The 72,089-nt window shown below is 42.6% G+C and overlaps 3 protein-coding genes across 3 annotated transcripts; 1 reads left to right on the plus strand and 2 right to left on the minus strand.

Annotated features, from left to right (window-relative positions):
* Nucleotides 1-3,639: 3,639 nt before the first annotated feature.
* tmem144b (transmembrane protein 144b) lies at nucleotides 3,640-10,954 on the minus strand (the record flags this gene model as incomplete). Its single annotated transcript, XM_080773327.1, has 11 exons — nucleotides 3,640-3,747; nucleotides 4,546-4,599; nucleotides 5,164-5,261; nucleotides 6,439-6,558; nucleotides 7,578-7,696; nucleotides 8,060-8,133; nucleotides 9,030-9,108; nucleotides 9,200-9,280; nucleotides 9,471-9,570; nucleotides 10,536-10,658; nucleotides 10,858-10,954. The coding sequence occupies 11 exons, from the start codon at nucleotides 10,952-10,954 to the stop codon at nucleotides 3,661-3,663; spliced, it is 1,032 nt and encodes a 343-aa protein (XP_080629453.1). The 3' UTR covers nucleotides 3,640-3,660.
* Nucleotides 10,955-16,315: 5,361 nt separating this feature from the next.
* gask1b (golgi associated kinase 1B) lies at nucleotides 16,316-22,874 on the plus strand. Its single transcript, XM_080773950.1, has 4 exons — nucleotides 16,316-17,618; nucleotides 18,307-18,524; nucleotides 18,967-19,196; nucleotides 21,715-22,874. Exons 1-4 carry the CDS (start codon nucleotides 16,715-16,717, stop codon nucleotides 21,920-21,922), a joined length of 1,560 nt encoding a protein of 519 aa, XP_080630076.1. The 5' UTR covers nucleotides 16,316-16,714; the 3' UTR covers nucleotides 21,923-22,874.
* Nucleotides 22,875-49,357: 26,483 nt separating this feature from the next.
* On the minus strand, nucleotides 49,358-57,676 carry LOC308322134 (uncharacterized protein; the record flags this gene model as incomplete). Its single annotated transcript, XM_080773328.1, has 12 exons — nucleotides 57,409-57,676; nucleotides 55,708-55,789; nucleotides 55,534-55,622; nucleotides 54,605-54,663; nucleotides 53,933-54,162; nucleotides 53,529-53,735; nucleotides 51,979-53,416; nucleotides 51,384-51,925; nucleotides 51,055-51,138; nucleotides 50,745-50,795; nucleotides 50,469-50,525; nucleotides 49,358-49,551 (listed from the first exon to the last, which is right to left on the minus strand). The coding sequence occupies exons 1-12, from the start codon at nucleotides 57,445-57,447 to the stop codon at nucleotides 49,358-49,360; spliced, it is 3,072 nt and encodes a 1,023-aa protein (XP_080629454.1). The 5' UTR covers nucleotides 57,448-57,676.
* Nucleotides 57,677-72,089: the final 14,413 nt, after the last annotated feature.

Here is a 72,089-nt window from a genome sequence, read left to right on the forward strand (position 1 = left end):
CGTTGTCAACATTGTGACAAGAGTTTCAGGCGATTAGCTCACCTGAACACGCACCAGAGCGTCCACACCGGAGCGAAACCCTTTCACTGTGAAGCGTGTGGAAAGAGTTTTAGTCAGCTAGAAACTCTGAAGACCCACCAGAGTGTCCACACGGCAGAGAGACCGTTTCAATGTCAACAGTGTGACAAGAACTTCCGTCACGCAGTCACTCTTAGGAATCACCAGCGTCTCCACACCGGTGAAAGACCGTTCTACTGCAAACAGTGTGGCAGGAGTTTTAACCGCTTAGATACGCTGAAGGATCACCTGCGCGTCCACACTGGAGAAAGACCTTTCCACTGCACACAGTGTGACAAGAGTTTCAGGCATGTAGGTACTCTGAAGAAACACCAGCATGTCCACACTGGAGCACGGGAGTCTATCCCCGTGTCACCATTTGCTTAGCCTGCAGCGATACCATTATCAGGTTTTCTGATCAGGTCTAGAGCGTATGATAACTTATGTCATGTTTTGTAGTCACCGGTTTGTAGTCATCAGGCCGGAAACCACCAAACCAGAATCAGAATTACCCAAAATAATTCACTTTGATCGAGGGCATCATACTTTTAGGGGGGACCAAAATAAACAGAACCACCTTCACGTCCAGAATACCTTTTTTTGAGGGGCCCTCCTATATACAGCTTTTTTTGTCCTGAACTCTTATCACAATTGCCATTGACAATGAATGAGAATTTATGTCATATGTGTCCGAACAAATCGGCTTTTTGTGGAAACAAACATTAAAATGCCATTGACAATGAAAGGAACATTTACGACCAGAGTAATATAGTAACTCCCATTGTAACAACGGAATGCGGTAGTGCTCATTCCATCTCAGTGGGATAGTTCCAGCCATAGGAGCAATGTTTGGAACTATAGCCAATAGGCACATGCTTTGCGGCGAGATCAAAGCATGTCGCTACCCTCCTACTCTACACTACGTAGATGAGTAAATCGTCTATTTTGGCCAGAATGAGATGATGTATGATGATAAGAGCGCCCCTCACTTCACACAGGTGTCATTCATCTGGTCTAGCCTGGCGACGCAAGGTTACGATTCGCTACACAGCCTAGACCTAGACCAGGCCCCTGGCAGATGGATTGCTGAGGTCGAGTGCTACAACTACCATCATCTCCCGCTGCCTCCCAGTATAGGATGAGGACATATAGGCTTCACTCACACCTTTCGATCTAGCATACAACATTGATATGCTAGATGTAAGCAAGATGTGTCATGGCCGCCCCAATGCATTTCCAATGGAAGTCACATGGTTTGATACATTTTGGACTACAAGCTGTTGTATGGCTTTCCGCTGTTTCGACTGCCCCCCCTCCCCCTCATACAACACAAATGTGTCAAACCATGTGACTCCCATTGGAAATGCATTGCGAGCTTGCATCAGCTATACATACATCTCATACAACAAGCATACATCAATCTGTTGTAAAGGTGTGAGTGAGACCTAATAAAGGGGAGGAGACAGAGTTCCTTTTTATATACAAATACTCGTGTGAAGTGAGGGACTCTTTATATCAACCCACAAAGATGTCACGTGACGTCATTTTCCATTGACCTTGCTTGAAAGTTCGTACCGAAAACAATTTGTCATAAAAAGTCAGACTTGGGACACACATGATGCCGCGGGTGGAACACAAAGTCAGATATTGGAGGGGCTAGCGCCTCAAAAAGATTGAATTGAGTTTTGGGGGGCGCTAGCCCCTCCTATGTCCAGTTTGTGTGCGTTTGTACCATGGAATGTGATGATGTATGATAAGAGCGCCCCTCACTTCACAAGAGTGTGATTTTTCTTTTACACCCCTTACTAAAACAATTGGTCTGGTTAACATTTTAAATATTTGGTAAGGGATCCTATATACACAGGTTTGTTTGTGTTTAGGTCAATGTTCATTTTAAAAAACCCCATTGACAATGAAGAGAAATTAATGTTTGTTTAGTCACTAACAAATACTAAAATCCCAATAACAATAAAGAGAATGTGTTTGTTTTGACACCTTTTGTTTTACATCATCATTACATCACCAAGCTAAGCTATACCGAATTTTTAAGAGGTTAAATCACTATATTGTGTAATCATTGTTATAGTTTGTTCAGTAACAGGAGTCTCCCTGTCTCTCTAGCTCTTAAACAGAAAATACATTTTCAGCCAATCAGGATACAGTAGCCATTTATCAGCTTACATTTTTTGTGTTCCAGGTCCAATTTTGTCTGCTCATTTCTTTGTACCATCACTTACAGTTCCACTTGTTACTTGGGCTCTAGAACAGCAGTTCTATTAGACATTAGTAGCTCTATAGGACTCTGGAGTTGTGAGCGCTTGCACACTATAGGTCATAGTGTGCAAGGCGCAAGTTGGCGAGAGAGAGAGAGAGTGCATTTCTAGTTTAATCTGCATCCTGACTGTTCTACATCCTGATCGGATAAATTAGCATCACAACCTGAAAATGCATTTTGTGTTTAATAAAAAGCTGGAGAGACATGGAGACACCCGTTACTGAACAAACACTATATAGCAATGATACTATCAGAATATACAGTAGAGTATTGTGTACTGTGTGTAAGTTTTGCAGTTTGAAATTGGCAATGATTTCCAAAATATGGAAAAGTTAAAATAATGCTTTGGAAAAAAATTGCATGAAATAAAGTATGTGCTGTGTACCCATAAAATAGGAACCTTGTAGCACCTCCAGGCACCTCAAATGTGAATTTACTGTAGCCTATAATAAACAAATTAATTCATAAGTACTCATAAGTACATCAATATAACAATAAATATCTTGACTCTTAAATCCACTGTGGAGGAAAAGCTAATCACAGGAGGTGAAGACAACTGATGTTTTCCTGGTAGATCTCCAAAAGATAGGCACTGAAAAGCCATCTGAAGAGAAGCCACCGTTTGTATTGTATGCATGGCTGGTAAATGATTAACAGGCCTGTGAACCTGCATGTCAACCTCATGGTCCCTGCCCGGTAGGTGATTCCAGCTTGTGCTGTCGCCTTAGGTGCCTGGATGTCTGTACTCTCAGGGCGGCTAAGGGGAAGACGTTTGTCCTCCTACTCAGGGTTCTTTAGAAATTCAGCAGAGTACTATAGACGAATAACAGTTTAAGTCCACACTAATTATCCATAACGTACTGTATAAATGATAGATAAGGGGTCAGGACAATTAGGCCTTTTCGTGGAGGGGTCAGAATAAAATTTGGACTTAAACTGTTATTCATCTATAGTACTATTATATAGTAACTCACACTCTTAGCAAGACAGTGGAAAATATTAATGCAGAGTAAAATAAATCAATAAAATGAAAAAATATATCACAGTATTGTCAAACATTCATTTTAATCCCAAGGCAAAATAGCCAAGTCAATATCCTTTCAACACAGATGTCCTGCAAACAGCATAACGTGAAGCATTTAAATGTTTTCAGTCACCAAAAGCAGAAAAGAGCATTGCTATCAATCAAGTCTTATCAGTACACAAGTGACACAAACTCAACTGATACACAAATGACATGACACTCAGACACTCCTGCCTCCAGCCACAAAGGGATGCCATGGCATCATGAGGGACGTTCCTGTGTAGCAGTGCCACCTAGTGGTGGCTCACTCGAGTTTAGATATGGCAGTGAGGAGTGAGCCAGCGAGGACGACCAGGGAAGCCAGGAAGAATACGAAACAGTTTCCCAAACCCTGCAGAAAGACACAGTCAGCATCATGTCGAAACCATAAGTTAAGTCGACAACATTTTAAGAGTATAGTTCAGCCAAGAAACTTATTTTCTATCAATTACACACCCCATGAAGAAACTGCATTTCTGAGCCAATAATACTGAATGAACAGTTGAACACCAATGGATTTGTTTGGTGTTCAGACAACATAGGTTCATGTGAGCAAGCTCTTTAAAAATCAGTCTTCATAATTAGTCATAGCAGCAGCCTCATACAGTATCTCATACAGTAAGTAGCCTATGCTCCATCTCTCACAGGACTATAATGCAGTCAGCATGGAGCACACTCATAGCAAATTACCCTGTCATTTGGTGACATTTACCCAGTGGTGGAAAATAACCAAGTACATTGACATATTTGTACTTTCCAATACACTTCACTACATCCTGGATCAAAATATTGCACTTTTACTCCACTACATTTATTTGAAAACTTTAGTTACTAGCAATTGAAGATTTTGATTATCATTACAAGACATGAAACATTGAAAATAGCTGATCTACAAGCTCACAATACGGCGACAGATCGTGAGCTTGTCCAATGTCCATGTGCCATTTTCAAAAGATTTTTATACATTTGAAAACGTGAAATGGGACATTCTGATCAATGAGTAACTTTCTAAGAACATTTTGTACTTTTACTAAAGTACATTTTTTATTCTATAACAGAGTACCGCATTTCTATATTGCAGTATTGATCCTTTTACTAAAAGAAAATTGCAGTATCTTTCCCCCCCCCCCCCCCCCAACACTGCATTTACCTTAATCTCTCTGAACACCAGGGACCCCCACAATGCCGCCACCAGACCATAGCCCTGCAGAGAGAAAACATCTTATGGGAAAGCCCACAGAGTATACTGGACACATACATTCACATCTGGGAGACACCCAGTAACAACCAGTCTTCTACTGTTGGTCATGGAATGGCATTGCTGTAGTGATAGTGATGAATGTACAGTTATACAATACTTCTGCCTTTCCATCAGTTTCTTTCCGGAATGTCTTAAACAACCCATTTATATAACAATCAATACTATTGTATTTATGCTGGGGGGGGGGGGGGGGGGGGGAGGTGTGGGGAAATGTAATGTTTTTTAATGTTGAAAATCTAAAAAGTAACATATCTAAAGTATTGATCGTCTTGTGGCGCTGATGGGACGCGTGAAATTATTTTGATTCAACAAGGGCTTCCTTGAATAAGCCTTCCGATGCCATTCATGGGATACATTTTTCTATCTACCTCTCTTTGTCAGATGAACGAATTGTTACTAATAATTCCACTGCGGAATAGTCAATAGTTTAGTTCTCAGCATTGAACCCAACGTTTTGAAACATAACTGTACAGTATCCATTTGACAGACATTAGGGTGTATACTCACAGCAGTTACTATAGGGAAAGTAACAACAGCACTCAGGTAGCTGTTGGCCATAAACCAACAGTAGGTGCCCGCTGCCCACATAAGGCCGGACAAGAAGGCTGGAGGGAAAGTTTGACATCAGGAGACTTTAATAATGGTGCAATATGCGCTCACACACACACACACACACACACACACTAGAGCATTCATTAAACAGTCCATGCATCAACTTCATTAACACAAGTCGATTCAAATTAGGAGAAGTTGAAAGAGAAGAAAAAGGGGAAAAAATCATTTGTTTTCCCCCATTATTATTTTTGCTCTACGTGTGTCCAGAATTAAGACTGTGGAATTGGTTATCGCCATAGACAGAAGTATTTTTTTCCTCCAATTATGTGCCAATTATGCCTCGTCTCACTCTCTTTGTCGCGTTCTTTTCTGGTCTCTGTGCCAGTGTGCGTGTGCGTGCCTGCACCGTTTAGTGTTTACTGTTACATTTATGTTTTGATAATCAGTGCCTACAGACAGTGTGTGTAGCCTAGCTATGTCTTTTCTAATGGGTTTCTGTGCCATATCGGAAAGGCCACTGTGTGCGCACCATGTTTAGTGTCTCCGTTTAACATGCTCCGTATTTGAGCGTGCGCGCACCCCCACCCGCCCCCTGTTAAATCGACTCAACTTCAACTTCACTGTCTGAGAGGTCACCTGGGAAAAATCGCAACTCTATAATGCCCCGACAGTGTTATTTGGCCAAAAATTGTATCCAAAAGCATTCCATTCCCTGCTCGACAGTCGACACATGGATTAATATCTGTAGCTAGCTACCTGAAGATTGACGATTGATTACTTTAACGGTTTGACAGTTTGCATGGACAAGCACAGGGGAAGTAGAGTAAAATACAAGGTCTGCTAAAAGGATGAATCCAAGACAGCATATATTGGCTTGTTTCCATTGGGGTCCATTTGTAGGCCTACTTGATTCAAGACACAGGTGGAATTGTGTGCCTTGAACTGCACTTCCTTCCACAAGGAGGAGCATTGCACCAAAGCAAAAAAACGGGAATTGTAGTCCAGGAAGGAAGTGAGCCCAGTGTCTGACAACGTCATGGACACTGCTAAAATATAAAATATCTAAAACCCCCAGGAAAGTGTTCTATAGATCTTCTAAACGTCATTAACATACATTTCTTTGCAAAAAGGGTGATGTGTTCCTTTAAGAAACACCTTCAAAAACAAAGTCATTCATCATTTGTTGGGTGTAAAGCTGCAGATATAAAGCATGGGTCAGTGAGTTACCTGGAAGGACGGCTCTGGAGTACAGCCTGGGCTTGTTCTTCATAGCAGCGCAGTAGATCAGGAAGTACAGGGTGCTTGCCAAGAAAATCCCACAACACTGGGCATAAACATAATCGATGTCTGTGCAGAGACAATTGGAAGAAAATTAATTCACTGATTTTAACAGAAGGGGGGGGTGTGTTCACTACCGTACCAGTATTATATATATATATATAAGCAGCCGTTTGTTTATTTGCTAACGGTATAGTACTTTATTTACCTCTCGCGCAGTATAGTACTGACGCGAGAGGTTACTACAGTATAAGCACATGTTGGAAAGTAACACAGGCATTCAGTCATCACTAAACATTTAGAGACATTGCAGGTCTACAAGGCCTCATGCAGCTACCATCAAGCAGTACTACAGGAAACCGATCTGAATAGGAACACTGAGGAAACCAGTTCATATTCTGTAATCTGTACAGGTTGTGGATCAGTAGGCATCCATGTAGTCTGGCTTCTACAACGGTACGGTCACATCCATTTGGCCGAGTCAGGTCAACAACATAATGTGTGTGTGGGTGAGTTTGCGTCTGAGTCGAATCAATTCAAAATCATTTTCCAGACTTGTCTTTGTTCTCCACACAGTGTGCCTGAAGGAAATACAATGGGTCGATTCAGACCGGATCAATTTCAAGGATTGAAATGATTGATCCAAGGGACCTGGAGTGCAGGTGCTGCCGGTCAGCAAAGCATTTAATCTGTATTGCTTACAAAACATGAATACAATGCATGAACTGAATTTCAGGATATCAGATTAGATGTTTCCAAGCCAAGGTTTTCATTATTTTCTGTTTATTAAAGAGCTGTCCATTGTAAACTGTCCTCTCACTCTGACTCACATCAACACACTGCTACATGACTCTTCTTCTAGACCAAGATGCAGAGCTTAAAGACATGACTCTTATTTGGCTACCAACACCACACAGTAGAAATGGAATCTCATGGAATGGAATTGAAGAGAATCTCATTCAACTTTCCCTAAATGTGTCTCACTGCATCTAGTGTATAGAGTCCAATTTATGCTTTGTGTTGCAGCAGAACAAGATGTAGGCCTATGAGGTATTTAAGTGTTAATGGCAACATGCCAATTTGCTTACCGTTCATACTGGCTCCAAGGAAAACGCTGTCATGGTGTGACGAGCGGGCTTTTATGTAGAGGATGGGAGCGAATGAAGATCCGTAAAGCAGACCAGAAGTTATAGCCAGGACACAGCCTCTGGTGGACAGACAGAATACAAGACTTAGATCCTGTGTAACAGTGGGTGGATGGGGTTATTATAATGCTTCCGGTCATTACGTTTTATCAATTAACTGAAGACAGTTGATCTTAAAAAGGCACATACTGGAGATGATACATACTGTATAAATTATGATAAAGTTAATAATGTAGTGAAAGCGGTAGTATAGCCCCCTGAACATCAAAGGCCGTTAGACTGATGATACAAAAAAATATGTTATGAAGGACATGGGTGTTTGCGACTGATCATAATTCAACCAACTTTTCATTCAAAAAAAAAAAAAAAAAAAAAAAAAACTTGATTGTATTTGTTCAATGGGTTTGTAAAGTCTGACTACTCACAGGAAACGCCGGGGTTTGGCTCCAATCTTGTCGATCCAGAACTCTGAGGAATGTGACCCATAAGCCTGGGTTCGCTGCAGGAATGATGGAAGAGTCAAGAGTACAAAAGCTCTGATCAACACTCAAAGTACAGAAAGGCAATCAAATTGTCAGATAAGATATCATATGTCATAACCGGTCTCATCCTTTACCTCCAGACTACAATCAGTCACTCTCTCCCCATTTCCTGTCAGCCTACTGTCTGTCCCTCCATAAAAATATATGAAATAAAGGCGAAAGCCACAATTCTTTTTTTTTTTTTAAGTAGCCGCCTTACTCTGTCTGACTGTCCACTGTCCAGTCTGACTGTACCCGGGTTCAATAGTAGGACCATTTTCTGCCCAGTGGTTATGAAAAGGTGTAAATGGGGGCACAGTTGGTAGTGTTGTCGGTCGCCTCACAGCTAGAAGGTCCTGGGTTCTCTCTCCGCTCGGGACGCTGTGGGTGCTGGCGGCGTGCTTCCTGCCCATACCCGAGGCGGGGTTGGTGAAAGGGCCTTTCTGTGTGGAGTTTGCATGTTCTGCCCGTGTCCCCTAGGGTAAGTACCCTCACAAAAAACATGCAGTAATGCTGGTCTTTAAACTGCCTCCCCCTGGCCAGCCGGGGCGCATGATGGAGGGGAAAGGAACTGGTTGGAATAACGTGTTCCTTAACTTCCTTCCACGCACTACGTCCAACCAGGGAACCCCCCCCCCCCGTCAGGTGTAAAGGAGCAACTTGGACACTCCGGCATGAAGGAAGCATGAGTTCAAGTCCGTTGCTCTCCCCATGTCCCCCATATATGGGGACTAGGTTGGCAGAGGGTGTGTAGAGCCCAGGATCACATTAGATAATTGACACATGGGTGAAAAATGGGTTCACAAAATTGTGGGATAAAAAAAAGAAAAAAGAAAAGGTGTAAATACTAATAAACTGCATCAATATCACTTACACAATCAACAAGCAGGGGAGTCGATTCAGAGCAGGTACGATTCTCCACATTTGTTTTTACAAAGAAAAAGATAACCCCACTGTAACAGACAGAAACAGCAGTCGTTCAAACACTCAATTATCAATATAAAGCAGTCAATACTGTGAGTCTACTTAGCGATTTGATCTCACCTGAGCAGACACAAACCAGCCCCAACATAGTTCAGCAGTGGCCGGGATACATGCTGAGCTGCGATCCCAAACCATCCAAATCTGAAATGGACTTTAGAATATTAATAAAAAGAACAGGGGACACTTTTCAAACAACGTGCTTTACAACAATATAAACATGAGACAGGAACAAAAGGGAATAAAACAACTATACAAGCTCAATATTCGACAACTATTCTGACCAAAAGCAGAACAATTTTCTCTCTAAATTTAAACAACCCAAGACACTCACCTTGAACTTGCCCAGCCCATTAACAAGCTGCTAGACCCCCACATCAAAAGCCCAAGGCCAAGGCCAATGGATTTCACAATGGGTACGACTGTAATGTTACCTGTTAATAAACATTTTGATAATAGATTTGTAGCAACATTTATACACATTTATACTCAAAATACGTCATTGTTTGACCATGCTCGACACAATGTGTATTTTCAAATTAAAGTGTCGTTCATTTTCATTTCAAAATGCATTATTTTTATGAAGTGACATTTAGCTACATTACATACATAACAGTCGCTCAAAATCTACAATGCATCTCAATACATTTCATGGACACATGAAATGCATCGTGCCTGCACACACTTAATGAGTTACCCATCTGCTTCCACCTGGTGGACGCAGAGCCAACCGCAGACTGCAAGCCGTGATTCACATCCATCTTAGATGCTAAATAAATAGTGTCAATGCTAGCGAGCTAAAATGAAGCCATCCTTGCTCTAGAAAGCGCCAATGGTCCCATCTAGATCACCGGATTCACCGGAATCAGCAAAGACCTCCGAACATTGCGTGTTTTATCCAAACCATGTAGAGCTCGGTAGATTTTGAGTTATTCAGCTTTTTCAATGGCCAACAAAAGGTCAAAGAGCATTCTCTCTCTCTCTCTCTCTCTCTCACTCTCTTGACAAAAAAGAAAATCCGTTTATCAAATTTGTCTAATAATGACCAATATCAGTGTGCTCACTTTCCCGTGTTTATACAGAGCATTAGAAGACAAAGATTCTGTACTCATGGACAGACATATTATTGTACAAGATAAGGCTCCCAAATATGGGGTAAATAAGTGTGGTTGCCCATCTATATGACATAATGTGATGTCACCGTATATTGTCCAATCATACGAGGTCAACATATCGTGTATCGTGTGGAATTACAGGCAGGGGGTGTAATCATCATCTAAAAAAAGACCAATAACAATAGTCTGTTTTCAACCACACTAATACAATCCAAAATGAGATTTTAGGTTGCATATATTTTTTCTATATTAATAGTCCAGAAAAAGACAGTAGCCTAGCCTACCTGTAGCCCAGATGACTCCTCCCAGCATGGCAAGAGGCTGGAACTTGGGTGTGTTAAGCACGACATCTCCAAACTTGGCTAGGAACCAAATGGCTGCACAGTTGACCCACTGGAAGAACATTCCTACGGACAGCAGAACAACAGCTTGACCTCACACACCCAAATAACAGACCCATATGATATTTAACAAGAATTTGTAGGCCTCATTGTTACAGTTATGTTAATGTGACAGAGTTTAGTGGGTTTAAGTGGGTCCACTTGGCATACACGGATTGGGGTTTAGGAATGGCCTATACGCCCTACAGGCCTAATCTATACCTACCATCCCCTGTATCTATCCTTTTGATGGGCACCAAGTTGCTTCCATACAGGAGCACCGCGATCACGTTGGCAGAGAAACCATAAACGAAATCTGTCATACTGGTCTCATTTGACAGTTTATAAATAAAAGTTGAATTGACAACATCATGGTTCTTTTCAGCCTGAACATCTGGGAAAATACACACACAAGTAAAAACAGACAATATCAGCATTTAAAACACAATGTAAACTTTCTTTAACAACGGCAACACGTTGATAGGATACAAGAAGTGTGGGCACTAAGGAAGAGTGGGCGCCTCAATGAAAAATGTACTATTTAGTCAAAAATGTTTGAATTTTTTACGTTTGAGAAGTTATCTCAAGTCAAGTAGCCTAGGCATGATGTGAACATAAATGGTACATACGAGTAAGACGTGCAGCAATTTTGTACCAATTATAGAAATATATTAGGTCTGCCTTAATTAAAAAAATAAAATGTTCAATCATGTTCATTTCTAATTAATTAATTATGTCTTAGCAGACCTTGCATTGAACTGTACAGTACTTTCCTGTGATTTTTTTAAGTGCCCACTTCCTTTCGTGCCCAGTCTTCCTGTTAGGCTACCCAGTGATATACTGTGATATCTAATCTATATGGTCCATAGCTCTAACAGTAGCCATAGCGGCAGCCTAGGGCTAGGCTATAGGCATATGTGGACAACTTTAAAGCAACATAAATTCTATTCCACCAGGCTGAAAGATAGACCGTATACGCACCTTCACCACCAACGTGTTCTGGTCTGAGGAAGCTCACTAATAACAGCAGAATAAATAAAAGTTGCAGACGATGCTGACATTTTGTTAGAAAATTATTCAACGAAAACATTTGGTCGGTGTTTTCTGTGAGGAGTGAAGAAAGCAGTTAAAAACGACAGAGAAACTTGGCGATGGACCAGACCAGAGGATGGATTAGCGGCGTTGCTGACCTCAGGTGACGCCAATTATTAATCAATGGTCTGGCTGACGTGACGGCTACACGCAGGCGGCGCGCACGCATCCAATCAAACACGCATTAATGAACAAATGTATTGAATTTAATAATTGACATCATTTATTTTCATAAACTGCTGAACTCACGCAATCTATTAGGCTGAGAAGTAGGAAGTATTTGATGTACGGCCAATGATGACAGCAAAACGATATAGCCTAAAAACTTGACTGGAATGGCCTGGGAAGAACAAAATAAATAAGGCGCGCGCGTGTGTGTGTGTGTGTGTGAGAGAGAGAGGGAGAGAGAGCGAAAGAGATCTGTGTGAGGATCACCTATATAGCTTCTCAAATGTATTAGGTTAGGTATTTATTTATGGCCCGGTTTCCCAAAGGACACCTCTTACACCATGGTGTAAGAAGTGGTGTTGCACATGCTCAGTTGCTCCTCTAGGCGCACACAGACAGAAGCCTGTGAACATAGACATTCCGTGGATAGATGATTCTAGGACAAATAAAGAGCATAGAGCACGGAGGTGCGGCCGGTCTCCTGCGGGAGGTTTGCACATGCTCAGTGTAAACTGGAACTGTGATGGAGTGTTCCAGCAGAGGTGCTAGATAGAAAGTGCATACCATGTGATGTAAATAATGAGACCCAGAACAGTTGAGAATTAAACAGCAGTCACCCTTTCCTTTTCAGATGTTTTATATCATCCACAGCACTTGAATGAACAGTATCCATGTTCCTTTGTCATTTCACAAAAATAAAAGTTTGACACATGTGGCCTACTAAAGCAGGGGCGTCATGTTTCAATAATGATTGTGAGTGCTCAAAGTCCCGCCCCCAGCCCCCCCCCCCCCCCCCCCCCCCAGCGGTGGAAATAAAACAAGTTTTCTATTAGCATTTGAATGCCCAAGTTGCCCAACACCTCTTGCCCAAGCGCCCCCCACCCCCGTAAAGGTGTGTGACCACGTGACATTTTGAGCAGGGGGAGGGGAAAGGGAGGGGAAATTCAGCCTTCATAATACGTGGGTGCATATTGGCTTATTATTTTAACCGTGGGTGTTTCAGCTACCAGGCACCCCCGGAGTCTCCGCGCCTGTACTAAAGAACATGGAAAATCCACAAAAGAAAATATACAAAAACATTAACATTTAGTAAATGTACTTGTGCTTTATCTTTCAGTTTGTTATACACAACATTTTATCCACAGTTATGAAATTGATAACTTTTTAGAATAAAAACAAAATCAACTTTGTACTATTCTCTTTTTTTTTATATCCTTTTTATTATTTCAGTTCAGGGTCAGTAACTCTCATGCACCTAGCACCTCTGCTGGAACATCATCATCGCAGTTCCTGTTTACTTTACACATGTGCAAACCTCCAGCAGGAGCCCTGGCCGCACCTCCGTGCTCTATCCTCTTTATTTGTCCTATAGGCATAGGCCCAATCCCAATCCACTCCCTTGCTGACTCAATGAGCCCTCACTGACTTAGCTGCGCGTTCATGTGAAGTCTGCGAGGGCTTGAGGGATGTCCCATTTGAAATCGGTAAATCAGCGAGTGCTCAGCCCCAGCCCCGCCCCTTTATGTGCCCTTTGCCAAAGTCAGCGTCGATGCTGACTTTGGGCTGACTTTAGCAAAAAAAAATACCCATGGCGTTACCAGGGGAATGAGGGGGATCCTCATTTAAATATGCAAATTAGTTATGTATCGCGATTAGAATGTCAACAAACACAATAGTGCTTTCTCACTGTTCTCAAAAGGAGACGGAATGGAAGGATATAGGTTATAGGCTATATATTTAACGAGTAAGACGCGCGAACGCGGGAAGCGAACGCACTCAGCTCCATATATGGGCACAAAAGGGGGCCAGGTCCACAACAAACAAATCACTGGCCCCTTTTGTGCCCATATATGGAGCTGAGTGGACCTGGCCCCTTTTGTGCCCGGCATATATGGAGCTGAGTGATTGCTAATGCAACACACTCCATATTTGGATAGCGGGACAGACAGACAGACACACACACACACAGACACACAGACATGATCTGCTAGGTCTCATAGTAAGTGCTCACTGCGTTCGCAATAACAATAATAATAAGGGAAACATGATGAGAAATGACTAATGAGCAAAGTAAAAGAATATGGAAATGAAATGTATAATGAATATTATTATATATGAATATTACAACCCATATCACACAGGAAAGTGTTTTTATGAAACTAATAATAAAACGATCAGCTTAAATACTAAAATAGACGTGATAGACATGTATAAATAGGCCAAGCATGTAGGTGTAGGCACTGGCTGTGAATAAGGACAGGTTTTATAAAGTGATGCAAAGTGTCATGGACTCATGCATGGCGGACTCATCTTCAAAGTGCTGTCCCATTTCTTTCACAACAATGTGGAGCCCTTGCAGCCTCTCACCCTCAACCTCAAGCACTTACAGCTGACGTCATTAAAGTCAATGAGGCTCCATGCAGGGCTCAGGGCTTGAGGGAGGCAATTGGGATTGGGCAGCATAGATGTGCCACGCAATGGTAGTACTCAGACCTGAGGCCTGGTATGGTAGGCCTCAGGTCTACCATTCTGAAATTAAATTTAATAATATTTGGACTGCTGGACAGCTATACAATATAAATTACAATATAATATATATATACAGTATATATATATCATGTATGTATGTGTGTAGTATATATATATATCATGTATGTATGTCGTGTGTAGTATATATATATATATATATATATATATGTATATATATATATATATATATATATATATATATATATATATATTATTTTTTTTAAGAGTAAAGAGAGCCTATACTGTCAGCTGTCCAGCAGTCCAACAATTATTAAATTAAATTTCAGAATGGTAGACCTGAGGCCTATACCATACCAGGCCTCAGGCCTGAGGCCTACCATACCAGGCCTCAGGCCTGAGGCCTACCTGACTGCCGCGGCTGACGGCCGAAACGCTCTTTTCCATCCACCAGCTGTCTAAAAACTCGGAAATGACGTAAAACACAGCTTCTTCTGTCCGCTCAAGTGTGGAAACCGGGCAGGGCCGGTTCTAGGCATAGGCGAACTAGGCGGTCGCCTAGGGCCTCAACCACTGTATCCCCTATCCCTTACATGGGCTACTGGCCACATGTGGCCCCCACCTAGCTTCTTAATTTTGATCTCAAAGTGCACCAGATTGAAGCATTTTCATGGCAAATTTACAAAATTTTCTGGACCCCGGGTGGGCTTGCGCCCCCCCCCCGGCGTGGCAAAGCAGGAGGGGGGGCCTCAGATAAATAAGTTGCTTGGGCCCTCAAAAGGCCTAGAACCGGCACTGAAACCGGGCCAATTATCATCATTATTATTATTATTAATAGTAGTAGTAGTATTACTATTATTGTTATTAGGCTACAATCCATAACATGCATGCACAATTAAGACAGCAATATCTGGCTCTGTTCGATCTCCCTCAGGTCAGGTGGGTCACCAGAGTGACATATACGTACGTTAATCCACCTGACCTGGGGTGACTGAGCTTTTACTTGAGCTGCCCCAAAACCCTGTGTAATGTATACTCAATACTCTCAGTCTCAGATAGCCTATATGCTATGTTTTATTTCTTTTAGCCTTTGTGTTTTTTTCCCCCCACTATTTCTTTTTCTTTGTTGTTTCCTCATGCCCCCCCCCCCCCCCCCTGCATGTAAAGCGTGTTTGGGGGTATCCTTAAAAGCGCTATATAAATTTGAGATATTATTATTATTATTACAATTATTGCGATTATTATGATTATTTTTATTATTATTATTATTATTAATGTAGCTGTGATTTGTGGGTGGATGGATGGATCATGGATGGATGGATGGGTTTATAAATAGATTAATTATTTTGTATGTGTGTGTGATATACACAACAAGGCTCAGGTGCGGTACACACCGGTATATAAAACAGGTTGATGTATGTCTTGGCTCAGGATGTCCTGTTTGGTCCTGCTGGACTTCAGTCTAATCAGGACTTCCTTCAACAGCAGGGAAAGAAATGCTTCACTGTTTCCTGTTATTAAGTGTCCCTGGATGCATCCATCTCCTTTCTGCTCACTGCTCACCATTTATTCTATTCTATTGTATGAATATGGTCTGGGATTCTGGGAATGTATGTGATCAACAATACATTATGAACATGATCAAACACCCATAAACTACACAAACACAATATACACAGCCCCATGGGGCCCATTCTTTTTAAAGAAGGGGCTCTGATACAAATCAACCAGCAGATGTCGCCTGAATTGAAACGCACATTCTTTGCCCGTAGTACGTTTCATTACATCATCTATTCTAGCCTATTAACCAAACATGTTCAGCTGGCTGCCTGGAACAACATCACGCATGCCATGATATAGTTGAGCGTGAAGATGTAGAACATTCTGAAGTTAAAGAAGAAGGGGATAAGTTCCATTGACTACAAAATAACGGGGAATTGCTAGATAACCTATATATTTAAAGGAAAGTCACATGTTGCCATGATGACACGTGCACTGCCTGCCACTGCCTGGTATAGTGCGAATGTGAAGCTATGGTACTAGCCTACTGTGGAAATGTTCTTTAGGGCATCAAATCCACCCATCCTCTCCTCCAGGCTCCTGCCTGCCCATGACAAACTCGATCTCAATATCTTCTCTTCTACAACACGGATCTCGTAGCATAGCTACTTTTATTTGCCAGCCAGTGTGAGCAGGATAGCCTAGGAGATGAGTTTCGGAAGTTGCGCGCTCCTCCCAGGCTCCCCGGTCTGACTTTGGCGCAACAACAGAGATCCGCTCTGATAGCCATGTTAACAATAACCTGATAAAGTTTTATAGGTATAGGCAGAAGGCTAATGGAGAAGAAGTCTATCTTTCACTGGACATGTTGTTGGTGGTCTCTCCTCTGGCTGGTCGCCAGCAGTTTTCGAAGGTGTCCTCCGTCGAAAAGGAATCTGGTCATCGCCGGGGTTTGTTTCGTCTACCTGTTATTTGTGGTTTCACAAGTTGGATACAGACGGGTTGATAAGTACCGCAGGAGCCGCGGATTACATCAGCTGTATCTGAGTATCACCGCGGCTCGGCCAGACCCGCTGACTACTGGTGGAACTGGGAATGCTGGTAATGACATAGCAGTGCCGACATTGCAGTCCAACGTGGTGTATATCACACTAAAGTCGTCCAGGCGTCTCAAGCCGGCTGTTATCCGGGCAACAGTCAAACCTAAACTCAGGAGGAAAGTAAGAAGGCACAAAACAGACAATGATGCCTTTACGCAAAATAAAGGGAACGCTTTGGAGGGGATGGACGGCGCGCAAACGCGTGCGCTCGGATCCAAAACGTCTTGGAAAGAGTCCAGAGACATTGATTACAGATTGTTACATATAATAGACGAGTCGCATGTTATAGACGATCAGTCACAACATTTCGCTAGTTCTATAAGAATGTACAGTCAGAAGACACCGTCGTGGTTCAGCGCAGATGACGTGCGCCTCATGCGCTTCCTCGCCGATGCCAAAGCTTGGCGCATCAAAGAGGTCTCGTATAAGGACTCTCCGTCTTTGTTGTTGTTTGAAAGCGACGCAAACGTTTCACCGAGCCACCAAAAATACAAAAGTGTTGACAAAGTGTGCCGGGAACAGTGTGGGATTATAAAGAGACCCGTGGACACCAGCGAGGTGTTCGCTTTCCACCTGGACCGCGTGCTCGGCCTGAACAGGACCCTGCCAGCTGTGAGCAGGAGGTTCGGTTTGATACACGGTAGGCTATACAGACATGACCAAACATCTCATATGATGCAAGCGATTTTATTCACTGCTTATATTAGTCATTTCAATGTGATGGCAATGGCATGCGGCGCCGACCGTGTCTGGTTTGGTTCTAAACTTGAATATTCGAGTTCATCTTCTTAATATCCTATGCTGGTATCTTATAATATAGCATATATTTCAATATTGATTGTAGGCCTATGTATGTATGTCTGTGTGTGTGTGTGTGTGTGTGTGTGTGTGTGTGTGTGTGTGTGTGTGTGTGTGTGTGTGTGTGTGTGTGTGTATATATATATATGGGCGCTCAGGTGGCATAGTGGTAAAGTAATAGTATGTGCCCACCACGCGGAGCCTAAGCACCATTGGCCTGTGTTTGAGGTTGGGGAGCCGGGAGGGTGTGGGTGATATTTGTTGGGCAGGAGTAGAAGGACAAAGGCTCTATATGCCCTCCAGGTGCACGCTGGATCCTCAGTGGCAGCTGTAGGTGAGCGTGAGCCAGTACAGTATAGGATACAAAAGCAGTGACAAAGAGACAGAAGTCTGTGTGGGTATATATAGGAATCAATTAGCATAAAGGCTAAATTGGGGAGAGAAGGCGGTAAAAAGCGAAACAATAATAATAATAAGAAGAAGAAGAAATGAACACCTCTCTGAACAACGTATAACCCTTCTGTCTTTAGATGGCCAGCCGTGTGCTGTGGTGTCATGGGATCCATCGCTCTACCCAGGAGGCCTCGTGGCAGCCAGGTCAGCGGTGGTTTTAACCTGGAAGGAGTACCAAAGCTCTCTGAAACAGAGATGTTGGCATAAAAACGTCGTGCCTAAATTGGACTCTGGCTGCTCCAGCATTCACCACTATGAATGGAGCAAAGTGGCTGTGTTTGACTTCTTGCTTCAGGTACAATGCCGAGGACAAAGATGAAACATTTATCCTCTGCAGCGTTCATTTAATTTGAGAGTATAACAACGTACCCATATGGACCTTAACTGTTAATTTAAGTTTTGTGTTAGCACTACGCTTTGCTTTAGCTATTGAAAAATAGCAGATCTACAAGCTCATAGTGGCGCTGAGATTGTACGAGCTTGTACGAGATTGTACGAGCTTGCAGGTCTGCTATTTTTGAAAAATCGAAGAACGACTGACATACAAACATAGCTTTTTCAGAAAACTGTCATTTTCAAACAGACATTTTTAGAATCCGATCTCAGGTCAGAATGGGTTAACACAAAGCATGTTACTGTACCCAAAGTAACATGCTCCCAAACATATATATACGGCTGTGTTTTGTTCCGTCGTCATACCGCCAACAGACACCTGAAAATGCAATGTTCACGTTCAGATCTACAACCGCCTGGACCGGAGCTGCTGCGGCTTCAGGCCGCGGCAGGAGGACCTGTGTGTGGAGACGGGTCACCATGCAGAGTGTGTGGAGGACGGAGACCGCGTGCCACTGGCCAACATCATCCACAGGACTGACGACCCCAGACACCTGGTCTTCACCAACAACCAGGGCTTCTTTGACCGCAACGAGGACAACCTGGACTTCAGAATCCTGGAGGGAATCAGAGAGTGAGTTGGAAGGGGCGTGAGAAGGTTTTTTTTTGGATACTAGCCCGAAAACACAGTCACCGTATACAGACTACAGACACCAGTACAGCCGTCAGTAAACTATGTCTAAACGAGCTAACGTAATCTCAGTAAACTATGTCTAAAACGGTTACACCTAACCTTATTCCTAAACTTAACCTCAGTGAAATGGTGCCAAAACCTAACCCTATTCCTAAACGTGACCCCAGTAAAACTATGCCTAACGGCTAGACCTATTTCTAACGTTATTCTCAGTTAAACAAATACAAGAACCACCGAGCAGTCAGCGGGAAAAAATGCGACTGATTAATGCCGAAAGCTCTGCGCATCACAGTGCGTCACTCATCACAACACAGCAGCGTATTGTGAGCGATGGGCTATTTTCAGCGGTGTGACAGAGTATTAGGAATTATGCAATCAGAAACATTATATTGTATAAAGTTCATAACTTCATACATGTTTAATTAAAAATAAATCACACCCGTGTGAACTGAGCGGTGCAACTATACTGTTACTGTACTGTGTTGAACTCCTGTACTACTTGTACTGTACTCTGTACTGTTGCTGTACTGTACTTTACTCTGTAATGTAATGTACACCGTACTGTACTGTACTGTACTACACATATACTGTACTACTGTAGTTTGTACTGTAGTACTCTGTACTGTACTCGGACGTACAGACAGACACACATAGCTGTTAGTTGGAAGTGGTTAGGCCGTCTGTACTGTACTACTGTGTGCTGTAGTGTACTCTGTACTGTACAACTCTGTACTGTAGTCTGTGCTGTACTACTACTGTATGGTTCACACGGCCACGGCGCCCAACAGTGTCACCCCAGGTGTCCCAGCACTACTGCTGTCCGTAGGGCAAACGGACGGACGGACGGACGGACATAGCTGTTAGTAGGAGCAGTACAGGCACTGCTCAAAAAATAAATATTACATTGAATGTTTTAATTTAGCAGGCCAGGCGCATTTATTTTGTCGGCGAACAAATTAAAGAAAAGTAGTAGTAGTGTTTTAAAAGGTCACACATTCCATGAAGTCTGTGTAGAAGTAAGTATACAACTACAAACCAAAAACCAAAATGAAGATTACAGATTAAACGGTACAATATGAAAAGATTAGAAATAAAATTGGCACAGCATGAAAGTAGGTGACCGTCACAGAGCCCCCGTGTGTGTGAGGTATACTAGCTACTGTACGTGTCTGTCTCTCCATGCCTTGGGGAAATGCTTGACATGTCTTGTGATCAATAAATCTATCTGTCAGTCGCACCGCAAGGAACCAGGAGGGGGGGGGGCAGGGCGGGGAAGGCTCCGCTGTGCCTGGCAGGGACAGTTGTCCCATCTCCTCTTACCCAGATTTCCTCTGATCTCCGATCACACCGCCCAACCTCATCTGCTGTTCCGAGTTAGTCTGATATCAGGTTTCTTTACACCACGTCCACCTGGATGTCATCAGCGAGGGAAAAGCTTTTGAGATGACGAGATGAAGAAGAAATGTTGACAATAATCACTGAGTGACGTTAATGAGGAATGTCTCGGCGGATATGAATAAAAAAACAAAGACAAAAATGTGATCTCTCAAAGTCATTCCAAACAAAAAATCTAATCTGATCAAGTCAGCTCAAACACGTGTGCCATAAATGCCTTGAAGCTCTACCAGAGCATTTATACTCAGCCCATCCTACTGTAACTTCTCTAACATATTATTTGTTACTGCCGGGCCAAACCCACACACACCCAACACTGCTGCTAGGATAATTGGTTTTGCCACTCCCAATCCCACTGTACTAGGGCTTGCTTTGGATACCTGATAGGCCTACCTGCAGCCATAGCCTCGCAACAGGTCTGAGTGTGTTCAGCTGTCTGTCATTGTATGTTGGTATTGTGTGCTGTTGTCTGTACTGTTGTCTGCTTTGTACAGTGCTATGCAAAGCATTCAAAGCATTTCCCTCCCGGGGACAATAAAGTATGAAATCTGAACAAATCTCTGAAGGAAAATAAAAAAAGGAAATCACTAGGCCAGTTTCTAAACCCGGTTTGATTGTCTCTAGTTGAGTAACTAGAGACAATCAAACCGCATTCATCTTTAGGCAGGTCCTTTATATTCGGAAGGTGATATGATTTGAAGCAGATTTTAAAGCAGGAGTAGGTTTATTCACTTTCTCTGCATTGTTCTAGCAACTGCATTGAATTCATAATGTGACAAGACGTACCGGTATTGATCTGGGAACATGAGACACTGATCACATGCTGTCTTTTCCCTCTTTTTGTCTTTCTGTCTCTCACACCTATCTCTGTCCTTTGCACCCTGTCTCATCCTTTTGTAACTTTTCCCCCAATCGCTGTCTCTCTCTCTCTCTCTCTGTCTGTCTCTCTCTCCCCCTCTCCCTCTCTCTCTCTCTCTCTCTCTCTCTCTCTCTCTCTCTCTCTCTCTCTCTCTCTCTCTCTCTCTCTCTCTCTCTCTCTCTCTCTCCCTCTCCCTCTCTCCAGGTTGCCGGAGCAGGCGGTAGGTGTGTTGAGGACCAGGAAGCTGCGGGAGAGACTCCTCCAGTCTCTGTTCATGGACCAGGTGTATTGGGAGAGTCAGGGAGGGAGGCGGGGCATCGACAAGCTCATCGATGTCATAGAGAGGAGGGTCAACGTCCTCCATACCTACATCAACGCACACGGGATCAAAGTCATCCCAATGAACACATGATTAGTTTAATGAGCCTTAAAGGGATAGTTCACCCCCAAAATGACTTTTTTTTCTATGAATTACTCACCCCCATGGAGACTTGAATTCAGTGATATTGTTTTGTCGCATTCCTATAAGCCAATGATTTTTCAGTGGTTCCCTATCGAGACACAAAGACTCCTTTGTGTCTCCATAGGGAGCATAGGGAGCTGGTCATCAAACTATTGGCTTAGGAATGCAACAAAAACAAAAAAATATCCATGAGTTCAAGGGTGCGTTCGGAAACGGATATGCGCACCAGGAGCACACTCACATATTAGTTTGTATTGCACAGTGTGCTCAGTCCACTATATTGAACGTACCCCAAACTCCATGGGGTGAGTAATCGATAGAAAAAAAAGTATTTCGGGGGGTGAGCTATCCCATTAACAAGGTTAACGAAGGTTAATGGACAAAAGATGGACTTACATGAATGGAATGGAATGCACTAAGTATTAAGTTTAGATGTTTCTATGTTGACGACGACTGACTGGAATCCAGATGTTCGTGAAGTGAGTTGTACCATAGGAAACTCAGGTCTAGTGGAGATGTTATACACTGAAAAAGAGAGTTGTATCCTTACATCAAGTCTTAATATATTGCTTGTTTCTCTAAACAGGAAGAGATCGTGTCACTTTCCTCAAAACTCACTGCGATCAATATTACTAGTTAAGATAGTTCAATATGATTGAAAGGAAATGGGGACGTTAAGAAGCAAAACTGGATTAAATTACTTTTTTGGATTGTTTGTTTTGCAGTGTTTTGAGGTGTTTTTTAATGGATATAGTGATTAGTGAGTAAGAGAGATTGTATAAGTGAGGATCTCATGCTTTCACTTCTACTGTTTACGATTTCCAATGTATTTATTTAATTTTATACTTTCTATTTTTTATGAACATGTCTCAGCATCAGATGACAAATAAATTGCTTCTTTAATATTACAACACTGACTGAATACGGTGCCGTTGTTTAGATATTGCTTCCAGTAGGACATCGTTAGCGCAGGGATTATCTGAGTTAATCAATTCATTAATTCATTCAGCACACTAGTCTGGGAGGTTATACAGTAGCTATAGTTTGGTGTGTTCATATGAAAGTGTGTCCTTTCTCAGGAACCGGAGGCTGGTTCAATTCCAGCATGGACCACAGTACAGAGTGAGGACTTGTAGCTGGAGAGGTACCCTTGAGCAAGTCACCATAGTACTGGTCCATGGGCACAGTTAGCCTATGTGTACATAAATGTATTTTATGTAATATTCTTTCGATATAGGTAGTTTATATTACACTTTACTGTATTTACATGTAATGTTGTAGTGACTTAGTTTATAATTACATTGATTGTAACATAATTGAGGTGTAGCAGCAACAGCATTCATTTGTGTATGAGTATAACACAAGATAGATAGGAAAAATAAGAATTTAATAAATACAATAAATAGATTAGGTCTAACACTCGGTCAGACCACAGCACGTGGTCTGACCGATTTGTATATTCTATATCAATAAATATAGTGTAAGTACAATGTACAATCTATCACCAGTATAAACATGAATATTAACCAGTGAATATGAATGAAATTGATATTTGTACATTGTCAGCCGGCCTTCAACAACAACAAGGGATTATTTGGATAATGTGCGTGCAGTCTATCAACAGTGAATTTAATTAGCATATATACAATTCAACAATGAATGCATGAGTGAATAAAAGAGAGTCACAACTGTTATCCTTAACAGCTAGGCCTCTGTCAAGGTTCAGTTGTGTACATCCAAGTACTCCATGAGCAAGTGCACCAGAGTCAAGCAGGAGTATCTGCACTGATGGACACTTATAGGTATTCATATTTAATGCTAGCACCATTCCCAGTTTTAGTATACGGGTGAAATATAGCCACAAAGGTTTTGACCTGGCCATGACCTTGCATCTCATGCCATCTGTTGTCAATCTTTCATCTGACGCACGTAGGTGTGTTGTTCACTGAATCCTGCATCTCATGTGTGTACTGTACACTGTACACTGTCAATGTCTTGGAGGAGGTCAGTCTGTGACGTTTTGTACCATGACTTCAGTCATCTGCTTATATGCAAACTTCCAGCCTCTCCATTGACTTTCAGTATAAAATGTAAGTTTTCAAAAAAAGGTGCCCATTACCTTCCCCAGATCATAACTCACTGCCATGGAACGTGCCTCCTGCCCAATCTAACCTGGGGTGTGGGCGTGCACAAAAGACAGACACAGACAGACAGACAGACACAGAGAGACAGACAGACGCAGAGAGACGACTTCCACTTGATTATGCTAGATAACATTATTTACATGCTCTAGTCGGTACACTGCAGTTCATGTGAAAGCTGAGATGTGTGTTGTGCGTGGTGGTGCTGCTGTGATAAACAGTGCACTCTGGGAGCTGGGATCTATACCAGGCTTTAGTGTCTATTTTCTCCTAAACTGGAGAGGCAGTTGTCTGTCCTGTTGTTTTAACCCCTCTGGGCCTGCATTAGCTATACTGAGAGCTGAACCGTGGCCCCTGGCTGTGTTTGTGTTGGGAAGGCCCCGTCCGTGGAGCTGCGCGATGGGGATCACATGCTCTCCTCAAAGTCAAACACGTACAACTATGTGTCACGCACGCACACACACACACACACACACACACACACACACACACACACACACGCACACACACGCACACACACGCACACACACACACACACACGCACACACACACACACACACACACACACACACACACACACACACACACGCGCACGCAACATAGTACAGTAGGTTTACTTCAAATCCACTCATAGTTTAGTGTCAGTCTGGGATGTTTTCCAAATCTCATTTGAAAAGGAATCTGCGTACATAAACCAGGGGGGGGGGGGGGGGGGGGAGAGAGAGAGAGAGAGAGAGAGAGAGAGAGAGAGAGAGAGAGAGAGAGAGAGATTAGTTTCTTAACCCTATGAATGGAATCTCCATGATTCAAAGCAGAAACAGTCAATTATATCTCAATAAACCCCAGGGAGATAAGTACAGTAAAGTATTTTACTGTCCTGTCATGTATACAGCATTTTAGGATCCTTGGAAGGATACACTTGCTTAAGTAAGTTGCTTCCAGCATGAAAAAAGTTGTGTTATACTTCAATTCAAACAGCATTGTTGTTGTTACGTATACGAAGGCACAAATTGCTGGGGGGGAAAAATGCAACCTGTCAGTCAGTATTAAGCCATCAGTTGTCATGAAACAAGCAAAAACCTATAGCAACCATATTAGACAATTAACAACACCACACTGAGCATACCGGGCTGCAGAAACCATTTAGCAGTTCTCTGTCTATACGTGTTCCCTCACGTTGGTAATGATGTGTTTCTGTCCGTCTGTCTATATAGACTATGTCATTCTCTCTAGCCTTTCACTGTCCTCACTGTGGACTCCTACGGAAATTTAGCTCACTGGTTGGTTCTCAACAACCATCGGGTCTGGGGACTACCGAGGTTCCAAATGTACACCCTTACATTTGGTACATTTTTCATTTAACCTTTATTTAACCAGTAAAAAACACATTGAGACGGAGTCTCTTTTACAAGTGCGGAACTGGCCAAGAGGCAGAAACTAAATCACACTATACAGCCAATAATACATCCATGACATCAAGAAACCTATATACAATATATACAACAAATCTCGAGAATGGTACACTAACAGTAACTGCGGGCGCAAGACATTGTGCACAGAGCAAATACACAATGTTTTGTAAACAGGAAAAAATAAATGGCCTGTACAAAGGCTAGTACACATGTGCAGGTGTTTGACTGTACATTAAGATGTTACTTTTGAAAATTCTCAACTCTTAACGCTATACTCTAAGTATACAAGCTTCACTCATAAACCAACTAATTGGAAAAAGCGGCACTCCAAAATATCAGATGCAATCTCTCATGTTTATTTGAGAACACTGCATTTAAATAAAAAAAGTACAAACATCACAGATCATGTAAAAGTCACAGACATTTTCTTATTTTCTCTTACTGTACATTGCATATTATATACAATATAAAAATATAAATGTCTAAGGGCACAGAAAACCACATCAGGGACTCAAAAGACACAGAAACCACATTGAGCTCCATTTTCGTCACCGCTAAATCCCTAAACTTCCTTTTTTATTTTACTATATTTTGACTTTTTTATAGTTCAACTAGCCAATCTACATTGACGCGTTGTGAGCTTGTAGACTGGCCATTTTAACTATGCAAATGTTTTGCAAAATAGTAAAAAAAAAAAAGGCAAAGAAGTGTAGCGGTGACGAAAATGGAGCCCATTAGGCAGATTAAACATCAGAACTCCAATACACAATCACAAAAAGGGTTTGTAGAAAACTCTCTGAGATAGCAAGTAAGGACCTCCCCCCTATACACAGGTGAGGATGATCAAATGTTGGCTTTAAAAGAGGGACCCGCATCCGCCGGTATCACATTTTGAGTCTCCTCTGAAGAAGGAGGTTGCTCTCTTTAAAGACTGAAGGCCCGACACTCAAACAGCTTTTTTCCCCCACACGGCTATCCGGCTCCTCAATGCTGCTGGTGTCCTCCCCTGACCCCCCCTTCTATCCTCCCTCCATCCCCACTCAGAGTGAGATGGACTTGACTTTGGCTCTGAACTGACCTGAACACTTGAACTCTCTGCACTTTTATATTTATTCATTATTCATTGCATGTTGTTTGTCTTGTCCTGTTTTGCACTTTGTCCTAATGTTGTAACTGCACTCTGCTGACCACCAGAACAAATTCCTAATGTCATGGCAATAAAGACTGATTCTGAAGTCTGTTTGCCGAAACGTGTCAGCGTTCTCAAATAAACACGACAAATTGCATTTGAGCCTATCTTGCATGGAGTGCCGCTTTCCCCCCACTTCCACTGGTTTATGAGTTAAGTTATTTTCAAAGCTGAGCACATGAAAATGCAGTTTCCAGAGGACGCGTGCACCTGTTTCTTTCTTTCTTTACCAGTATACAAGCTTCCATTTGGGCCCACCAAAATGGTTCCATTTGTAAACTCTCAGACATAGCAAATCGTATCAAATGGGGGGGGTCAAATCACTGTTGTATAGCTCTACCCTGCAGGTTCCCTGTCTGTCGGTCTCAGACAGAGCCTCAAGCTGAGGTGGATTCCTCTGCGGTCCTCCCCAGTCAGCCTGTTTGGAGACAGCAGCCAGCATCACAACACTGCAGCTCTTTATTCGGCGAGCCAGCTGTGCCAAGACGGCCTCATATTTGTCTCCATGATCTCACTTCTCCCATTTGTGGTCCTATCCAGACCTTTGCCAAGGACTCTCACTGGACCAAGGGCGGACGAAAACTCTAAAACTACTGTACTGTACTGTACTGTACTGTACTGTACTGTACTGTACTGTACTGTACTGTACTGTACTGTACTGTACTGTACTGTACTGTACTGTACTGTATACGTCCCCTGGATACATGGAAACGGTAGCACAGTAGAGCTGCATTCTACATACCCATTCGACCAACCCATATGTTGCTCGGGCAACAGAGTTTGCTAACTGAATTTTACATTTTTACTCTTAGCAATAGTATTACTAGTGGTTTCCACACATTGGCACATCTTGAATGAACAAATCTCCCCTCAGCGATTAGAAACATTTGAACGAAGTTGATCTTGTTCTAGGAATGAAAAGTTTAGCAGTTGTTGTTATTATTCCAAGCATGCTTCTTTCTAAGGCCCTATACTAGCTTCATGCTTTCGGAAAGCTTCTACTGTAAATTTTCATTTATATCAGTAGTACGTTTAAGTCAGTCTGTGATCCATGTACAGAACACTATGTTCCACGGAACAGTGTTCTTTATCCACTTCTTCCACAGCTGACCATGGTAGCAAAAAATCACACACGTGTGAACTGAGTGGTACAACTCCCCTCCCCCCCCCTCCTCTCTCTCTCTCTCTCTCTCTCTCTCTCTCTCTCATTAGCAGGCAACAGTGCAGCACTGTCTCTCTCTCTCTGTTTTCTGGCACAACAGCGCCCCTACTGGTATTCATAGTCATACTGGTGCTCATAGTCACATAGGTAGGTATAGGTTAACTGTCACATAGGTAGTCACATATAGTGAACACGGACATTGCTGTTCCTTGGAGTGGTTGCACCACTCAGAAAACAGCGTGTTTGTTCAGTGAGATACCTGACCATGTGTTTTTTTCAGCCGTGCAGAGTCGTAGGATCCAGCTGGAATGTTGCATCAACCATCCATGCCAAGTCCAGTCTGCCCTGCACGTCTCAACAACATCACACCTGGGTGGCGGACACACATACAGGGATAGAACTGGATCATACAGCGATGATAATAGTGACAAAGCACTAACGTTGTCTGTCCTTTCTTTGTCCATGTTGAGATGTTAGACATAACAAAAAATGCTGTGCCATGCTGACGGCATGTGTCTCTCGCCTCAGCAGGGGAAACTCTGTTTCTCCGATAAGCACTTTCAGTATATAGAGATTGAAAGAATGTCAACAAGTTCTGCAGATGAAGTCATGTTAAAGCTTGCCGTCCTTCTTTGAAATGCTGAAAAGCCCCAGAAATCAGCCTTCTGTAATATTTCTACCGGTATGTAAGAAGAGCACACAATGAATAATAGTTTTTTTCCCCCTTTTTTTTAAAGCCTGAAAATAGTAGTTGTACTGTACATGTAGTAACATCTCTGGGAGACTTGGCAGGTTGCCATGGCATTTTCGGATTTAATATTTTCCTCGTTACAATAACTCTTATAACTTTGTCAGTGTTTCAGTCAATGAATATTTACAGCCACGCCTTGAATCTTGAATCTAGCTGTACTCTGTACAGTTATAACTATTTTTTATATATCAATGACAACCAGGACTAAGTGAACTCTGAAAGCACAGTGATGTCTTTGAGACCATTTCATGAATGCAACAGGATGCAACTCATTCAGTCTGACAACATCTCTGAAGTTGGATTTAATTAAAAAATGTGCAATTTGTATCCCTGTTGATATGAAAACACTTTGAAAACAGGCTATATAGGCTACTGGTCACATATACACATAAAATAAGTATACCTCCAGAATAGGGTTTAGTAGTGATGTTATTGTATTCATTAAAAAGATTCCCTGAGGGTGAGAAGGGTGAGGTCGTGTGCACGTATCCACCTGGGTGATGGCAGCCTGCTGCAGGTGAGTGCTGGCACAGATCAACATCAGTACAAATTAATTCTGTACTGGCCATATATGGAGTGTGTCTTGAGTGTACAGGGTTTGATGAGGTCAGATCAACATAATGGAATGTCAGAACAGGTCAGCTCCATATATGGAGATCTAAGGGTGGCAGTGTCTTGAGTGTACAGGGTTTGATGAGGGCCCAGGTAGGGCCCAGGTATAGGCCTTCATTTTCGGCCCTGTTGAGACATCGAGGAAGAAGGACGGATGGGGATTTTGGGTAATATGGAGCGTGTCACGAGGCACGAGGGACTGACGGCCATATATGGTGGCGTGACGTGTCACGAGGCGTGACGGACTGACAACCATTCTGCAAGTTTTTATAGTAATCTGTGACCTATATATGGTCGCAATTATGACATTGTGTAATACATTATTATTACATTAATACAATAACGTATCAATCTAAATGGATCAACTCATGGTATAAGTATAAGGTATTCTGTAGGTACTTGTTTGTATTTGTATGTATAGCCAAATACATATCAATTTGGGGGTCCTTGACCTGAAAATGTTTGAGAACTACTGGAGCACTATACCTCATGCACCTCATCGTCGCGCTAAAGGGGGTTCTCAAACCTTTTCTATACACATCGGACAAAAGAAGGTTTCCTGCCGTATAACTGACCAGAGACTCATTGTGACTCAGAGTCATAGTAGTTGGATCATATACGGATCGCAAACAAGGCAGTCTCAGGCCCATCATGTGCCCCGTAGATTTGAGATCGGATTGAGCCAATTCACAGGCTTATACAACATGACACGTTGCAACACGTTGTGAGGTTGTAGATCTGTTATTTTTTGGTTTTTGAACATTTGTTCTTAGATTGCGGAGTAAGGGAAAATCTATATATAAAAAAAAGGACAAAGCCTATACGTTTTTTTGTTTGTTTTGTGTTTTTACAAAAGCCTAAAGGGCCTAAATATTAAAAGCTGTTTTGGTTGTTGTTGCTTCTAACTTTCATTAGAGTAAAATTAGATTCTCCCTTGTGTACTCTGTCATGCAAGAATGTCTGGGGACACACCCACCACCACATACCCTTCCCCGTCCTTCCTTCAATGCGGCACCCCTGGCTGTCCACAGCCTCGATGGCATGTCAGACATCTGCTGTGGAGGAAATGTGGGCCAATCGTACAAGTTGTGGTTTGAATGTGTCACTTCCTATCTTTAGAGTGGAGCTTTGGGGATGCCTGCTCACATGATTCAGAAGGCCGGCTGCCAATTTGTCACGAGGATACAGATTAAATAGGGGGGGGGGGGGGAAACAAACCTACAGGTTTCTATGTATGACATAATTTAACCCGTATTTGTCTGGGTATAACTTTTGAGTTCAACAAACTGAATGTTTTTCTAGATTAAACTAGACAAGAGAGAATTGTCTCGATAAACATAGTATCATGTCAGAATGGGACCTACAGTACAAGATTTCTGGCAAGCATATCAATTCCTGTAAGTACTATAGGGCTAGGCAGAGGCTATACTCTGGTCAGATATACGGCAGGAAACCTATTTTGTCTAATGGGAAATGTTTGAGCACCTCTTTAGCGTGATGATGACTTTCAGGTGCATGACGGTTAGAGTGGTCCAGTAGTTCTCAAACATTTTCACGTTCCATGACGTGAAAATGTCTGTGGGCAAATACATTCGATCGATTTGGGGGCATGGAACCCCAAATCGATATGTATTTGCCCACAGACCCCCTCATCCAGGTTATATCCATGACAAACAGTTTAATGACTTAATCACTATTTCAAAATTTGCTGAAATAGCCAATCTACAAGCTCCCAACTTGATGCAAATTTTGCCTACATTTCGCCATTTGCAAGTGAAAGTGGTTAAGTCCACTTTCATTGCAACAAAGTACAGTCAAACACTTGGTTTTAAAGGATAGCGGTCTTGTTTCCATTCGGGTCCTATATGTACTGTATTCAATTCATAAACATTACATGACTATTTCCATTTGGCCAAGGCATGGCAGGGGTATAGGCATGCAGCATTTATTTCTAGAGGGCCATATACTGACTTCGATAAAGTGCAGGGCCAAACATATATTGAATTGAAACTTTAAACATAGGTTAAATGAATGCATGACTTTGGTAGATATGACTATAATAAGGTCCTTGCTTTCACATCTGTCTCGTAACCAAAGGTCTTATTGTCCTGTGAACAGTTTTATTTTTACCCTGTAGGCTATAAAACATGAGTAACAGTAATAAAAGTAGCCTCTGTGATGGTGGTATAATTTTAGCAGACAAGGCCAAGAACATAAAAATGTCTGCATTAGGCTGGCAGCTCTCTTCAGTATCTGGGAATGGACAATAAATCAAGATGCTACAAATCTAAAAGTAACTTCCAAACTGCCTTGTGATAAACATTCAACACTATGTTTAAAAAAAGGAAATGACCACACGTCTTTTGGCTAGAAGTACATGATTGTTTAAAACAGGGAGAGATCTCAGTCCATTGGTCCGTAAAGCAGATTAACCTGCTGTTGATGTTTGAATCAGAATCAAGAACGGTGTGTAGTGTCCCTCTTTCATCTCAACTCTGCAGTCATACAAGCATACACTGTATGGCCGCTACTTTCAACCTGCCCGTCATGTCAACAACAAACATCTGTGTGAAGTGGCTTGTCGAGTGGCTTGTCGAGTGGCTATAATTTTGCTGTAGGCTATATGACGAAGTATAGCCTACGTATAAATAGCTTATTACTTGGTTAAACACAGGAGCACAGTTTGCCTATCAGTAGTTCTCAAGGACCAAGAACCCATGTATTTGGCTGCGGATCCAAATTCAAAAAGATTTTGTGCCAAGGAGGACTTTCCCACATTTTCCACATTTCTCAAGATTCGAAACCTCTTTCGAAAAAAAAAAAAAAAAGAGCCAAATAACAAGGGCTTAATAAACTGTTCCTCATGTAGCTGGGGATCGCCTGGAACCCCCTCAAGGACCCCTGGGGGTCCCCAGACCCCACTTGAGAAGCAGTGTGTTAGCCGTCGACTCTACCACCCTCTACCACCAAGAGGCGTGAGGCAGCTCTCCAAACTAAGTGTTCCATCATGGTGAAGGCTGCTTGTTCTTACATGAATGCAAACAGGAACAGCCTGGCCAGAGCGGCCAACAGGAAATGACTAACACCAGCCTTCCTTGGGGCGCGGCGGGTTGAACTGGACCCTCCATGCCTGGGTTCTGGACTTGTTGGCACCAGGGGTCAAAATAACATCGACCAAGAGAAGAGACTATATCCTGTTTTGTTTGTATTTAAATTTTATGTAAGCAATATATCTGGAAACCTGTTTCCCATGCAGTGATAATTATACTTTAATAAACAGTAATTAAGTAATTTGAATTTTCTGGTGATCTTTGCAAATGTATGCACATTCTGTAGCCTCCTATACTGTACAGAAACTGTGTGTGTCTATAGGCTATATCAAATGTGTGTATAGACTTGGGATATCCACTTCCACACTGAGCTCCCTCGCTCCACAGGTGTGGAGCTTATCCTGGAATCACATGGGATTTACAGTATATCAATACTGTAAGAGTGCTTCCAGTGTGACTCTATATCACTGACTGGACCTAAAAATGCCAATAAGCCAGTCGTCCTTACTCCTCCTTATATAATAATAATAGTGTTCAGTATGACTGGCTGCTCTCCAACGGTGGTTACTAAATCCCCTCCTCGGCCCTGCATGGACACACGGCCAGTAAACTGGAGGGGTGAATTAAGGAGATGAACTTTTGTGACTCCAGTAGATCCGCTAATTTTGCCAACTCTGCACAGTGTTGAAGAGGCAGGACAGATATTTAAACAGCAACTCTACTGCTCTCTAGTGGATGAACGGTGAAATGACACAGCTATCGATGAGGCTAAAATGAAAGTGGTAGATGAGGACTGGCTCTTAGGTGGTGTGTAAGTGATATTTTCTGGTTTCGTAATTTTTTCGTTAAGTTTTCTATTGTTATATAGTAGATAAGCATTGCTATAGTGTAGCTCTCTATATAGCTCTTAATCCTCAGGCCAGGAAATGATAATCCCAATGCATTTTTCCCATAGGCATTTCAAAAGTATTTATTTAAAGACCTTTTAAGCGTCGTACGAAGCCAACTCGAGTCGTGACAAATCATGACAACAAACACAATATTTTGGACCAAACAAATAACTACAAAGAAGAAAAACAACAAAAAAAGGGTTTCTTCCGTTTCTTTCTACTTTCTAATTCTTTGTTTGGCCCAAAACATTGTGTTTATTGTCATGATTTGACACGACAAGAGTTGGCTCTGTCCGCGGCGTAAGCGTCTTTAAATAAATACTTTCTGAAAAGTCTATGAGGAAAATGAACGGGCATTTCTTTTCCGGGTCTCTCAAGGGGGCGGGACTCTCAAGGGGGCGGGACTGCGACGCTATAGGGTCGACGTGGTGTCTGGTTGCTAGGGCCGAGCTTACCAACACTCCACTTGCCTCCACACTTCCACAGACATACTGTAAGTACTCTGCCAAGGTTATAGGCTTATTTCAGCCACCTTTTTTGCCCATTAGGACCACCCCACTCGCCACATCATCAAACAGCGATGCGCACCTATATGGTAACATCATTCTACAGGCCACAGGTTTCTGCGTTACACATCTTTCCTTCTCCCATTAGTTGTACTAGTGCCCGTTGCAGTCCTTGGGAACGATGCAACTTGGGAACCTAATGATGTACATTGCCATAGCACCCGTTTTAACTGTCAGCCGGTGTCCCACATAGAGATCTGTGTGCCTGTGTGTGTGTGTGTGTGAAGACTGCAAACCGAAAAGTGTACAAGTGGCAATCAATTGGGCCCCACTGGCAGAGCCTGATTGGTTGAGCCTCAATTGGCTGAGGCAGAGGCTGGAAATTGCACCTTGGCCCAGGTGAAAGGAGTTGGCCTCATTAGGCCCACTGGCAGAGCCTGCGACCAGAGCCTTTTTGTGGTGGTTCTGGAGAACCGTGGGTCCGACCGACTCGATACCTGGCACTGCACTCCCTGTGGGGGGGGGAGGGGGGGTCAAACGGTTCTCGAGTTACGTGCATTACAACCGTACACGCACACATGTACACACACACACGCACACAGTCAGAGACGTGACGCACTTATAGTAGGATGTCTCCACCAGGCCGAAGGCATGGGGAGAGTGTATGTGTTTTGCACTCCGTCCGTGTGTGTGTCCGTATGTGTGTCCGTCCGTCCGTCCGTCCGTCTGTGTACAGCTAATTCTCCGGCCCGTTAAGCCGGTCGATTCCAAATTTTGCACACACACTCCCTGGATGCACCGCGGTAGTGTGTACGATGCGTGGTCGTCATGCCGGTGTCATTGCTGCATGCGTGTGGTTTATTTGCCACTTCTATGCCTGGTTGCTGGCGTCAATTTCCACATGGCTATACTATGACGGAGCGGTTATGTTGTGAGTCTTCTTCATGGTGTGCAGACTATACGGGATGTTATCCCCATAGGTTGTTGCTGGAGACAAGGCATATCCAATCAGCAATCAGAAGTAGTCGGCAGTATGGTTGCCAGCCAGTGTATAGTCAACCTTTTAAATAAGCTAACCAGCCTCCCAAAACCAGCCATGAAGCAACTGTGAGGTGATGAACAAGCGAAGCGCGGTGGGAAATCAGCGTACTATATAGGCAACCCCAGTGAGAAACTGTCGACTAGGTGTCGTTCTCTCGCAATTTTGCGGTGTTGCAAGTTTCAGACCTATTCATAGACGAACCTGCTGTTTCAGCAGGTATAAAAAGAAAGGCGACCCACCCCTGCACTGTACCAAGGCTGTCGTCGTGTACAGTACACTAACCTGGCAAATGTAATACACTGACAGTCTGACACACAGAGAGGACTGGTGAGGTTGGAAGCTGCGGTCAGGTGGAAGAGTGTGGAGCCTCAGACAGTCAGCTTTGATGGCGGAGTCCACCAACACAGGAGCCCAATCAGCAGCATGGCGGGTTCCACCTATACCAGTCACCACTCAATCACCCATGCAGAAGAGGGGGGGGGGGGGGGGGGGGGGGTACGTGAAACATGCACAGGGAAATTCACATGATAGTATGAACTTAGGGTCAAATGTCACGTTGTGGCACATTTTGAGCTTCTATACGGCTATTTCTGGTGATAAGGCAGGGGTTAATAAGTGGTTAATTACAGCAGTTATGTTCTGTCAGTGACACGGTCATATTATGATGGAGTCTATAAAAAGGTATAGTGAAGTATATTTCCTATCTAACAACTTCAAGAGAGAAGACTGACGACGGTGCACGCAGAATGAAAGTTCTCAAGTCCATTTTATTGTAAAGAGTGTAAAATAACAGCATTCACATCCATGGAGCATGAAGCTCCATGGATGCACCCAACCAGCCTCACGGCTTGACTGGGCCTAACTCACAGATAGACATTTCAGTAGGGTTTAAATAACAAAGACATCAAAGGAAAGGTGGTCTCAGGTTCCCCCACTGTCCCAAACGATTCCCTTATAAGGTAGTGGTCAACAGCCTACAGGAAGGACAACCATTTGTTTGTGGGTCACTAGTTAGTTGCCACTGGCTATTCTAAGATTCCCATGCTATAAACGCCTCTGTGTCCTGACATGTTTGCTCAGCTGAGAGACAACTTAGAACAGTTATTTAAGCTATATTAATGTGAATTGTAGTTACATATATACATCAATAGTCTGAAAGATGTTATGTATAGGATGTGCGTGCATGCATACTGTATAGGGAAATAGTAATGTTATTAAATATGATGCTTCTATGTTCTATAATCCGCAGCTCATTTCTTGTGGGATATATTATTATATTGTGAGTGAGTGACTGTGTCTCTCAGCTGCTTCCTATCTGGAGCAAATCGTCTTGGCGACGGAGCACTTCAATGTGCTTGTGGGATTGTTTCCATGGCAACCAGCTATTGGATGTCGGAAGCCGCGTTTCAACACATGTACAGTACATGCAAGCGAGCATGCATGCATGCACGCATGCACGCACGCACGCACGCACGCACGCACGCACGCATGCACGCACACACAGTTAGTTCAGAGGATTACTTCAGAAACCTCAAACTTCAAGCAAGTCATGAATCACACATCACATGGTGCAAACACACACACACACACACACACACGCACACACGCACACACGCACACACACACACACACACGCACGCACGCACGCACGCACGCACGCACGCACGCACACACACACACACACACACACACACACACAGTGTGTGTGAAGTCCTGGTGGTTCTCTATGTTCAAACATAACATAGAATAAGGTAGATGCCTATATACATTTATTCGGGTTCATATAGTAACACAGCTGACATTGAGACATCAGCTACTTCTGTTGAAGAAAGCAGTGAGATAAGACGGCAGTTAGTTAGCCTATAGTGGGACTGTCACACAACTTCAGCATAGACACCTCATTCCCATCTCATTCAGCCACTTTGGTGGCTGCGACAAAGATAAATATGCGCTCATGAATATCAACGTGACACCTCTGTATTTGCTCGTTAAAGTGGCCAAAATAAATTCTTTAGCTGCACCACATGCATTCCGTGTGTGCGGTGTGCTGCAGTCCAAAGGACAAAACATTGCGTGACTGACGAATGCTTTATAATGTACAATTAGTGCTTATATAGCACTGAAACGAGGGATGATCATTTACGATCAAGACAAATGCACTTGGCAGGCAAGCTAAATCATCCTCCCTCTCTTTGACAGGCAGCCACTGTCGAGGCATATGCGACTGAGTCTCACCTCCCTTAGAGCAGCATTAGTCTATATATGTAGGCCTACTGGATGCAACGCAGAGAGAAAAGTGAATTAACCATGCAGGCATTATGGAATGACACATCTGATGGTATGAAACATGCACTCCATAAGGGAATGAAGAACTGCTTTCATCTGTCTGTCTGTCTGTCTGTCTGTCTGTCTGTCTGTCTGTCTGTCTGTCCGTCTGTCCATCCATCCATCCATCCATGACCCCTCAGGGGAGACATTGAATGATGAATGACTCTGAGATGAAATAACAAATAACCAGAGACAACCTCCCTGCCCCCCCCCCCCCCCCCCCCCCCCCCCCACCCCCCTCTCTCTCTCTCTCTCTCTCTCTGTCTCTCTCGAACAAAGAATAATTATGTTACCGGGCAGACGCATCTGCAGGTTAATCCGCCCCTTGGAAATGTACAGGTTCTACACAGAGATCCCAGACTAAGAGAGTCAGAGAGAAACAGAGAAAGACTGTAAGATGGAGAGACGACAGGAATGCATAATACAGTCACAATTACTGTAAGAAAGACAGAGAGGGTGTGAGACACACACACACACACACACACACACACACACACACACACACACACACACACACACACACACACACACACACACAGGGAGACACACAGAGACCAGGGGAGAGACAAGGGAGACAAAGATCACTAGAGGGGATTGCTGTTCGGGACATTAAACCTCCTAGGGAGTTCCCTTTTACACCAAAAGGAATTCTGGGCCTTTAGGGGAACAACACGTGCCCAGATGATTTGTTGTTCATACCAATATTCTTGGTCATATTAGTCTCTATACAAGTAAGACGCGCGAACGCAGCTCGTAAATTGCAATAACAACAATTACAATAAATTCCGTACTTTTCTTTTTTAAAGTTTATTTTTTTAAGTGTTCTACTGTGTGTGTTTGTGTGTGTGTGTGTGTGTGTGTGTGTGTGTGTGTGTGTGTGTGTGTGATACAGCTGCGCCCTCTGGTGGCGGGCGGGTGGTGTCACAGCGTGACACACGCACACAGACAGACAGACAGACGCCTGGCTTCCATAGTAAGCTGCTCATTGCATTCGCAACTATATAGTCGTCAATGATACAATGAAATTGAAGCGTGTGAATACGGTGTAATCAACGCAGCAACAGCAGCGCCGCGGCGGCCATGTTGCCATGGCACATGAGGTCATTCCACATCGAGGTGCATGTGGTCACATCATAGAGTATTAAAAGGATAGAGACTGAACTGGTGTGAAGCTCCGCCCCCCTCCGCTATTCATGTCAGTGGAAGTTGCTCAGTGGCGTTTTGAAGCACCCGGAAGGCTGCCGGAAGTACCGTCTATTTCCGCATTTTTTCGCTGATTCAGCATTTGGACACCACATTTTGGTGTCCAAATGCGGAAGTGCAGCTGGGCTTTAACGTTGAGCGCTCGGTTGCACGGGGTTTCCTCGTCAAGAATCCACGGGTCCGCCTGCAGTCCTTCCTCTTACCACTAGGGCCCAGCGCTTCAACATTGGAGTGCCTAGCTGGCCCCTTGGGTCACATGCAGTTCAGCCTGTGGTGGCACCGTGGCACTTTAGCTTGCTGCATGCTTGCACTGATTGATCAGCTATACTGCTATATCAGCCCAAGGGCTGAAATAAGAGTTATCACCCTCTTGGTCATTTTATCACGCAGGGCACATAGGCCTATGTATAGCCTATAATATCTAGAGAGACTAAAGGAGAGGAAAGAGATGAACCCTTCAACTTTACTGTCAAGTTTATAGGTGTAAAACAAGTGGGTGAGATCATGTTTTCAGGAAAACAGAATATGTCGACAGGTCAGATATTCCCGAATCCCAAGTAGATTATAATACATATAGAAACAGATTTCCCAGATACAGTATACCTAATATGAGTAGTAAGAATTGATATGCATACTTGCATGACAATGATATGAGAAAGTATATATATAGTATAGTATATATATACGGTAATTTATATAAGGTGCAGCATTTATATCCTGCTATTTAGCAGAAAAGGGGTAATGAAAGAGGTAGAGAGACTAGTGAGACACTGGAATGTAATTAGAGACGGACAGAAAAGTTTTCCAATTGAACAGCACAGGAAATGAGGGACAATTTCATCTCTTTGTCTTCTTTCATTTCATTTCTTGTCCACTGGGTGGTGATGTTGCACTTCTCTCCCATTATGTCATATTAGACAGTGACACTGATCATGTCCAAAGTGTGTGTGTGTGTGTGTGTGTGTGTGTGTGTGTGTGTGTGTGTGTGTGTGTGTGTGTGTGTGTGTGTGTGTGTGGTGCGTGCGTGCGTGCGTGTGTGTGTGTGTGTGTGTGTGTGTGTGTGTGCGTGCGTGCGTGCGTGCGTGTGTGTGTGTGTGTGACTGTGTGTGTGTGTGTGTGTGTGTGTGTGTGTGTGTGTGTGTGTGTGTGTGTGTGACTGTGACTGTGTGTGTGTCTGTCTGTCTGTCTGTCTGTCTGTCTGTCTGTCTGTGTACATGCGTGCGTGCGTGCACGTGCAAGCGTGCGTGCCGTGCATGTGAGCATACAGTATGCATACATGTGGTGGGTGTAGCCGTTTATACAGCAGTTGTCATAGATTTACATAGTAATGAGTCAGATAAACATATACAGCAGATTGTGCGGGGGAGCTGACAGACGTATAACAGGACATCGCAACATTTACACCCTGACAATAATCCTCCTGAGAAACACAGTCATGTGACCAAGCAATTAGACCTATGGATGCAGCTGTCTGAATGGATGTTGTGTCTAATAGCAGTCTACTCTGAATGGATGTTGTGTCTATAGCAGTCTACTCTGAATGGATGTTGTGTCTATAGCAGTCTACTCTGAATGGATGTTGTGTCTATAGCAGTCTATACTCTGAATGGATGTTGTGTCTATAGCAGTCTACTCTGAATGGATGTTGTGTCTATAGCAGTCTATACTCTGAATGGATGTTGTGTCTATAGCAGTCTACTCTGAATGGATGTTGTGTCTATAGCAGTCTATACTCTGAATGGATGTTGTGTCTATAGCAGTCTATACTCTGAATGGATGTTGTGTCTATAGCAGTCTATACTCTGAATGGATGTTGTGTCTATAGCAGTCTATACTCTGAATGGATGTTGTGTCTATAGCAGTCTACTCTGAATGGATGTTGTGTCTATAGCAGTCTACTCTGAATGGATGTTGTGTCTATAGCAGTCTACTCTGAATGGATGTTGTGTCTAATAGCAGTCTACTCTGAATGGATGTTGGGTATAGCAGTCTACTCTGAATGGATGTTATGTCTAATAGCAGTCTACTCTGAATGGATGTTGTGTTTATATAGCAGTCTACTCTGAATGGATGTTGTGTTTATATAGCAGTCTACTCTGAATGGATGTTGTGTCTATAGCAGTCTACTCTGAATGGATGTTGTGTCTATAGCAGTCTACTCTGAATGGATGTTGTGTCTATAGCAGTCTACTCTGAATGGATGTTGGGTATAGCAGTCTACTCTGAATGGATGTTGGGTATAGCAGTCTACTCTGAATGGATGTTGTGTCTATAGCAGTCTACTCTGAATGGATGTTGGGTATAGCAGTCTACTCTGAATGGATGTTGTGTCTATAGCAGTCTACTCTGAATGGATGTTGGGTATAGCAGTCTACTCTGAATGGATGTTGTTTCTATAGCAGTCTACTCTGAATGGATGTTGTTTCTATAGCAGTCTATACTCTGAATGGATGTTGTTTCTATAGCAGTCTACTCTGAATGGATGTTGTTTCTATAGCAGTCTACTCTGAATGGATGTTGTGTCTATAGCAGTCTACTCTGAATGGATGTTGTGTCTATAGCAGTCTACTCTGAATGGATGTTGTGTCAAATAGCAGTCTACTCTGAATGGATGTTGTGTCTATAGCAGTCTACTCTGAATGGATGTTGTGTTTATATAGCAGTCTACTCTGAATGGATGTTGTGTTTATATAGCAGTCTACTCTGAATGGATGTTGTGTTTATATAGCAGTCTACTCTGAATGGATGTTGTGTTTATAGCAGTCTACTCTGAATGGATGTTGTGTTTATATAGCAGTCTACTCTGAATGGATGTTGTGTTTATATAGCAGTCTACTCTGAATGGATGTTGTGTTTATATAGCAGTCTACTCTGAATGGATGTTGTGTCTATAGCAGTCTACTCTGAATGGATGTTAAGTCTAATAGCAGTCTACTCTGAATGGATGTTGTGTCTATAGCAGTCTACTCTGAATGGATGTTAAGTCTAATAGCAGTCTACTCTGAATGGATGTTGTGTCTATAGCAGTCTACTCTGAATGGATGTTGTGTTTATATAGCAGTCTACTCTGAATGGATGTTGTGTTTATATAGCAGTCTACTCTGAATGGATGTTGTGTCTATAGCAGTCTACTCTGAATGGATGTTAAGTCTAATAGCAGTCTACTCTGAATGGATGTTGTGTCTATAGCAGTCTACTCTGAATGGATGTTAAGTCTAATAGCAGTCTACTCTGAATGGATGTTGTGTCTATAGCAGTCTACTCTAATACTCACACATCCAAGAACTGTACTGAACTGACTGTTGAACTATAAAGAAGAGAAACACTGAGGAAACAATTGGCAGGTGTTTTGTATGTCTGGTACTAGGCATGCATGTTGCGCGTGATTGTAGAAACGCAGGGAATTCACTAGTGAAGAGTGCGGGCGCAGGCACCACAAGACAGTTTGCAATCAAACAGCCAGTCAATATACAGCGCGTGATAGACGCGCCGACCACGGCAACGACAGACAGACCTGACCACAGTGTTGCAGATGCATTTAGTAGTGTATAGCAAGCAACTCTGACAATAGTACAGTATTACTGCAGACAGCTACCATTTGGATATAGATGCACCAACGCAAAGCCAAGTAGCCAGGTGCCTATTAGATGGGGGTAGGCTATAGCACCCGCAGTTTCATTAAAGAGGATATTTCCAGAGCACTTAACCTGCCAGTTATAGGTAAAGAAACGTTGAATGTGTATGTGTTTGGTTCCAAAACACCCCAGAGAATTACCTGCAGGAAAGTGTTTGAGAAATATTAAGAACAATCAAAGCATTGATGTCAGGGCCGGTTCTAGGCATAGGCGAACTAGGCGGTCGCCTAGGGCCTCAACCACTGAGGGGGCCTCGTCACAGGGAGAAGATTTTTTTTTTTCATGTATCCCTTACATGGGCTACTGGCCACATGTGGCCCCCACCTAGCTTCTTAATTTTGATCTCAAAGTGCACCAGATTGAAGCATTTTCATGGCAAATTTACAATTTTTATCCGGCGTGGCAAAGCAGGAGGGGGGGGGCCTCTGTATAATATGTTGCCTAGGGCCTCAAAAGGGTAACAAGAACACTCGGCGGATTTACCCTTTTTGCCGACTTCTCAAGACAAGTCGGCAAACCGTGGAGAATATTCGGCAGACTCTTAAGAAGATTCGCCGCGCGACGACTCTTCTTCAGATTCTGCCGAATATTCTCCACGTTTCGGGGCACTTTCAGCAGCTGCAGCTGCACATTTCTGAATGTTAGCTACTGCTAGCTACTGTGCACAACCAAAAAAAAATATTAATCCCGTGATCGGGACGGGACGGGAATGAAAGTCAACGGGAGCGATGATAATGATCATTTTCAGGAAGGAAACAACGCTCGACGCGGTGCTCAGGCTCACTGCTGGCTGCCTGCTGTAGCCAGGGGGGTGGAGCTGGGTGGACCGCAGTGTTTGTTTACAATAAAGTTTCAATAGTTGTCACTGTACAATACTTTAAAACAGTTGTCATGTTGCACACAATCAATTTGGTCATAGCAGCCGCTGAGCCGCCTGTAGCCTCTCCTCTCCAAGCAGCAGCCCACAGTGCCTGCACCGTGAGACCGCAGTGAGAACGCTATAGCATTGCAAGAAGCTAAGGCTTAGCTGCTAAGCTAACACAACACCAGCCATGGTGGTGGTGATGTTAGCTTAGCGTAGCGTAGCTTGCTGCTGCTTGGCTGTTCAACTTCACTTCATCTCTGCCTATCATTTTTTCTTATTGTTACCCTGACACCGGAGCTGCAAAAACAGACAGATCTACAAGCTCTACAATCTCAACTATCAAACTCCAGCTAGTCCCACTCCTCTGAACTCCAGGCTGCATGAACAGTGCTCGAGCGCTCAGTTTTCTGCCCCCCTCAATGTCGCAAATCTTGCGCATTCACTTAAACTTCAATGGCTCTTCTGCACAGCGCAGCAATAGCTTTGCTTTGCGCTTGCGTTAGTCAAAACTAAAAGCGAGTGACAGTGAGACGAGCATGTCGACCGTAGCAATGAATGGAGACCTATTTGGAATTATTAAATCCATTATTGGCCTGGAGAAAGTTACAGCCGCTCTAGTGTGGTACGAGGCGTATTTCTGTAGGATTTTTTTGCTAAAAGTGATTTTTTTGCTTTTTTGGCTTTCATAGGGACCAAAAAGTCTGAAAATGATGGGGTTCAAATTTTCCCGACCCCCACCCCTTTTTTGGGGGGTCATATATTTTGGGACCTCCCATAATAGTACGCCAGACAATGAATGTCCGATTTTCATAATATTAGTGTTGTTTTATAGGTTTTTTAATATTCTGAGTTGATTTCTTACACTTTGAAAGTAGCCAGAATAATATTTTCTGACTTTTGGTTGGGGTCTTTCTTCACCCGGGACCCCCGGACTCATCTCAGTACTCATTACACATTACACATTACATTCCTCGCTCTGCTCCTGTTCCAGAACAATGTCAAATTAGATAATAATATAAGCATAATTTGTTTTTGTAGCTGGTCACTGATTACAAAAATGAATGGTAGCTAATACCAGGGGTCTTCCACAGGGGGTCCGGGACCAGTTTTTCCCCTATTAGTGTGGTACGAGGTGTATTTCCGTAGGATTATTTTTTGCTAAAAGTGCTTTTTTTGCTTTTTTGGCTTTCATAGGGACCAAACTGTCAGAAAATGATGGGGTTCAAATTTTCCCGACCCCACCCCTTATTTGGGGGGGTCATATATTTTGGGACCTCCCATAATAGTACGCCAGACAATTAATGTCCGATTTTCATAATATTAGGGTTGTTTTATAGGTTTTTAAATATTCTGAGTTGATTTATTACACTTTGAAAGTAGCCAGAATAATCTTTTCTGACTTTAGGTTGGGGTCTTTCTTCACCGGGACCCCCCGGACTCATCTCAGTACTCATTACATTCCTCGCTCTGCTCCTGTTCCAGAACAATGTCAAATTAGATAATACTTAAAGCATTAAAAGCTTTTGTAGCTGGGCACTGATTACAAAAATGAGTAGTAGTTAATACCAGGGGTCTTCCACAGGGGGCCGGGACTAGTTTTTCCCCTATTCTTGCACCCATATATACAGATTTGCAAGTATTTCGAATAGTATTGGAATATCTTGCGTTTATGTAAAGTACTTTGATAGTTTATTAGTATTCTACCATTATTGTTGACAGATGTTACTGCAGGGAATAAAGGTATTGCAACTTCTCACTTTGGGCATGCAGAATGTGTCCATTTATTTCACACACTGCACTCACACTAACAACACAACACACACACACACACACACACACACACACACACACACACACACACACACACACACACACACACACACACACACACACCTATCCTCTTAAAGAGCCCATGGTCAATTATGCCTACAATACATTATTTGCAGGATCTATTCATCTTCGTCAAAGACAAAGAGAAAAGAGAAAGACAGCAGCAGCCTGGCTGATGTTGGCTGATCTTTATTTAGCAGCAATATTTGCTACACTTGGGTCTGAGGCACCTTAATTTGAAAATAACTGATCTACAAGCTCAAACTACAACCTTGTAGATCAGCTATTGTTGGCTAAAGTTCTCCTTGGAAAAGGGATGCTATGGTTCAAGTGGTTTAATGTAAAAAAATAAAAAAAAGTTCCTATCCCACAATGATTTGGTGGGCCCCTGTATAGTAACTCTGAGGACCCCCTAGGGGTCATGGGCCCCCTGTGGAAGACCCCTCGTATTGGCTACTACCATTTTTTTATATCAGAGCCCAGCTACAAATACTTTTATGCTTCATTTATGACCTAATTTGACAATATTCTGGAGCAGGAGCAGAGCGAGGAATGTAATGAGAACTGGAATAGGCCCAGGGGTCAGTACGGGAGGTCCCAGGTGAGGAAACACCCCTACCAAAAGTCAAGATTCTTCTGACCACTTTAAAAGTTTAAGAAATCAACTCAGAATGTTTTAAAACATACAAAACTATTCTAATATTATGAAAATCGGACATTAACTGGCTGGCATACTGTTCTGGGAGGTCCCAAATAGATGACCCCCCCAGAAACGGGGTGGGGGTCGGGAAAATTTGAACCCCATCATTTTCTCATAGTTTGGACTCTATAGAACCAAGATCTGCAAAAAAAACAATTTTAGCACAAAAATCCTACGGGAGCTGTTTTTTTGACGCCTCGTCCGCCTCCTCCTCCTCCCTGGCACGGTACAATTAGCCATGTGCTATATGACGTTTTGTTTACCCTGCGACAGGGACTGAGAGAAATGCCACCGAATTCTTAATTATTTTCCTTCTCTATATGGGCACACTTGTGAAAGCTGAATGCTTTTGCATGCTTTTATTGATCTGCTGTCTGATCAGCGTGCATGATCATCATGCAGTAGCTAGATGCGCGCTCCAGTGCCGAGATTTCTTCCCGTTTCGGCGACTCTTCGTCACTTTCCGTCCGAGTTCTCAGACAGAACTCGGACCGGAAAGTGACGAAGAGTCGGCGAAAGGGGAAGAAATCTCGGCAAAGATGAAGAAGAGTCGGCGACCCGAGTTCTCCAGTATTCCTCAAAAGGCCTAGAACTGGCACTGGGGTAGGACCACTACCAGTTGACCTGTAGTAAGTCTCATGGTCGGGGGGGTAGGACCAAGTCTCATGGGATTTGGGATTTGTTTATAAACATTGTGGTATTTGTTTATAAACATTTGTGATTTGTTTATAAACATTTGTGATTTGTTTATAAACATTTTGGGATTTGTTTATAAACATTTGGGATTTGTTTACAAACATTTGGGATTTTTTTACAAACATTTGGGATTTGTTTATAAACATTTGGGATTTGTAAGTCTCATGGGGGGGGTAGGACCACTTCCAGTTGACCTGTAGTAAGTCTCATGGTCGGGGGGGTAGGACCAAGTCTCATGGGATTTGGGATTTGTTTATAAACATTTTGGTATTTGTTTATAAACATTTGTGATTTGTTTATAAACATTTGTGATTTGTTTATAAACATTTGTGATTTGTTTATAAACATTTGGGATTTGTTTACAAACATTTGGGATTTGTTTATAAACATTTGGGATTTGTAAGTCTCATGGGGGGGGTAGGACCACATTTGATGTCCATTTATTGGAAACACCCAAGTTGAGCTCTTCTATGATTAAAGCGCCAAACGGAAAGAGGAGGGACTTGGAAGCAAAAGGAATGCCCATAGCAGACGTACCCATCATAGGGATGGACGCAGTGGAATTATAGGAGTCCTAATTGGCGGAGACCAATATTGGAAAATGGTCACAGGAGAAATGGAGAGACTGAATGAAGGACTAGTTGCACTGGAAAGGGTATTTGGATGGCTGGTGCAAGGAGAAGTCACGTCACCACGCTAAATATCATAACTGAAGTTGTGGACATTGAAGTGATGCACATCAGCGTCGGAGAGGAACAGGCACTGTCAGATCAGTGACGCAACTTTTGGGAAATCGAATCCCTGGCTTGGAATCCACATGAAATTCTGAGAAGGAAGACATGGCAGTGTATCCCAAGCCGCATATCCACGGCTTCCCATGCCTATTCCCACTATAGGCTGAGGAAGAAATGCCACTTAAAAGTTTTCAAATCAGCCTCATGGCGTTGCGTCTCACAGACACACACACACACACACACGCACACGCACACGCACACGCACACGCACACGCACACGCACACGCACACGCCGTGCATATCCACGGCTTCCCAAGCCGTGCATATTCACGGTTTCCCATGCAGTGCATGCCTATATTCCCACTATAGGCTGAGGAAGAAATGCCACTTGACAGTTTTCAAATCAGCCTCATGGTGGCGCTACAACAAGCCAAGTTGCGTCTCACACACACACACACACACACACACACACACACACACACACACACACACACACACACTATAGGATGAACAAGGATGGACACTCAAGCGATTAATTACATCTACTCATGTGACATGAAAACGCTTTTCTTTCTTCTCCAGTTGTTGTACGTGAAGCCAGAGACATTCTCTCTCTCTCTCTCTCTCTCTCTCTCGCCCCACACGCGCACGTGCACACACGCACGCACACACACACTCGCAGTTGCTACATAGTGGGGACGTATGACTAGAACCTCCCATGTGGGAACACCCCTTTCTAGACATGGTACGCCTGTGAAAAAAATCAGGCTTGATCAGAAAAAAATCAGGAACAAGAATCTTACATTAAATTAGTAATATTCAATACTTTTTCCCCCAGACATGACTGGGTCCTCCCATTTGGGGACTTGTCAGATATTGCTATATTTGTGGGGACACCATAACACACTTTCAGATCTTAGTCTTTGTGGGGACACCATAACACACTTTCAGATTTTAACATCTTGGTGGGGACACCATAACACACTTTCAGATCTTAATCTTTGTGGGGACACCATAACACACTTTCAGATTTTAACATCTTGGTGGGGACACCGTTGTGGGGACACCATAACACACTTTCAGATCTTAACATCTTTGTGGGTACACCATAACACACTTTCAGATCTTAATTTTTGTGGGGACACCATTGTGGGGACACCTTAACACACTTTCAGATCTTAACATCTTTGTGGGTACACCATAACACACTTTCAGATCTTAACATCTTTGTGGGTACACCATAACAGTTTCAGATGTTACCAACGTTATGGATATTCAACTGTCATAGACCTCCCTCTATGGTTTGCGAGATCTGGGGTCCCCTTGCCAACCAATAACTTGAAAAATGGAACAAACACCAAACCGAAACTGCACACATAACTCTGCAAATCCATTCTCTGCACCCAAAGAAAAACAAACAGTTCACTTATTCTGAATATGAAGTGGCTGGGTAAATACATGGTACTAAATTGTATTCCCTTATAGTCTCCACCAGGCCGGAATGCATGACCGAGACTATGTTTTACACCCTGTCCGCCCATCCATGTTATATTCAATAAACAAAACGGGTCTTTCAGATTTGTCATATTCCATCCTCATTGGCTAAGATTGGCTTCCAGCCCACTATAACCTGTCATTTATCTGGCCTGTACTCAAGGATTCAAACCTGGGTCTCAAATCCAAACGGATTTCCCTGTGATTCAAGGGAGATAGTTACATTTTAAGGTATTAGGCTGAGGTTGTGAGACAACAGCTACACTTGGAGCATGCCTACTGGAAGAAATACAACAATGTGGGAACACAGCACCAAGATGTGTGTACTGTTGTGATAGAAGGCTAGAGAATGGATTACAACCACCCTATGGACCACTAGCACTGCGTATAGAAACAGATCTGCTACCTTTAAACACATTTCAAATCTACTTAAATCATTGAGGAAAGATGCAGCTTTGTCACAAAGATTGCTGCCATTTGTGCCAAAAAAGTTTTATACCCTGTGTATGTATGTATGCTATGTATGTATAATATATATAATAAAATGTGACATAGCCGTTTACACAACGCAGTACCCCCTCCAACTGTATTGTTCCCCTCTTCCAACTATATTTATATTTAGACTTGCTTTGGCAAGTTGCGTATGTGTACGTAATATTATGTACGTTTTCCCCTGCCAATAAAGCTCCTTTTAATTGAAAATTAATTGATTATAACACTTCAGATATGATCATATTTCTGCTTCCGGGGAACACCATAACACAGATATACAACTTGACACTCTTCAGGTATTACTGAAATTTATTTCCAAGCTGGACAGGCTCCCCCTTGCCCCCACCAGGTCAAGCACAGGGATCATGTTTTTTAACCCATTCTGACCGGGCACCCATTTTGGTGTTGGCATCATGTTATGCTTTAGCTATTGAAAAATAGCAGATCTACAAGCTCATATCGCGCCACCGAGTGGCGCGATACGAGCTTGTAGGTCTGCTATTTTTGAAAAATTCGAAGAACGACTGACATTTTTAGAATCTGATCTCAGGTCAGAATGGGTTAATCAGACCAGCGTGTGTCCCGTGGAAACCTCGTATGAATCTGATCTCAGGTCAGAATGGGTTAACAGTGAATGCAGCCATAAAGTTTTCTACATCTTCTTCTTTAGGGATGTAATTTTGTTATGGACATAAAATTTTATAGCTTTCCAATCTCTCTTTGTAAGGGCCGGCTCTGATTCCAGACACCTGTCACAGTCACGTTTGCCTGGGACATTACAAGTCTGTATAGATTTCTTAAAGTGCCTCTCCACAGCTTCTTTCTCTTCTGGTTCCCATTTCCGAGCTAAAAGAGAAATGAATAACAGATTAGTGTATTATAAGGTAATCGTTTTAGCCTAAAAGCTACAATTATTTCTACCACTGACTATAGATCCGGATTTGGCCATTTTAGTCATGTTACTGTGTTTAACAACTGATTTTGTAATTAATCACCATGTTCCGATTAATAGCTGCCAAAATTAGTACAGTAGGAAAACTGAGCACCCAGTGCTAAGGAAGCTACCAGAGGACACGCACCTGTAGTACCTCTCAAATTGATAAATATGACAGCTGTAAAGTGGATAGTTTAACACGAGCACGAAAAGAACCTCCAGGATATAACAGTAAAGAAACTGACAAAATGTTAGCCTTTAAGAAACAAAGTAATGTTGAACAGGGATAACAAGCCCCCGCCAGTTAATCACAAAAAATAATAAAGCGAAAAAATAAGTGTGAATTGAATAGCAGGGATCATAATAGTCTGGTACAGGTATATTGTGAATCAGTTATAGGCTACACCAAACACAGCCAGCAGCTGTCCGATGCAGGGTGGTGAGAAGGGAGAATAATGTCCACCAAATATGGTGCGAATCAGAGTTATTTAACCATGCATTTCATTATTCAATCAGTTGCTAGTGCATATGAATGTATCAGTCCTTAAATTTCTTACCATGCAACACATCTCAACCAAATTGGTCGAGATAAAACAATTACCGTGCAGGGGTCCCCAGGGGGTCCCTCTACTGTACTGCCACTGTGCTGTACTGTAAGTCTGTAACACCCGAAATCATCATACATACACTTTGTTTGTGTGTGTGTTAGGCTGTGCAACAGTGACACTTGGTTTTGAAAACCAACCAAACGCTATTTTGTACTTTGACAGACAGACCCAGCCAGGGACCCAGGGACACAAAGCTGTTGCACCACTCAAAATATCCTTACCTCTTTTTGGCTCCTTCTGTCCGGCTCCTGCTGGTGCCGACCCACTCCGTTTAGCAACTGTGGAATGACAAGAAGAACATTCTGTTAAGTGCCACAGGTAGGCTAGGTAAAGCTACAGGTTGATTCTCCTACTATGGTACACATTTCCAAACTTGGTGCGAATCGAAGGTACTCTGGTGCAAAATGACACATGCCACAGACTGACCGACAAAGCCACTTGTACGCTAGGACCTGGCTGAGGGAAAATAAAAGTAAAACCCTGTCCAATATCCTTACCTCCTGTTGGCTCCGTCTCCCCATCTTGCACCGATCCACTCAGGTCAGCAACTATAGAATGACAAGTCAAATATTATGTAACTAAATGTGCTAGAGATGATCGTGTCTGCTGTCTCTCCCTGTAATATCTTTGTGTCAATTACAAATGGCGACAGTTTTGAAAGGGTTGGCTGTCTCCAAGCTAATGACTGTGAGAACCAGACAACTGGCAGGAACAGTTTATAGTTTAAACAGTTTAGGATAGGCAGATAGAGTTGGGGTGCTGTAAAGATGCAACAAGATGTGGAGCTGTAATGATTAAAGCACATACCTTCCGTAATCTCCTCAAATGTGTCCTGACTGGCCTCAAGAGCGGCGTCCCCCTCAAGCGCGTCCTCCTCAGCATAGGCCTCTTCTAACAAGAGGGTATAAAATACAGCGCTAGGGTTAAACGTTTGCTCTGAAAGAATATATATTCAAAGATTTGTGCCACATTTTCAAGAATTTTATAAAATAGCATATATATATATACACACACACACAAGCTCATAGCTTGTCACAGCCGCACTATGAGCTTGTACATCTGCTATTTTTCAACAGCTAAAGTATAGCATAATGGATACAACACCAAAAGGGGTTAATACAGCAGAAACTCCATACCATTTGGATCAATGTGGATTTCGTCCAGGTTCTTCCCTTGGAGATCACCAACTCGTCCCTGCTCCATGGCAATCAGTACCTTGCTGATCCTCGCGAGCTGAAGGGTCTTCTCTGGTAACCTATAAAACTTGCTATGTACTCTGATGCTGTGTCCCATGAAATCAGCTAGCTGCCCCATCTCAGTTTCCCTAAGGTTCAGAACTGTGGACAGAGTTGCCAAATGTTTCCGCAGTTTGGTAGATGTAATTGCCTGTGGATTCTTGAGGCCACACAGATTGCTGTACTCTCGGAGAAGAGCACTCGAGCGATAGAAAGACATGGCGCCTGGTACGGCGAATAGATAGCGGTTATCGTCGAGGACGCCACATTCCTTTCTGCATTCACAGAGACAGACAAGTGATTCCAACATTGACGGACTTAGGAGAATGGGCACCATCCTGCCATTCTTTCCTCTAGTTTCAATTCTGGAGAAGTGACTGCACAGCTTTATCTCAAACTCAGAGAGAGCGTAGTTGATGTCCTCATGAGTGGATGATTTGTCTCTTGACAAGAATGATGTGACGTCGACGACGTAGACTTGAGGTCCTCAATGTACTGGTGCTGCTTCTCCTGCAGGAAGTCGTGTAACTTTTTGACATCTTCTGTCAGAGGCAGGACCAGAGGGTTATTCAACTTTGCCTCCAACAGGGTCTCCTGACATTTATTGGAAATCTCCTCATTCCATTTTGCGTGGTAGATCCTTTGGAAGTTTTGTGCTTCTTCCGCTGCCTTTTTGTCACCTTGAATGAGAGCACGACTCTCCAGAAGCATAGCGATTTTCTTGAGGCTGAATCCAAGTTTCACTGGAAGACTGATAGATTTCTCTTTTCTCGTCTCTTTTTGTGCAGTGTGTTTCACTGCCTTCACTGTGAGCTCAAAGTTCTTTGGAAGGATGTACTCTTTGATACTCTTCAGTGGTGTGATGTCACTTCCATGAACAACAAGTCTCCCCAGCTCCCTCAACTTTTGCCGGATGTAGTCATATTTTGCGGGGTCGGATCCGTGCTTCTTGTAGAGGGACTTAGCCAACTCGAGAATACACCAGTCTTTTTTGGCTGCATCTGCGATTTGATCCTGTTTCATTCTACTCAAGACATCCCAGACATCAGTGGACACCCCATCGGGGATGGGTTCAGCAAACGCACACAACATTTGAACTCTCTTTTTTCCAGGTTGTCGCTTTACGTCTGGTTTGATAAATTTGCAGTTCTTCATGTGTCTCCACAGTGCAGATCTGGTCATCAACCCTTGGCAGTAGACACAATGCATGTACTCTTGGGCAGTCAAATCTTGTTTTGGCTGCTTGCTTGCGACCAGTGTCCCTGTGCCTGTTTTTAAGACTTCGATATTGTGTGCGAAGTTGCCTCTGTTTCGGAGTAGATCTATATGTAGTCGCCTTTCTTTTGAATTCTTCGGAAAGCTGAATGCCTTTACAACCTCAAACTCCTTGCGGTGAACAGTCTCCAAATGCCTTGACAATTTCAACATTGGCATCTCACAAAAGACACAGAAGTGACGTTTACTGTATTTCCGAGATCCATCGGCTTTTTTTCCGACAGCAGGAATAATCACAGAGGCTTTAAGGACAGCGTTTTGGGTGTTACTACAGGCAAGCGTTTTGGGTGTTACTACCACTTCCCTGTCTGTCGAAAGTTGGACAGGTCTCTCTATGGTGTCACACTCTGTGGCCACATCCTCAAACCAATCACTATCACTGTCACATGAACTTTTATCGGCAGAGGGGGAGTACGTTCTGTCATCCAAATCCGAAACAGAAGACTGATCGGTGTCCAAATCTTCATCTGATAAATCTTGGGGCAGGCTGGGGGGAAGACTACTGTGCTGTAACAGGTTGTCAGTTGTCTCGTTGACAAGGGAGACGGGCACAGGACTGGGCGCAGAGGAGGTGGAGGGCAGAGAGAAGAGGCTACTGGAGGGCATGGGGGCATCATCATCCAGTTGGCAGTTGAGCGGCGACTTACTGGTGGAATGATCTAAAGGGAAGAGAGGACGAGAGCAAAGATTAGTATAGGAATATACACAAATGTGGTTGTAGACACTATAGAGTTACACTATGAACACACACACACACACAATCCCTGTTACCTTCGTGAGGAGAGGAGAAGCCACTGGCGGAGAGGTTGGGAGGAAGACTACTGTGCTGTAACAGGTTGTCAGTTGTCTCGTTGACAAGGGAGACGGGCACAGGACTGGGCGCAGAGGAGGTGGAGGGCAGAGAAAAGAGGCTACTGGAGGGCATGGGGGCATCATCATCCAGTTGGCAGTTGAGCGGCGACTTACTGGTGGAATGATCTAAAGGGAAGAGAGGACGAGAGCAAAGCCAATCTGGTTGTAGACACTAGTGGCAAAATGGTAAATCTCACCAATGACCAATGTTTACTGGTACTAGATCAAGCGACTGTGGTGCTGAGACTGAGAAGGGTAAATAATAAAGTAGATTTTCGCCTGACTCGGCTCTGAAAAAGCCAAAAGTCATGCTGAGAACTCACCAGAACCTTTTTTGTGGAGGAAGGAGATACATTTCTTAATCCTCTGCTGCGTGGAGGGCTTGAGTTTATGGAAATCGACATCAAGCTCGGCAGGTGTGGAGGACTTCTTGAGCGAGGGTTTATCGGACTGGATAATTTCTACCACTTGCCACAGATGTTGAGTGGGGAGCTCGGCGATGTCTTTAACGATGTCTTGCAACTCCTCCACAGACATGGGTTTCACCTTCTTACTGAAGAGAAAATAAATATTCCCATTTAAGGAGTAATAAGAGACGACAAGAGATCCAGTACAAGTCATTTTACACTTGGTCGCATGCTGAAAATAGAAGATCTACAATATCACGCTGAAAATAGCAGATCTACAATCTCGCAGCGCGACACGTGAGCTTGTAGATCTGCAATTTTCAGCAAGTTTAAAATCAGTCATTATGCCAAAAAAAAAACATTTTAGTCGACTAAATAAACTGTAGATTTAGTCGACTAGAAATCGCATGACATTTAGTTGACTAAAATTAGACTAGACATTTAGTTGACTAAAATTAGACTAAACATTCCAGGTGACTAAAATGTGACTAAAACTAATTTGAAAACTATTCAAGAGACTGACTAAAACTAAAATATAATTTTGCTGCCAAAAAGACTGGTTGGGATTAAGGCCAATGCCAAACCTACCTGATCTTTCTTGTTTTGGCTTGTTTGAGAGCTGGCTGCAGCTGATCAACGGCATTAAGCTGCAGGAGGGAATGAGGGAGACCAGAGTAAAGGGGCATATCAACAAAAAACTGCGAGAAATATCCTCATAAAATGGCCTTGTGTCTGTACATTTAGAGAAGTTTAGATTGTACGGAGGCATCCCCCCTCCTCCCCAAATGACAGAAGCGTCATCATTGTCATTTCACATCCTACCCGGTTTACATTTAACCACCTCCGCCCCCCCCCTTCGGAATTCCAATCCCGAAGCATCACTTCAGTGATGCTTGCGGAAATCGACTTCGTCTCGTTCCTGACCGGATCACTGTCGTGGCAATAATCACGTTAAACAACACCCTCTCGTGTAATATTGCTTAATTTGAAACCACCTGTGGATGTGACTCAAGTCACATTTGGAAAAAGAAAATCTGATTCCATTTAGACTTATTTAAAACCCATTTTGGGCAGGAACCCTTTTTGGTGTTTTAAACATTGTTATAATTTAGCCATTGAAAAATAGCAGATCCACAAGCTCATGGCGTGACACAGAGTGGCGCGCTACGAGCTTGTAGATCTGCTATTTTTTTTTAATAATAAAAATGTGGCGCAAATCTTTGAATATATATTCTTTGGATTAAGCAAATCGGATTTCTATCTTGTGACACAGACCTGATTCAGGCTACTTTCAGGCTAGATTTGGCTGCCAGTGTAAATCAGGCCTAAGTGGGATAATGTCTGCCTAGGTGGTCATTGTCGGGAGATAATTCACCGACAGGGAGTTTAACCACCGACACGAGCGGAAAATGACCACCTAGCCAGATATTATCCCTTACAAAACGTGAATCACAATGCAAAGCATTGGGTTTCTGTGTGTTGCTATACAGTGGTGAAGGTGCCGGTGTAACTCTGACCTGGCCTTTAGCATCTCCTGAAGCTCTCAGAAGGTTCCTCTTCACAGAATGGACCACCCCATCATCATACCGAACTGTGTAAATGCCTGCTGTCAAAGCACAGAAGAGGGGCTCAGATAAATAAACATGTCTATAGTTTCTGTGTTGATGAAAATGTGTTTCAGTGATTCAAACCTTCTTCGTTGACAGATGCAATCTTGCCAGGGTAGAAGCGACAGTCCGTCCATCTTGCTAGTACTTCTACTCCAACATAAAACTGAAAATCAAACACACACACAGTCACCCCCACATACTCCACTTTATAAGACTTCTCCACTTCTTATAAACTTTATAAGAACAGGATTATTTTGTTGGGCAGTAAACACTCCAAGGAGCTGTGTGTGACATCATGCGGAAGCTAATTTAGCTAAGATAGGTATACGTCAGGGGTGGGCAATTATTTTTCCCAAGGGGCCAAATGAGAAACAGAAAATATTTTGGAGGGCCGGGCCAAAAGGCTAAACTTAATTATGCATAATATCAATTTTATTTCTATATAAATAGCAGTAAATGGCATTGTTTTGCAAAGCAATGGTAAACTAAATGTGAAACATTTGACCCAAATTATAGGCAGAGTGACTATTTTACATCATGATGATGTACAATAAGAGCACCCCTCACTTCACATGGGTGTGATTTGTTTTACTTTCAACTTGCAGGCTTGCAGAACAACGACGTTCTGAAAACAATAATAAGCCAACCATGGTATTGTTGAGACTTGGCAGCCTGACAGGCGCTGAATGTTGATGTGTGCACGTTCGTTCTGCCAGATTTACTTTGTGGTACAACGGTGTCGATCGACTCGTGTGCTGAAAACAGACGATCCACAAGCTCACGGCGCATTCACGTGCACAGTAAAAGTTGACGTGCAGATTGTGTGCACTGTGAGAATGCATGGGCTTCAAAATAAAAGCGACGCCGTTTTAGTCCACCCATAAGGTAATTAGAAAGTATGTTTTATTTTCGGATTATCAAGTAATCTTTCACGGGCCGTACAATGCCCAGGCGTTCATATCCATTAGCACTGGTTAGCTGTAGGGATGTTGCACACATGCCTAAAATTGCTCTTATTTGCGCCGCCCAGCTTGTCACACTTCAGGCTGCATGAACAGCGCTCTGGCTCTGTTTTCTGCCCCCTCAATGTCCCCGTTCTCTGTTGTATTTCAATGGCTAGTTGGCGACAAGCCTACAACGGTAGCGTTGCAGTAGTCAAAATGTAAGCGAGTGACAGGCTGACAGCGAGACGAGATTAACACATGTCGATCGTATCAATGCAGAGACCTACATTGTTAAATCCATTATTGGCCATTTGGCCTGGATGGAGAACGTTTACAGCCGCTGTCGCTTCCTCCTCAACCTCCTATCCGTCTCCTCGAGTCCCCACACTGGCACGGTAGTTACGGCTATCAAGTTAGCCATGTGCTATCGATGTTTGAGGGTTTTCTCGTCAGCGAAATGTCAACAAACAGAACACGTACGGTGACATGCATGCTGATCTTCCTTAATAATAAAAAAAGGCTTAGCCCATGCGTCCAGTGGCTTTATAGGTATAACTTGCTCAGATCTGGACTGGATTTATTTATGTTTTGGACTAGGTACTGTAGACGCGCAGATGCGATGCGTTGTTTATTGATGATTAAGCCTACAACAATTTATTTATATTGTTAAATGTTGCTTTTTAGTTTGTCTTTTAAAAAGGAGCATATATAAATGTATACCATTCGTCTACCAACTTTAATTATAAACAAGAAGGTGGCCGCACATTCTATAATGCGTTTTACAACATCTTACAAACAATTCAAAGCTATTGTGAAGCTGAATAAAAATCACTTTTACCTGGAAGCGGTTGTCACTGGCAGCATTCTCCAGGGCCATGACGGAGAATGAGCCTATGAAAAAAATAAAGGAAGTCAGTCACTGGAATAACAATTTTCTTCTCGTGCACCAAAGATGAAAGTTTGTCCTTTACTCCAAACGAAACGACGGCAACACAATTTGGGTGAGCGAGGCAGTATAGCTACTTACAACCAAGTGCAGTAAATTCACCCCCTCCCCCCACCTATCTGCTGGAGAGGTTTCCAATCGAGGTGCTCATTAGACGCAATTCAACACAGCTGCGCGAAATTGTCTAGCTCACACTAGTATTACTAGGCAAGAAAAGCCAAGAGTGCACTATGTACAAGACCTGCACAACATCAAATTAAAAAAAATACAGTCAGTCCAAGAAAAAAAAAAACCCAGTCCACAGTGATTTAGGCTTGATGCCTGTATATATAAAATATAATACATTTAATAATATAATAAAATACTTATTTTATTTGGAACTTTATTGGTATTGTTTCTACTGTTTTACCACAGGCGAGTTGTGGACTAAAGCATTGTAATAGTTAGTTGAACTGTACAAAAACAATCCGATTCTTATGATAATTACAAAATAGTTCGAAAAGTTACCTTCTCTCTTCTCCTGCCTCCTGCCTCCTTCTTCCTGCTTCCTTGACGGTGACACCGTACGAGCCTTCAGGCTGGCGGGGGTGACGTGTGACTGGGGGGTGTCACCTTTTACCGGTACTGTAACCTGCTAAACTCGCGCTGATTGGCTAAAGTGACACGTGATAGGCAGACTGGGGGGTGTCACCTTTTACCGGTACGGTAACCTGCTAAACTCGCGCTGATTGGCTAAAGTGACACGTGATAGGCAGCACGGCATATTATTGGCTATAGGTGTGTGAAAATGCCTGAATTCACACACTTCTGCAGTTGCATAGTTTTGGTCAGTAGGGGGAGCATATTAACACACTTTTAACACACTTTTCATGATTTTCTATCTCTGTGGGCACTTTTTTAAAAACCAAATAAATTTGCCCTAGGAATACTAGAAACTGTTTTTCTATCAATTTAAATGATAATCCTTCTGGGGACCAGGATTTTGGTGCCCACAAGGATGCAGGTCCCCACGTCGTTGGTGTGTAGTCATAGTTCGATCCCCACAAGGTAGCAAAAGCGCACGCACACACACGCACACACACGCACGCACACACACACACACACACACACACACACACACACACACACACACACACACACACACACACACACACACACACACACACACACACACACACACACGCTGTCCCCTCTGGTCCAGTTGTCTCTGTGTGGCTCTGTCTTTCTCTGTCTATGTCAATGCACTGAGACACTGCTGCTGTCACACACATCTCGTACTCTCTCGTAGACTGACCAGAAGGGATGAAGAGGAGAGAGAGAGAGAGACAGAGAGAGAGAGAGAGAGAGAGTAGGAGGAGGAGGAGGAGGTGGTCTCCAGGGAGAAGATACAATCTTCTCTGTCAATCCTCTGCTTACACGCACGCACGCGCGCACGCACGCACGCACGCACGCACGCACGCACGTCGCACACACACACACTTTCACCTCTCCAGAGGTCAGGGAGGGGGTTTCCTGAGAATTGGTTGCTTCACTCACACACTCACACGCACGCGCACACGCACACGCACACACACACGCACACGCACACACACACACACACACACACACACACACACACACGCACACACACACACACACACACACACACACACACACACACACAGACACACGCCCACATGATATGCATGACATATCGCTCCTTGGAGAGGGAATTAAAATGGAGAACAGAGAGATAAAACCTCAAGAGCAAGATGAGAGAAAGACATGCAGCAGCAACTAGAGGAGGGGGTGGAGTCATATACAGTATGATAGATATATGACATATAATATGATGCATTATTATATGCTATGATATATACGTGTGATGATATGATGGTACAGTGTATGATATGAGATGATATATATACAATATGACATTATGATGTGTGATAGGATATGAAATAAATCTAAAAAGCATAATGATAAGAGATAAGGCTTTAACAGGTGTTTTTGCTGTAATGAAGCTGACTTAAGGCCTATATATACTAGTATCATTTGTCTGCCCAGTCCCGCCCCCTTGCATGACGACGCCAGGCCCAGGAAATGAATCCCAATGCATTTTTTCCCCATAGACATTTCAAATGGTATTTATTTAAAGACGGTTACGCCACGGACAAAGCCAAACTAACAACAAACAACAAACACGATATTTTGGACCAAACAAATAATTATACAAAGAAGGAAAAACAACAAAAAAAAGTTTTATTTTGTTCAGCCCGAAATGTTTTGTTTGTTGTCATGATTTGTCACGACAAGAGTTGGCTTTGTCCGCGGCGTAAACGTCTTTAAATAAATACTTTCTGAAATGAACAGGGATTTCTTTTCCGGGGTCTCTCTCTCTCTCTCGAGGGGGGCGGGACTGCAACGCTCTATAGTGGAAGCTGGCGGTGAACTGCCTCCATCATCCCACTCCACTCTCACAGGAGTAGGAGAAAAACCACTGCCTTGTGCAGAGGAAGGAAGTCTCAGAGAACTGTAGGTGAAGGGAAGGCTGTTATGCAATGTTGAACATGCGAGAAAGGACCTGCTGAACACTGGGACACAATGTTGAACATGTGAGAAAGGACCTGCTGAACGCTGGGACACAATGTTGAACATGTGAGAAAGGACCTGCTGAACACTGGGATACATTGTTGAACATGTGAGAAAAGACCTGCTGAACACTGGGATACATTGTTGCACCATGTGAGAAAGGACCTGCTGAACACTGGGATACATTGTTGCACCATGTGAGACAGTGAACACCTGAGCTCAGTTGGGTGTACGTACATATACCCAATGGTGGGAACCCAATGAGGTACGGTGGAGTGTGCACATACGTCTGTAGAACAGAATACTGGGGTTGAACTCTAACAGAATAGTAAGAAAGATTCTTGAGTGGGATATTTTGACCAGGGGCGTATGGGTTTTACGGACATGTACGATATTCTTACGAGAGCTGGTTATGAGGACCATATTTAGTAAACAACAAGTAGAGGTTAAGGTAATAAAATAAATTATTTTTCAGGGTGTAAAGGATAGATGGGCGCTGGACATATGGTGTAAACCAAAGCTCCGCACATACTGTGAGATAAAACATGTCTACGAGACAGAAAACTATGTACGGTATAATATGTCAAAGAAGAAACGATCCTTGTGTGCCCAAATTAGAGCTGGCATACTTGGTCTGCATATTGAGACAGGTAGATATGTAGGCACGGTGGAGGAGGATAGACTATGTCGTCTGTGTGATCTCTAAAGCAAATCGAAAATGAAATGCATTTTATTTTTTACTGTCCAACTCCAACTCCATTAGGGAGAGACTTTTTAATAAGATAGACCCATAAACCATGAATTTGTATATGGTTGGAGGATTTCGAGAGACTGAAGCGCCTGTTTCAAAAGTACACCTTTTCGTTTGCCTCATTCCTTGAGAAGGCCTGGTCAATGAGGAGGAGGGCCATTTACATGTAAAATGGCCTTATATGGTTATGTTTATTTTAGTTTAGTTTTCTTTTTTGTTCGAATAATGTACAAATACGGTATGTATATGAAGGACTGTAGTGTCAGTTGTATTCAGTGTACTCTGTGAAATGTGTCATATAATCCCATATGGGATGGGCCAAAGTGGCATGACACGAAAATAAATATTTAATTCATCCATCCATTCATTCATTCATTAATTCATTAATTCATTCATTCATTCATTCATTCATTCATTCATTCATTCATCCATCCATCCATTCATTCATTCATATACTGTACATTGTCAGCCTTCTGATTGGTCCGTCCCTGCACCATGCAGCAGGCTCTTTCTGCAATTGTTAGCTGCCCTTGTTCCGCCTTATGGTTGTTTATGTGGAATTTTCTAAAACCATGGGCGGGACTTGACAATGGGTCAATTATCTAAGAGACAAAATCCCAGGATTATTATTATTACTATTACTATTACTATTACTATTACTATTACTATTACTATTATTATTATTATTATTATTATTATTATTATTATTTTATTTTTTCATTTAACAGATTTTTTCCCCTCCTGCCTGCCTGCAGAGCACCGTTGCAAGCAGGGCTGTGCTCAAATTTTCACAAAGCAACATTTAACAGGGATCATTTCACTGCAGTTCTTTAATGCAGTGCGATTAAGGCTTTCCACCCACTCGGCTCAGTGTAAATACTGTATGCCCGCTGCTCCTCTGTTGCTGTCATAAGCTCATTTTCTCCTTTCTACAGTAACACATTATCCACGTCCTTATACTTTTTACAGTACATGCATTCACACTCAACATTCAAGTAGATGTTTATAGTGACTTTCTCATGAGTACGCAAGAGTAAAATGTATTGTTTTTATTGTTTTCTCAACATTATAGGAGCAATAACAACTGTGTGTGCGTGCGTGCGTGCATGCTAGCAACGCCTTAATGATCCACAAATCTGCTTCTCTAGGTCTTTCCTTTTGTCCTTCTAACGGTTTAAACTATGGAACCATGTAATATGGTTCTTCAAAGATTCAAAGATGTACAGTGTGCATTTTTATAGTGCTTTTATATAAAGTGCTTTACAATGTGCATTAAATTCACCCATTAATACCCTAATATTTCAATGATTCACACAATGACGGTGAAGGCAACAAGGCCTGTCCTATATACTCATGAAGAGCAATTGAACTGGGGAGCTATTGTTTTCTTGTACACTGAACCTTTTATCCCATTATGAAACCTAAACTATAATGTTTCTGGTGAGAGTGAACAAACCAGAATACTTCCTGTGTCTTTTGCGCCAGTGTGTGGGAGTCCCAACTATCAAATATTATTTCATTAGCATTAAGAGTCATACAAGTCTCTCTGATGTGAGGCTAATACCCTCATCTGTTCGGCACAGCATAGCCACATTAAGTTTTAATTGAAGTCATTCTATTCTGACAGTGAAGTGCCGACACTAGAGATGTGATCTCTGACTCGGCTCCAGTCCGTCACAGGTGGACTGTGTTCAGAAGAACCTCTGTCTGTCTGCAAAGTAACAAGTTTAATGTTAATGAGCAGCACCTACATCACTGTATACTGTACGTATGTATATACATTTTTGTTGACTTTAGTTCTGCTTTCAACACTATTCAACGCCATCATTATGATCAAGAAACTGCATCACCTCAACACCCCCCCCCCCCACTCCTCATCCACTGGACTCTCAACTTCCTGAGCAATAGACCACAAACAGTTAAAGTAGGTGCATCGTTCTCATCAACTGTTATCACCAACACAGGGGCCCCTCAAGGCTGTGTTTCCTCAGTCCCTTCCTCTACACTCTATACACAAATGACTGTATTAGCCCCTCACCCACTAACATCACATACTCACATGACACTGCCATTCTCTGACTGCTCCATGACAATAACTCTATCACGGTCTATCAGAATATAATTTCTCATTTTACACAGTGGTGCACTGACAACTATCTAGAGTTGAATATGGACAAAACAAAAGAACTGGTCATTGAAACAACAACCCACACTGGACTTAACCCACTCCTCATTAATGGTAAACAGTAGAACAGGTTGACAGCTTCACATATCATGGACTCACACTGGACAATAGACTTAGGTTTGATCAACACATTACATCTATCCACTTGTCACGCTTTCAGCAAAGACTCCATGTAATCCGTAAATTAAGATCATTATCTGTTGCTCCTCATCTTCTGCTATTATTGTACAAAAACATTATCCAACCTGTTCTGTTGTACGGTTCTGCATGTTTCTACACCATATTGTCCATGCCCAACGGGGACAAACCTTTCAGTGTTACCCGTATTGCTTCCAAGATCATCGGACTTCCTACACCCACACTTTCTGATGTGAAAAATAAGGCCATCACACCGCTAGCACTTTCGATATCAAATGACACTGATCATCCCCTGTATCGCTTCTTTAACCTCATGCCATCTGGACAAATTTAGATACAGAACCTTGCCATGGAAAAAGGTCCGTTTCAGTAGGAGCTTTGTCCCCTCAGCCATCGCGGCATTAAACAAACTGCCCCGCCGATAGGATGGTTCTGTACACAGTGGGGACCTCATATATATATATATATATATATATATATATATATATATATATATATATATATATATATATATATATATATATGTATATATATATATATATGTATATATTTGTATTGTCTTGGTGTAATGTGCTTTGTGTTGTTTTTGATGTGGGTGTTGAACAGATTGTGAAGACAAATATCCTTCGGGACAATAAAAGATTATTATTATGTACCACCTGCATACATTTGACGCAAACTGAGAACTGAATATAAACCTACAAGCTACAAGCTTATACAACGCGTTGAATTATGATGCTATAGCTTTTACAATGGCTATTTCCATCTTTTTTTTTTGGATGTTCGCCTATAATGACGTGCCCAGAATTTGGATGCCAGGTTGGTTGATAGTGGTTTAGAACCTCCACTACACACATCTGTCTCCTGTCTGTGTATAATGAACATGATCTCCTGCATGGTGATTCTATAGGACCACAGCGACCCTATTTAGTACCTTTATTGTTAATGCAAAGATTGACGGTTATGTCATATATACGTAATAATGTCAGACCCGAATGAAACACGGCCTCTCTCAGAGCTAAAACATCAAACATTCCAGCCTGCCATTGTCCCACAAGCAGGCAACACAAAGGACAACATGAAAGAGGCTGGTTCCCCTCAGAGTCAGATCAGAATGATCCTCTCTTTTCAATACCTTTTGTCTGTGAATGCATCATGCAGTCACAGGCTCACAGCCCTTTCTTCTCCCTCTTTTTTATTTTATTTTTAAGAGTAGCCAATTATTCGTACCCCTGTTTTTCTCCCAATCGTTGTGCCAGTTAATAATGTTTCACACATTATATCACCACTGCTATTGCACCCTACTAGCTCACCTACCAGTGAGTCGCCCCAACTGAGAGTATACGTATAGTACCTTCCTGTTCCATGTTCCGCACTGACAGGCACTGCTGGCTGCAGCCCGTGGGAGGTTGTGAAGCAACAAAAGACCGCCTGGCTTCTCTCCCCTGCACATGGACAAATAGTGTTCGTACTGTATATAGACACTCGGCCAAACAGGATGAACGACGATGGATTTGAACCCGAGGCTCCAGTGGCAGGTACTTTATACCCTATAGCTGCCACCTGAACGCCCCTATACAGCCATGCCTACAGCACGCAGGCAACCCCATCGCCTGTATTATTATCATTATTATTATTAGTATAATCCTCTCTGGGACAGCATGGTGACTGATGAAATAGCCTTTCATCTCAAAGATAGGATGAGAAAAGAAGAGGAGATTTTTGAAGCCAGGAGTGGCTTCTGTTTTGCTTTAAAAGACACGCTGGTGTCCCTGAAAAGAGAACTTCTGGGAACTATCAGATTCTGAGAAACCTAATTCAGAATCGGAGACTAAATGAATAGATTATCACCTGAAAGTCACAACAAAGGAAATTAAACCCCCTGCAGCCAGTCATGCGAGTTTAGCGTGTTTTTCTGCACTGCAGTGTGTTTTTACTTGTGTTGTAGGCCTATTTACATTTCACCTAAGAGACACGGTCAATATATTCCATTATACCACAGTTAGTTCCAGCCTGGCATTTTGATTAGTTGAGAGGCATTCTAATGAGTGCTGCTATGTCCTGATAACAGCGCTCGCTATATAAAAGTATCACTCCATCTTATTCACCTTATTACAACTGTAACCTTAGCAACAGCCACCAGCTTTCAGAAACAATGTAAAGTTAACCACAATTAGGTTCAAACTGCGCAAAAAAAACCCCAATCATTAAAACTCTATCAAATCCATTGGCTTTGAAGAATTTAGTTTAAATAAAATCCTTGACGACAATTTACGAAAAAGAAGTGATGAGCAGCCGGGCACCTAAAAATACACTAAATACAATTGTAAAATACAATACAAAAGAAATGAACTACTTATTTTCATGTTATACACTTTTATAAGCTGGAGTTCTATCTATCTATCTATCTATCTATCTATCTATCTATCTATCTATCTATCTATCTATCTATCTATCTATCTATCTATCTATCTAATTGCAATAAAACACTATATGTACTGTTTATATCATGATACTAATATAACTGCTGTCTAGTGCAGTGTTTCTCAACCCGTAGGCCGGGGCCCATGGTGGGCCATGGGGATATTGCAAGTGGGCCCCCACTTATTTGACAAACACAGATTTTAATGATTAAAAAAAAAACATAATGTATTGCATTTTGTCTTTAAAACAAATTAGTTTTGTCTTGATCCAAGACCCATGTGTCCCACCAGTCCACTTAACACAGCAGCCAGAAAAGGTTGAGAACCACTGGTCTACGCTAAATAGCCGATCTACAAGCTCACAATATGTTGTCAAATTGTTTTTTTGTTGTTGTCGTTTGTTTAATTTTTAAACATTTGAGTTTCTTTGTAACTGTGTGTAACTGTAAATTGACCCATATTTGGGTCCCGACCCACTGTTTGGGAAACAGTGGTCCGTGGTCCGTTACAAAAGGAAAGCAATGCAACAAAAAGTAATAACATTGGAAATGTAAATTAAGCCCACAGACCTAGTAGATAGGACATGTGAGAACTTTATTTGATGTACCGGTGAAATGAGTATAGCATAATATACATGCATGTTTTTAAAAATGATTTTAAAAATGTTTTTAATTAGTGCACTAAAATTTCTGAACAGACTATATTTACATAAATATGTCTGGGTCCCCACCTACTCACTCAGGGTTGACGTGTCACACCTGCAGTGATGGTAGGGGCACCGAAATGTGGTGTTTTGATTGGGTAATGGGGGCACTCCCTACTCCCTTAGTATAAAAGTACAAACTTTTGTGTATGTTCACATGACCTGAGGAAGATCAAATAGATCGAAACGTTGTCAGTATTTCAATAAAGAACGTCTTGCTTATACCTGTGGCTTCATCCAACCTACTGAAGTTTCTTTTAGCCCATGCAGCACCCAGCCTGTCGATGTGCGTATTCTACGTCCGCTCGCAAACAGTGGTCCGTGGCCATCAGCCTTTGGCCTATAGCCTTATTGCCTGCAGTATAAACCTTCCACTTGTGTCTTATTGCTTAATGGTACATAATTATACCATGACTGTCACAACAGAATTATACTGTGTGACAATTAATCTGCCTGCTGTGGCTCATTGTTTAGTCTCCATAACAACCACTGTGCTTTATGTAACTCTCGTTCCAATTATCATTATGAATAAAAAGCCACTCATATTTGAGCCATTACATCTGAGCATGTTGAAGAGAAGATTTGTTTTTAAAATAGAAATGCAGTTCCAACCTACAATAATACAAAGTAATACAGTTAGACAAAGAAGTGTCAGCTAACAGACAGGACAGGCAAGCTAGCGCTGCCATGACTGTTTTCACGCATTTTAGACCTGAGGCTGGTTTTAAAATTGCCTTCTAAATCCTTCTAGGTTTTCATCAAAACGTATAAATATACTATATACATAGAAACATCTAAAATTACACAGATGCTTTCCCGATTAGATCAGGTATAATAATAATAATAATAATAATAAAACTTTTGTATAGCACCTTTCATGACATGAAATGCAGCTCAAAGTGCTTTACAGAACAATGGAGAATAAAAGAAAAGCAAGGCAACGACATTAAAAAAACAAGCAGTAATGCAATACAGTGAGGACATGAAAAAAAAAAAAAAAAAAAGCAATGTTGTAGAAGTGGGGCTTGAGCTGAGCTTTAAAAATGTCTACAGAGGCTGCCTGATGAAGGTACAGTGGGAGCTTGTTCCATGCCGACGGCCCGTAGAAGCAAGAAGCTGCTTCCCCGTATTTTTTTGTTGCCATTTCTTTTGGCAAAGCGAGCAGGCCAGCAGTGGAAGACCTTAGGGGGGGCGGTTTGGGACATATTTAGGCAAGCAGTCATGTAGGTAGGAAAGTGCGAGACCATTGAGAGCTTTATAGACAAGTAAAATAACTTAAAAATCAATCCTAAAGGTATAGGCCTACTTTACCGTTTAGACTTTTCCCGGTCTTTTCTTCTGCTTTCACTTGCATGCTTTTGAATTTAGCGGCACTTATAACTGCTTATAACACTGAATAATTATAGTAATAATACTACAATACTTTACAACATGTGCACGCACGCTCAGTTTTATCTGCTGGTTGAGAAAGCTGATTTTACATTTTAAACTGCGGCTATGCCCTTTTACCTCCTTTACCAAAAATAAAAGCCTGGTCTCAGCAGACAGGAGGGGGTAATTGTACAGTACTTCCTCCAGTAGACTATAGTCTATAGACTATAGACTATAGTCTATAGACTATAGTCTAAAGCGTGAGAATTTCACAGCGATATGCTCACGCCTTCTACTGCACATGTGCCAGGACCGCACGGCGCACCGAATAGGCCATACTACTAGCTAGCAGTATAGCCTGCAGCTGAGCTGCTGCACGGTTACGCAACATACTAAATCCTAAACTGCGTTTGAGTTGCCGTGCATAGTTCACTTAAGCCGATTTAGCACTGTTTGAGTTGTCCCCATAGGCACAGCATAATCATGTATTGGAGTGCAGCGTTTGCCCCAACTGTCACTCAAAGTATAGCCACTGGAGGGGGACTGGACTCATGGTGGATGACCACTGTCTCGGGCCGAGCTAAACAAAATAAAAATAAAAAATCTTCTCCCTGTGACGTGGCCCCCTCAGTGGTTGTGGCCCTAAGCGACCGCTTGGTTCACTTATGCCTAGATCCGGCCGGCCCGCACGGCGCACCGAATACCACTCGGCCATACTAGCTAGCAGTAGCCTGCAGCTGAGCTGCTGCACGGTTACGCAACATACTAAATCCTAAACCGCGTTAGTTCACTTAAGCTGATTCAGCACTGTTTGAGTTGTCCCCATAGGCACAGCATAATAATGTATTGGAGTGCAGCGTTTGCCCCAACTGTCACTCAAAGTAGCCACTGGAGGATGACCACTGCATTCATTGGCAGGTTCAGGGAATAAATGTGAGCTGGTCAGTGAACTGTCATGTGAATGTTGTTAACCACAGAATGCATGTGACCTACTTTCAACTTTAACTTACACAATAAATTAATAAAAGTCCCTGATGATCCATCAGGTCTATGATCCTGCTCATTGTGTCAGGCCACAGTGGACATGATAAAACACTGCAAGACAGAATGTTACACAAGATAGCATCGAGTCCTGGGCTGCAGTCAGCTCTGGAGACAGTACTGTGCATTACACCACAACCTCCCCTTAAAGGGCCACTTCACCCCTGACACAACCTTATTTTAATGATGTTTAGGGCACTAGAAACACTTTTTCTGGGTTTTTCTGTGCGCAATCTCTGTTTTCAGATATCCTGGTAAATTCTGCATGTTATGTACGTCACAAACACGGTGGCCCCTCCCCTCCGGACTACAACAGTCTAACCTCGCGTCACCGTGAGTATGCGCGTCACCTACACACGGCTACACCTACACCTGAAGACAGCCCCGAGGGGTGTCCCTAGTCTCTACTCCGTTCCACCTACAACCCCAGGCCACCCCCACCGCTGCATTCCTCAGATTGTTTGTGTACTAATATCATGGCGTTTGCAGTGCAGAGAGTGTGATAATCATACTAATCCACGGACTCCATGGACAATATTTATTTGAACCGGAATACACAGAAGAGCAACCCTGGCGCAGATGAAACGAGCATGCACGGCAGCATGGCCCTGGATATTTTTTACTTCAAGTAAGTATTTCTGTAGCCCTGAAACATGACTGTCATACGAGTGAGCGTCATCATGTGAACCATAGTATTTCTGCAAAGTGTAAACATTATGTAAACTTGCATAATCTAGCAATCGATTGCTTTAATGTGAGAGATGTATAAAGTTAGGGTAGTAGCTAGGCTATGTGTGTATTTCAGAGTGTCAGTCATGTACTATTTGTTTCATATCAAGATTCCAGTTCATAGACGCAGCCATGTTATATCATATCGTTTACGTCGGGTCCCGAAAATAGAAGTTCTACAAGCTCACAGCGCATCGCGGATTCGACACTTTGTGAGCTTGTAGGTCTGTTATTTTCGGTGCATCAACGACATGCATGCAACAAAGTATAAAGCAGGCTTCACGTCGGATAGATGATGGCCATATATTGTTCTCATTTGATTTACAGGAGTCAGGAGGACAGACAATACGGATGTCGTTTTCAGCCTTCAAAACGTGAGAGGAACTGCTGCATCGAGGGAAGAGTTGTGTTCACCTTATAAAGAAGAATATTCCATTTTCCAAGCCTTCATGTCATTTATGTCAGCTATAATGAAGTTATCTAATAAAACGTTTACATGATGTACACCTGCTTGCTGCATATTCTTATATGTAAACAATGAAAAGGAGGTTGCACCCCAAATTCCATCAAGTGTTCATTTGAACGATTTCATTTGGCAGACATGGCATATTGCATAACATTCTCTCCATGTAATCATTTTGCTGGGGATTGCAATACCATACAGTTGAACTACAGTGAAACATACACTAATTAAAATGATGATGACACGTGGTTACAAGGTTACAGTGTTCTCTGAAATTATTGGGAGTCGCACGAATATGAAACGTACGTTTTGTTTTATTATAAAATGCATCTCCCTTCAATGTCAATCACAGACTTTCTTCATTGTGTGGGAATGACGAAACAATTTTTTTAGTTTTAGTCATAGGCTACTATGATAATTTAGCCTATATATATTTAGTTTGCTTTGCTATAAAAAGCTACACGACAAATAACGGAGACAGCATGCGGATGCAGCGGCTCTGTCTAATTTCTGAAGAGTGAATACTTTCTTCCAAAACAAAATCTGATGTCCAACCGTTTACTGGTTCAAGGAAAAGCAGACTTCACGTTGTACGAGAAAGAACACATGGCTTCATGTGTTATTTAGTCATCCACTTCAAAAAGGCTAGCAAAATTGCAAAAAGTGGACGTATGACTGAGTCAACGTGAGGTTTGTTATTCTTGCAATGAACTAAGCCGTGAAGGTTGCCAGTTATTTGACTTTGTGAGAAATAAGCAACCATGTCCATGCAAAGTGCAAACGAGCCCAAAAACAATATGCACATATATGTTTGGTTATTTATATTATGTGCATATTAGGCACATAAGCCGGCTATTTAAAAATAAATCTTGAGTGGATAAAGTGCAAATGTGGAATATCTTTGAAACATTTTAACAACACATATCTAATAGAGGGCTCCATGGCACAAATGGAGAAATACAAATTAATTTGGGGGTCCTTGGCAATTTGGCATGTTCATGAAGAACCACTGGTGTAAATTTTTTTTGGAAGAAAGCCCAAATATCAACTACATTTTAGAAACGAGCCAAAAAATAAAACATCAACCAGTGAACCACCAATATTTAAAAGCAACAAAAATAATCCCAAAGTTGCTTATAATAAGCAGACATGGCAATACTGGGTCACTTCCATGTGCATTTGTTGTTTGTAGAAAATGGGAGGATAAAGTCACACCTACATGCAGCCTCCCCTGAGGAACAGCGCAGCAAAGCATTATGGGCATTGTAGGAATTCAGCAATCCAGTCAACCCCTAGTCAAATACACAGACTTCATTATTTTTCTGGTCAAAGGGTGCAAATTTCAAATTGTGCTACTTTAATCTATTACAAATACCATTAACATTAAAATAAGATCAGGTTGTGTCAGGGGTGAAGTGGCCCTTTAACTCTGAGACTGTACAAATGGAACCAAATAGACACATACTGTAAAGCCATAAGGGTCCATTTGCTTCCATTTGTACATTCTCAGAGTTACCAATAATGTTGCTGGGGACCCCCCTGGAACCCCCCAAGGACCCCTGGGAGTCCCCGGACCAGTGGTTCTTAAAATGCAAACCAGTTTGAAGTTCACTTCAAGCCGACAACAATGACAGCAGTGAACTTCTGTTTGTTACACTGAAGTAGTTAATGAAAGCAAAGATATTATTACCCACATCCAGTCAGATACATCCAAGCGCACCAGCTTGTCTCCTAGCAACTTGAGAGCTTGAGATGAATAAACCAATTGACAAAATGGAACTCACAACTCACTGTAGCCTGGAATACAAGACTGACTGAGTCTCTTGTTTTTTCACTCCACTCCTCATGGCTGATTTCTGAACATCACCTCGACTGTTAGGGGGTATAGGCACGTCGTTGCTCAGCGAGTCACAGTAGGAAGGGAATTAAGGGATTTTAAATTGTAAAAACAACGACACTGAATGCAGCTATTCAGTCTAGATTCCAGGCTTGCTCCCACAAAGAATATTAAAGGACCTATAACATTAAAATTCAACTTTTTCAAACTTTTGTGTTTTTTGGGCTCCCCTATACAGTATGTGTTTTCTATCCCCACAAAGATGCAATTTTGAACAGTCAGGCTTTCACATCATATAGGGGGCTTTTATGGAAATTGCTCTCAGGAACAGCTCCACTGATTTGGTCATATGCGTGAGGTC

This window comes from Protomyctophum bolini (assembly GCF_963924005.1).
Source record: "Protomyctophum bolini genome assembly, chromosome: 10".
Lineage (NCBI taxonomy): Eukaryota > Metazoa > Chordata > Actinopteri > Myctophiformes > Myctophidae > Protomyctophum > Protomyctophum bolini.

Bases quoted from the DNA above. Each gene is read 5' to 3' on its own strand.
- gask1b (XM_080773950.1), top strand. From the start codon at position 16,715: ATGGAGAAGAAGTCTATCTTTCACTGGACATGTTGTTGGTGGTCTCTC. The intron at 18,525-18,966 runs GTACAATGCCGA...GTTCACGTTCAG, and splicing joins TGTTTGACTTCTTGCTTCAG to ATCTACAACCGCCTGGACCG. The intron at 19,197-21,714 runs GTGAGTTGGAAG...CCCTCTCTCCAG, and splicing joins ATCCTGGAGGGAATCAGAGA to GTTGCCGGAGCAGGCGGTAG.